Source organism: Muntiacus reevesi, chromosome 5 (assembly GCF_963930625.1).
Source record: "Muntiacus reevesi chromosome 5, mMunRee1.1, whole genome shotgun sequence".
Lineage (NCBI taxonomy): Eukaryota > Metazoa > Chordata > Mammalia > Artiodactyla > Cervidae > Muntiacus > Muntiacus reevesi.
The window spans coordinates 43375823-43432938 of NC_089253.1; the positions used below are offsets into that span (position 1 = coordinate 43375823).

At 44.2% G+C, this 57116-nt stretch overlaps 1 protein-coding gene across 4 annotated transcripts; it reads right to left on the reverse strand.

Moving 5' to 3' along the window:
- Positions 1 to 2399: 2399 nt before the first annotated feature.
- Positions 2400 to 56576, reverse strand: KMT5B (lysine methyltransferase 5B). 4 transcript variants are annotated; one of them, XM_065937923.1, is made up of 11 exons: positions 56379 to 56576; positions 35953 to 36188; positions 29637 to 29784; positions 26257 to 26325; positions 21771 to 21936; positions 21279 to 21388; positions 19665 to 19831; positions 19370 to 19389; positions 19152 to 19288; positions 14195 to 14391; positions 2400 to 6718 (listed from the first exon to the last, which is right to left on the reverse strand). In XM_065937923.1, exons 2-11 carry the CDS (start codon positions 36110 to 36112, stop codon positions 5241 to 5243), a joined length of 2652 nt encoding a protein of 883 aa, XP_065793995.1. In that variant the 5' UTR covers positions 36113 to 36188; positions 56379 to 56576; the 3' UTR covers positions 2400 to 5240. The 4 variants fall into 4 exon arrangements, with proteins under 4 accessions (XP_065793995.1, XP_065793993.1, XP_065793994.1 ...); XM_065937921.1 differs by having other exon boundaries at positions 56268 to 56576; XM_065937922.1 differs by lacking the exon at positions 56379 to 56576 and adding an exon at positions 55980 to 56138.
- Positions 56577 to 57116: the final 540 nt, after the last annotated feature.

The following is a 57116-nucleotide window of genomic DNA, read 5'->3' on the forward strand; positions in this document are numbered from 1 at the left end:
TGAAGCCTCCAGCCTGGCTGAGAGCCTCACCCCTGTGCTGAGAAGTGCCGCCACCAGCCTTGGTTCCCGTGGGTTCCTACAACACTGACTGGTACCTAGACTTCTGTGACGCGTCACACTGGGCTTCTGCAGTCAGCTCCCTTCCCCTTTCTTGATTTCAAATCTTCATGCTCCTGAAGCTTTGGGCCCCCCATCTCCCCCCAATCAGATGACCTCACCTCCTGTGCTGTGCTATGCTTAATACTCAGTCGTGTCTGACTCTTTGAGACCCCATGGACTGTAGCCTGCCATGGGGATTCTCCAAGCAAGAATACTGGAGCGGGTTGCTATGCCCTTCTCCAGGGGATCTTCCCAACCCAGGTCTTCGGCATTGCAGGCAAATTCTTTACCAGCTGAGTTACCAGGAGGTCTGACCTCACCTCCTCAGTTCAGTTCAGTCACTCAGTTGTCTGTGACTCTTTGTGACCCCATGAACTGCAGCACGCCAGGCTTCCCTGACCATCACCAACTCCTGGAGCTTGCTCAAACTCATGTCCATCGAGTCAGTGATGCCATCCAACTATCTCATCCTTTGTCGTCCCCTTCTTCTCTGGCCCTCAATCTTTCCCAGCATCAGGGTCTTTTCCAATGAGTCGGTTCTTCGCATCAGGTGGCCAAAGTATTGGAGTTTCAGCTTCAACATCAGTCCTTCCGATGAATCAGACTTCACCTCCTACTTCAGACCAAACAGAAACCTAGTGCTGGAACTGGCTCCCCCTTACACAGACCGTCTCTTTTCCTCTTGTTGCCAAGACAGACCTGTAATCCTAAGACGACCCCTCCTCACCGACGCTGAGGAAACCACACCCCACCACCAGCCTCACCCTTCGGAAGTTTTGTCTCCATGGTCAGACCTGCTGGTCCCCACCTCCTTCCTATCTTCATCATTTCCACCTTCAGTCAAACGTCCTCTCCACCTGCTCTCTCCTCAACCTGCCTGGCTCCTCCTGGAAGGGCCTCCCCAGACTGGGCTCCCGCAGGTCATGAGGACCACAGAGAGACTGCACCTGCCCCTCTGGGCGGAGCCTGCTCAGGGGCTCAGACCAGGGCGGCCCTCCTGCACGCCTGAGCAGACCCAGCAGTGGTCTGCTTCCCCTTAGCAGGACAGGGTAGGTGACCCCCAAAAGAGAAGCCACTGTCCACTGCCACTGAGCAGGAAAACTCACTAATCTGACAAGGAGAAAACAGGATAAAATAAAAACTTTACCAAAGTTATTTTGATGAGGCTGCAGACTCTCTTCTGTCTTCCAGGATAGCAGCTTTCCAACTGCTTCCAAGAACGAAAGCTTAACACCCTGGGACAGTGCGAGGGTCAATGTGCAAGAAGGCAGGTGGAGGGAGCTCGAGCGGGAGACGCTCCCCCCGCCTTCCCAATTCTGCCCATCCATGTAGCCTGCCCCTTCTGGAAGAGTCAAAACCCACTTTCCCTCTGGGCCCATCACTAGCAAACACAAGCGATGCCCAAGCTCTGTGACAGCAGGGAAGGGAAGAGGCTGGAGACCTTCTCGTCCTCCCTTGCAGGAGAGGTCACGCTTCCTAGGCCTGGGGTTTACCCGAGGTCAGCAGCAGGCTTGCACCTTGCTGAGTGCCACTCCGAACACCGTGGGAGCACGTTCACAGTCGGCACTGGAGAAACAACTCACATGAGGCCTCCGGGCGGCAGGCCACTGGTTGTGGAGGAGCAACTTGCTTCAGGGCAGACAGCAGACTCGAGCCTCTGAAAGCAGCTGTGGATTTACCAGGCCACCTCTTAGCTTTCTGTCACACTGGGAACCCAAGTTCATGGCCTGGTTGCAACTCTCACGCTGACTGCCCTGAGAGTGGACGCGGCTCACCCTGCAGCTTAACTGGCAATGGGACCAGGTGTCCACGCTGACCTACAGGTGCTGCAAAGAGGTGGTCTGGGGGTGAACAGCTTGCTCACGGTCACCCACATGTTGCAGAGCTGGGCAAACTCAGGTTTCCTGATTCCTAAGTCAGTCTTTTCTCGACTAGGTTTTGCTACAGAAACTGGGAAAGAGAGGGACCCACACCAGTCCTATTTGCGCCAGTTCTGTCCAGTTCAATGTGGGAAAAGACCAAGAAGTCAGGAACCATTAGTTAACTTTCTCAGGTTCAAGGGCTGGGAGGGTATGCAGTTTACAAGTGGTCTCCCCACTGAGAGGAACGTATGCTCACCCCAATCTAAACCAAATGGTAAAAGAGCAGGAGATCAGGGCTCAGAAAACTCAACATGCAGAGATACTGAAAAGCTTCAGTAAGTGTGATTTTTACAAATTCTACTGTAAATGAAAACTTTGTGGACCAAGTCACCACTTTGATCTTCTCAGATACAGTGAACACCGGCCAAACTGTTTTAATTTCCGAATTTATTAAAATGATTAACCTCAATACTGCAAGTGCATGTACAAAATATTTGTAAAAAATGTTTTTTTTAATGAAACGTTAAAGAACTTACCTCAAATGCTGAAAAAGTCCTTTTTTTTTTTTCATTCTTTCAGTACAAGGAATACATTGTATCTCAAAAGTATTACAACTCAGCAAAACAATTTAAAACAGTAATTTGAAAAATGATTGAAAATTGAATACTTTACATATATTTCTACGATCGTTTCCTAATTCTTAACAATGCCACAATCTTTACCAATCATTGCATAAGCTCAGGCTAGAAGTTTTATTGATTGCAACCTTTTCCAAGTGGTCGGCAGTGTGTGGACTTGGCCGTTCCACACAGTCCTATAGCATAGGCCAACACCGAGGCCCCTCACTGGAAAAACGCAAGTCAGGTTTCCCTGGAAGGCGTCGGCCATGGCCGCCGAGCGCTTGTGCACACCGCCTCCCGAGGCAGTGACCGCCGGGCCTCACTGCTCCGGACCCACGGGAAGCTCAGCCCCCAAAGACGGGGCCTCAGTAAAGTTAAATGTCATAAATAAATTACTAAAGTTAAGCTTAAAAAATGGAGAAAAGTGGGAAATGTGGTATTGTTACTTTTTCCTTTAAGACTGAAATTCCTGAAGTGGCTATTGTTGGTATTCCAAAAGAACGGTTCAAGAAGTGGTCTCTGAACCTCTTCCAGACTGCAAACTAGGTGGGGTTCCCACCAATCAGGGTGACTCGCTGGGCTCCGGTGCCTCCCGGATGCAGGGTCTAAGCGTGACCCTCTCGGTGTGTGAGCCCCCCTGCCCCCTGCCCCCCACGGCCACCCGGAGACTCGGGAGGCCTGGGTGAGTCTGTAAAGTGCTCTGCGTGCTCGGGGACAGACCTGTGGGACCGCCCTACGTCGAGAGGTGAAGATGCCAGATGGAGTGAGCCGAGGGGGTGTGAGTGGGCGAGGTGGGCCGTCTGATCCCACGTTAATACCTGAGGGATGTAACTGCACCGTAACAAACAGGGACGAGACGAGAGAGAAGACCACAGAAGTCATTCCTTCAAGGATGGAAGGAGCGGAAAATTTTAAATTAGAGAACCTTTACGAATATTACCAATTTCTACTTGGAATCTACTAGCAACAGTTTTAAGGAACTTAAATTATGTCCTCAAGAACCTAGAAGCTGGCAGGAATCACGAAGTCCTAACAGTAGAGGTTTTCCCATTGGACTGCTCATTACCTGCAGAGGCCTTTCAGTATCTCAAGATTTGGGCTACTCTTCTAGACACTACACGAATTCCCTAAATTGATTTTACTCAGGAACACTGTATATCCGAAAGCACATGTACACATTTCCCAGAAATAAAGAGACCCACTGGTGTCAAACACCTGCTACAGATTTATATTCTCAAATTCTTTTTCCAATGATTTGTAAAATAATCCAGAGAAATGGAAGGTTGGTATTGAACATAAAGTAGTAATCAAAAATTTGCTCATTAAGTTACTTAAACATTAATTTCTCTTTTCAAAGTGCTTCAAAAACAAATTAAATCTGACTCTTCTTTTTTGTTAACTGATAATATAGTAAAAAAAAAAAAATCTTTGATATTTTCAAACATAAACTAACATAAGCCAAGAACTCCCACTGATGCAGTGCTTAAAACTATATATTTATAATTTCCTATTTTATTGGCATGAATATTTCTAAACTTAAAAACCTTCCTGGTAAGTTCTTTTAATTTCTTATGACAAAAATTTCTCACAACACAAATATTTACAACATATACACTGTTTTCAGTTCTTTACACTGAATTTCAAAGACGAACATTTTTATAGGTTACCACAGAACAAAAGCTGTGACTCATGTTTTTATTTCATAAACTATTATAAGTTAAAGTGAATAGTTTTTTTTTTTTAATATTCCTTGTAGCATTTTACAAGTGCAACAGAAAACTCGAAGACCCAAATTAAGAGAGCTGTAGTTCATTAGATAAATGTTGCTTGTTGTCGTCACATTGTTCACAGCAAATTTTTTGAAAAAATAAGCACCAATCATTCTTGCAAAGAACAATTTTATCTAAAAGGATTGAAAAGTGTTAAATACAAGGTCTTTTAATTTACATGACAAGCAATAAATACGCTGCATCGAAACTCATCCTGCACACTGCTACCCTTGTACATGTAATGTACTGAAAATTAGCTGTCACGCATGTAATTGTACTTTTTTTTTTTTTTTTTTAAAGAAACTAATTTGAGTCCCACCCAATGGTCTGCTATTTAACCAAGGCCACAAACAGTACACCTGGGCCAGCAAACAGTGTGAAACTGACAGAACTCCGAGGGGGAAACACCTAGCAAATAAATCAAAAAGCCAAAGATCATTGCTGGTGATATTAGCATATACTAGAAAACCTTAATATGCTGCTGCTATGATTTGTTTTAAATTATTGTTTAGTCATATATTAAAGAGCCAGTTGATGCTTTTAAAGTTAAAAAAAAGGAACTGTGTAGCCACATTATTGGTTTCAATGTCCTGTGTGGAAAGTTGCTATCACTGTACAATTTTGCTTGAGCCTTTATTTTACAACAGGGCTTTACCTCTAACTCAGAATTGCACATAAGAAGGCTATTTAAAAAGTACAATAAAAATTTGCACAAATCAGACTTTTTTAAGAAGAGTCAGTACGCTGTACACTTTCTACAGTATTATGCTGATAAGTGATGAGACAATAGAAGTGCTGCCACTAAAACGTTTTCAGTTGAGGAATAATTGGCTGGAATTTTTTATTTCTTTAAAGTAGTTATCCCGGGTCAAGTTAAGACCAAGAGCTTATTATGCGTTAAGCCTCAAAGACTGATCTTCTCTCCTCCTGGAAGAAATGTCAATATCTATAGAGTCTTTCCCAACTATGAGCCTCAACCGCTTGGCCGGAGGGAGAGGGATAAAATCGTCCTCAAAGTCATCGTCATACTCCTCGTCCTCGTCGTCTCCCTCTGAAGAGGAGGAGTCGTCTGCGCTCTCCTCCTCGTACTGGCTGTAGTCATCCACTTCCATACGCGACTCCAGGAGAGACAGGGGGTCGCTACAGCACACCCCATTCTCGTGAAGCCCCTCTGTATACGGCCCCCTACTTTCCTCGTCCCGCTTTAGCTGGATTTTTAATTTTGTTGAACTACTGCCTGATCCTGAGTTAAATCCATTGTTGAGCTTTGCTACATAGAGGTTATTATCATTTTCATGGTCTTTACTTAACTTGATGCTGATTTTTGAAGAATTCATTCCATCGCTCTCTTGGTCATTTGTCTTGCTGCTGCTGTCATGACGTCTGCGAAGAGTCAACTTGGGAATCCCAGAGTTATTTTCCAGGATTAACTGTGCATCATACCTCGTGATCCGCCTCTTTTTTTTACTTTTCGCAGTTCGGAAGCCGTCTTTTGTTTTGAAGCTCTCTGATGCCACCAGGGATGCACCAACAGGCGAAGGGGCCCAGTCTGCATAGCTCCCGGGCACGCCCTCCATGCCGCTGTGCTCGCCGGAGTCAGGGTGGGCCCCCGCTGCCTCGGGCCCCATGCCGGGCCTGCCCGGGGACTCATGCACGGGACTGGCTTCCTCTGCCTTTGCCAGCTGCCGCACCAGCTTCGCCGGCTGTGCCTTCTTTTTGGACATGCTGCTGTCGCTCTTAGGACACCTGGCTTCCCCCTTCTGTGCGGCTTCGTGGGCCAGCTCTTCGTCCGTCGCCGCGGGAGCGAGCTGCTCGCCACCATCTGGGCAAGGTTCTGTCAAGTCACTTCTATAGCCATCCAGCGTATTTGGTTCAAGCTTGATGTCGGAGGTCTCCTTCAAGGTCATCCTCGTCCTCATGGACCGCCTGGTTGTGTAGGTGCAGGGGGCGCCCTCCGCATGCGAAGGGGTGCCTCGCTCCGAGTTCTGTCTGTGCTCTCTCGCCGCGTGTCTGGTTAAGCACCCACTGGCCACCGTGGCCTCCACTGGTCCCTCTGGCTCCTTCTCTTTTTTAATGGGCAAATTTTTGTAGAGAACGACTTTAGGCTCTTTCAGTACCAAGTTTCCCATTTCGAGTTTTCTCGAAGCACTCTTCGGCTCTAGCCGTTTGCAATGATTTCTTAATTTTATCTTTGATAGTAAAGGCTTTGCAGGTTTTTTCAGTTTCTTTGGTACCCTGGAATTATTTATAGGAGTTAGCTTAGATGAGGTAGAGTTGGAAGAAGCTGGAATTCTTGATATAGATTGCCTTGTTAATGTTCTGCTCTTGCTGTTCTTTTTTACACCAACTGAAGATTTTCGGTTAGAAGCTGTAAAGTTAAAAAAAAAATAAGGGTGAAAAACAGTCTTGGTAACCCAGTAATGTTCAACAAAACAATGCCAACACCCAGACAATTAGCTGTGAAGTGTTTCAATTCCACACATAGGTGGTACACAGGCCCCAAGTGAGCTTCTGTCTGCACACAAGCAATTCCTACAGTTTTTCTTTACGTTATCCCTCTAATTTCTGCCTCTAACTTAAGAAGCATTGATTCACGTTCCAGGGAAGTAAACTCAGGGTTAAAGGGTTCTTATAGCACAGCAAGGACCTAGATTTCATTCTAAGCTTGTCAGGACACTAGTCCAAACTGAGAATTTCTTTTCCTGATTTAATATTTTAGAGCAGAGAACATCTGAAGTAAAGCTAAGCAAAACCAGTATTTTTTTCGTTCACAAATTCTTCTTAAACTCATCATTTAAAATGTTTCCATTATTCATTAACTCAGAGCATAGTACTTGACCAGTAATCCAGAACAGCAACAGGTGACTAAAGGGCTCCAGGAGACAAATTCTATTAAAATGTCTTCAACTGAGAAAGAGATCCTAAGAACCATACGCAGAACGCCAGGCTGGATGAATCCCAGGCTGGAATCAAAAGACTGCCAGGAGAAATATCAACAACCTCAGATACACAGATGATACCACTCTAATAGCAGAAAGAGGAACTAAAGAGCCTCTTGATGAGGGTGAACAGGAGAGTGAAAAAACTAAGACTCAACATTCAAAAAACTAAGAACATGGCATCCGGTCCCATCACTTCATGGCAAATAGAAGGGAAGAGAAGTGGACACAGTGCCAGATTTTCTTTTCTTGGGCTCCAAAAACACTGTGGATAGCAGCTGCAGCCATGAAATTAAAAGATGCTTGCTCCTTGGAAGGAAAGCTATGACAAACCTAGATAGCATATTAAAAAGCAGAGACATCACTTTGCTGACAAAGGTCTGTATAGTCAAAACTGTTTTTTCCAGTAGTCATGTACCGATGTGAGAGTTGAACTATAAAGAAGAGTGACTGCTGAAGGATTGATGCTTTTGAATTGAGGTGTTGGAGAAGACTCTTGAGAATCCCTTGGACAGCAAGGTCAAACCGGTCAATCCTAAAGGAAATCAACCTTGAACATTCACTGGAAGGACTGGTGCTGAAGCTGAAGCTCCAATACTTTGGCCACCTGATGCAAAGAGCTGACTCACTGGAAAAGACCCTGATGCTGGGAAAGATTGAAAGCAAAAGAAGGGGACAACAGAGGATGATGGTTAGATAGTATCATCGACTCAATGGACATGACTATGAGCAAAACATGGAGGACAGAGGAGCCTGGTGTGCTGTAGTCCACGGGGTCTCAAAGCGTTGGACACAACTTAGCGACTGAACAAGAACCACATACTGTCACTCCCAGTAGATATTTACCCCAAATATCACACTGCTGAAGCTGTTCCCTTCAGGGCTGTGAGCACCTGCAGACTCTGAGGCTGCGGGGTTTAGCTCACCCCACCCCTCCAGTGACTGCCCACTGCTGCCTAGACTGAGAGAAGGAAGAGTAACACAGCTGGAGTCACACTCGGGACAGGGGGGACCCAAATTCCTCCCTCTGGACAAGGATCCCAACAGGCTGTAGCAATCCGCATGGGGACAAAACCTGGAAACTAATATGACAGGTGAAGGGCTTCTCAAAAGGCTTACCTGTGACTCAAGGCTAAGCTCCCTCCATGGCGAACCTCTGACCTTGCCGCTGACTTTCTGCCTTCTGTTTTTCTCTCTGCTTACACACTGGATCTGTATTTAAAGTGTTTTACAGGAGCCCTTTTCTCCAAGACTTTGTCTGCTTCCCATCCCCCACCTGAAGACCTCTTCCCATCAAAATACCTCTTTAAATTATTCACTAGGGATGTTGAGATGGCCACACTAATCCTCACCACCTCTTAGCAGAAAGCAGATGAAAACCAGTTTACTATGGGTAAGCCCAGTACATTTCCCAACAAGACTATCATTCATTCCATGCTGGGGGTCGCCCAGGGCAACTGCTGTTCCTTCCGCATGGCTGAGCAAGTTAGGTTACCATTAAGTCGTTTTTTATTGAGAGAGAAGCAAGAATGCCTAACAGAGTTCCCAAAGTATCAGACCATCAAGAACAGAAGTCTCTGTACTAAGGAACTGGTTCATAAGTGGCTTTGGGATCTCCAAACAGCAGAATCCCAGGAACAACATCCCCTGACTGAACTAAGAACACACTTCTCCCTGCAGGCTGCCACCAGCCTGGTACTACTATTTTTGGAATAGTAGTAGCAGTAAAGTTTGGTGCCACACAACCTGAGAACCATGGTATCATGAACTGGAATTACCCAGAACTTGCCAGAAATAATTTTTAAAGTATAAGGATATCCAGGGAATCCTTTTGCTAAAAGATTTCTTTACGCTCATAAGGCTTCCTACAAGGTGAACGGAGGTGTGTTTACTGATGGAAATGCACCAGCGTGCTGGTGTTCGTCCTTCTCAATGTGGTTGCTGGGTGACCTCTCTCCATGGCTCTTCAAGGACCGTTCTATGATCAAGCTTCTCGTTTCAGACCTGCAATCACTCCTCTGCAATGAGCACATACTTCTTGTATCCTTGACAGCAATCCCCCTGCAGTTTGGATCCACTTTATCGCCCTCAAGAGAGAGCTTTGGCCAATCTCTCTCACAGCCTCCTTGCCATGAAAACCCATGAAGACGTTTCAGCTGGGACCTTTGCTGTTTCTCTGCAGAAGGAGACACTGCTAGCCACTCTTCTTCCTGAATGGCCCTCCTTGGTTGTTCACAAGAGCTATCCCCTGGCTGTCCCTCTGCGTCCCTGGCAGGCTTCCTCCATCTGCCCCGTGGCCTGCACTCCGTGACCTGGACCCCTTCAAAACTGTCTCCCAGGGATAAGCGGCCCCTCTGTCCCGGCTGTTCACAGTGACATGCTGGCAGTTCCCATGCCATGTTCTCTAGCCCAAATTGCTCCTTAATTAGATTCACCTTACCCCTTGGACCTTGATCTCCCTCTAAGGTGGTCTCATAAGCCCCTCACAAGCCAACATGCCCAAAGGGAACTCACCACCAAGCCTCATGCTCCTCCTCCTGTTCTCCATGTGATTCAACACCACCACCAGGCAGTCAGCTGCCTGAGCAGAAACAGGGCGGTCATCCCTGATGCCAGCCGCCACGTCTCCAGGAGTTCACTCCTGCACCTCCCCCTCCATTCCCAATGCCACCGTTTCCTGCCATTAACTCTGGCACCAGCTCCTGCCTGTCCTTGCCCCCTACTGCTTTCCCGGCATTCCACTCCCCACTACAGCCCAGGGTGATTCTCCTGGGACTTCTGGTCACCTCTGGGCTTGAAACCTTCCCGTAACCTAAGACAGAAGAATAAAGTCCAAAATTTTCAACTCCAGTCACATCCCTTCTCTTCCAGCCTTGATGACTCTATTGACTCAAATCCTACGCTGGTCTTCACGTCCTCATTTGGGACGGTTCCTCTGCTCCGAGCACGGTCCGCTTGGCCAACTTCTCACCCCCTTTCAAGACTCAGCTCAGCAAACACCTCTCTCAGGAAGCCTTTCAGGACTTTCTTGACAGGTTACCCTCCTATGACTCCTCACAGCGCCTGAGGTTCTCCACACTCGGCACTTTCTTTTAAGCCCAGGATGAATCTGTGTGGCGATTCTGAATCTCGGCTCTCCCCCTTGCACCCCTCCCTTCAGGAGGCTGTTAGCTGGCTGCTGTGAACCACTGACAAAGCACTTTAGTATGCCTGTGTTCTGAAGAGCACAACAGAGACTGTAGGTGATGCTGCATCTCTTTGCCGTAGAGTTCACTTACATATTTATGTATTTATTGGTGTATTCTCACTTCCTTTGAAAAGCATTATCTTATCAAAAGCCCAGCTCGAAGGTGTGCTCAAGTCCAAGGATAGAAATAGCACAGCTGGTAAGACAGCTGTGAGTAATGGGACTAGGTGCCCAAGGCTCTTCACCGTCCCATGGAGGCGCCGCTACCCTCTCTTGCATGGGGAGTGCCAGCAACAGCAGGCTGAGGGAGAGGCGCCGAACTAAGAAGAGTCTATCAAGAGACTAAAGATCCTGACACAGTGGAGGCGGGCAGGGCAGTGGCTCCCCTGGCTTCAGCACTAACACCCCATGTGGTACCCTTCCCTCATGGGGGACAAATCCCAACCGCATAAACCTGGACAGTGCTTTGGGGTGGAGACACACACCCTTAGCCGTTAGTATATACTAGGTACAGTGCAGGATGGCCAAATTAGTATGACCTGGATCCTAATAAGCATTCTTTGAGGTAAGAGCTATTACCCTAAGTGAAAACCAGGGTCACGTGGACTCACGTGCCTGTCAGGAGTGTCCATCTGGTAAGCGGCAGAGATGGGATTTGAACCGAGGTTTCTGGCTCGATGGTGACCACACTGTCAGGTGGCCTCTAAGGCACACCACAGAGCTGTCATGGGGCCAGTGCCAGCTCCTGGTAAAGGACCTGCGGTGTGGCCATCATGGTGACCTCAGGGTGCCCTCAAAATCATCAGGCAGCTCTGCGTGGGGTTCAAGAATGACAGCCAGAAACAAGTGCAGGGAAACAACGCCAAAGCACCCCAATGGTTTGGGCTGCATCTACGCTCTGCACTGGAAGAGCCCCAAACACACACACAGTGGGACCAAGGGAACATGAGGCCTCACACAGGAGATGTTCACAACAGGGGGTCTAAGGACTTCAGTTCAAGGAAGTTATCAGGCACCACAAGCAGGCTCCACCTCACGGGACCACCATGGGCATGTCTGCCTGGAACAGGGTGTTGGAAAGGATTAGGAAGCAGCCTGTAGGCTCAGCAGAAAAGAGCATTCAGATTCACTAGTGATGTCTGTGGCGGGACAGTGACAAGTGGTGGCCCAGTCCGTCTCCAGGATGGGTGCTCCTCAGTCAAGCTGACTGAGATGATTCCGCTGGGGGGGCTCCTCTTGGACTTGCACTCACATCCTGAGGCAGCACTGTGGGGAGCGGCCTAGCCACTGATGCACAAGAGCCAAAAAACCCAGAATCTTCTCGTAACAGCATATAGTTCAGGTCTGTGGACTGATTCTGTGAAAATGGATCTCTTGTCTCCTCTCTGGATGCTAAAGCAGTCAAGTTATGGTTCTTGAGAAGATTCCAAAACAGGAGCTGCATGGAAGGAAGAAGTAATTTTTTCTTCCAACTAGGCAGAAATGTTTAAGAAGAACATGTATGTTGTTCAAAGAAAGCAGTTCCTCTCCAGCTGTGAGCTGCTGAATTCTAAGCAAACCGTGGGATAAGATGGGTACTTCCAACCTGTACACCTAAGATTTGCCCATGCCACCCAGGAGAAAGGCTGGGCAGCTCTGGCCTTGCACCCACTGCAGACTCAAAAGGTCCTCCTTTCAACGGGTAGAGGAGCATGGTCAAGACACAAACATCAGAAGAAATACAGCCTAAAAGAACACTTGGAAGAGCCTGAGAAATATTGCTACAAATATACTTAGTGAACAAGGTTCTCAGAGATGGCTGGAGTAAGCCTCGAGCTCCTTCAGAGCCCCCGGCCATGTCCAGTAACTGTCTCATGACCCTCAGTTACTTACGCCAGCTCTTGAATTACTCAAGACAACCATTCTGTAGAAAGGTTATCTGAATAAAGGAAGCACCCCAGTATGAGCAGTCACAGTAAAGTGCTAGTTCTGGTCTGTAATGCTGAGACTACTGCTCAAAGGATTACCTGCTCCCTCCAGCCTTTAGGAAGTGGCATATAGTCCTCAGAGTTACTGTGTACTGGTCCGGTTCTGGAGCTGAGGCCTGAAGTCCCTGACAGAAGGGCCTGAGCCTCATGCACTCTTCTATCTCTTTAACAATAGCAGACTTTGAACACGTATTTGGTTTATTAACATATATTCCCTAGATGGTCACATAATAGAACACTCAGCACCTTCCAAAATTTTTTCCCCCTATTTTGATTTTTTACACTAAGTGGTGTACTGAGTTCAGTACCTGCACATCAGTAACAGAGTTAATGCATCAGAACACGAAACACCCCAGCAACGCCACAGAGCTGTGTGGACAGCGTCGGGGTCATCTCCACTCGCGGGGGCGGCTTGCTTTTAAGTGTTATCATGTAGACACTTTATAGAAGGGGCTTCAAAGTCTCCAGTTTCACCAAGGAACCAGACTCAGAAAACAAAATGTTGATTATGCTGCATTTATTATTAAAACCAACAGTCAACAGTGAATGACAAACTAACTGCTCTTTTTGGTTCACTCTGGACGTTAAAGACTGAAGAGGAACAGAGCGCTGCCTCCCACACTACAGAGGGCAGCCCTGGCCTCCGACTCCAGCAGCAGGCTGATTCGGAAACTCGTGGCAGTGACACTCACCATCATGGGAGACGCCGTCCCTTCTCTCTGGGACTTTCTGTAGTGGAAAGCACCCAGAGGTGCTCAAAACATCAGAAGACAGGAAAAAAGTCTCAAAGAGTCAGACCTCAGAGGGTACTTACTGCTCAGAAGTATGTACAGACATTTACAGTGCCAAAATAGGCATATGCTGGGGACTATCAAGTTAAAACTTTTAAATTTTATTCCTATCAGAAAGACTGAAGAGCCTACTGATTCAGGGGCCACTAGAGCAAACCGGTGTCACCCAGATGGAAACCAGCAGTGATCAGAATGGTTCCAGGGGGTCAAAGTGCCACAAACATGATGTGCTTTCTTATGCTCATTTGGGATTTCTTCTTTCTTTTCTCTTTATTCTTCATTCTCTTTTTCCAGTTTCCATTAGGTCTTGCCCCCACAAGCCACTGGGATCTTAAAGCTTCTCCCCTTCTCCTTTCCATCTCTCTTCCCACTTTCGGCAGTGGCTATGACAACTCGTCACAGTACAGTGACATTCAAACTGCTGCTCTACCACAACCCTGAGTCTGGGGACTGGTGGCTTGGCAACTGAGTCAGTTCATTCTGAAAATGGCAAGTGGGTAGTAAAAAGGTGGAAGCCTTGAGACCAGAAGCTATGAACCCCCCAAGTCCATCACCCCTGCCAACAGACTGGTCAGTGCAGAACAGCAAGTGCCTGTGTGCTGCTGCCCCGGCCTCTGTCTTCTTGCAGACCTAACAACATCGTTACAGAGACTAACACTGCGATAGCTTTCTGTCAAACATGACAACCCTGGAACACATGACAAAGAGGTTTAATGTCCCGTTACCAAGTATTCAAGAAAAGCAGACAATTCAGTACCATCTGAAATCTGGAGGCATGATAAGAGACTGCTTTGTGCTTGAATCACTTCTAGAACCTTGCAGTGCTGGTGAAGTGCACGAATCCCAGGGCTGCTCTCAATGTTCAAAAGATCAAAGCTACTAAAGCATGCTTTAGAAAGCAAACTCTGTGAAAACACGTAAGAAAAAAAAAGATATGCTTATCAAAACTCCCTTACTTACTTGCATTGTTTTTTTCCTGAGTGGTATCTGCATCAGTGTTAGAGCTGACAGATTGACTGTCTGAATTTTTGCTGCTGTCACCTAACTTTTTAAGCCTATTTAAACGTTTATCTGTTTCTCTGAGTCCGTATTTGCTATTGATAACAGGAGCAGGCGCAGGCAGTCCCACTCTGGATTTAAAAGCACCAGTTCCCCGTCTGAAAAAGAAACAGCACAGGTTACACAAACAGCATACTCACTGCCGTCAGCCTGGTTGCTGAGAGCACCTGTCCACATCAGGTCAGCAGGTGAGATGAACTGATGAGGTTTAATCATCATTGCAAGCTGCCAAGTCTAGGACTCTCAAAACAAATACGGAGATAAAATTAATGCCCCAAAGCCCCAGACTTAAAACACTTTGTTAAGACGATTGTCAATCACTTGAGAAGGTATTGGACCCTGCAGAATTTCAAGTGTAGGTAAAAATAACCCACCTGTTAATTATACCCTAGCTTTGTTCTGCATAATTTAATGCTCCATTACTAAATATTGAGAATGAAGGAATTAAAAGAGAAACTAGAGAATTTCCATAAACTAAGCCATTACTTAGAAGATAATGTTAGAGACAAATAAATTCTAACTGAAATTTTATATTAGGAAGGCTAGGCTATCTTAGTGAAAATCTCACTTCTGGAATAATGAAAACTAAAATTCCTCCTTTAAAGTTACTGGATGAACATCATTAAGTTAACAAAATGTTACTAAATAAGAGACATTAAAAGACCTGCTTTTACCACCAGCTAAAAATGATTTGTAACCTGCTTTTATTATTCCTATTGTTGTTTAGTCGCTAAGCCATGTCTGACACTTTTGCGACCCCATGGACTGTAGCCCTCCAGGCTCCTCTGTCTATGAGATTTATCAGGCACAAACACTGGAGTAGGTTGCCATTTCCTTCACCAGGGCATCTGCCTGGCCCAGGGATCAAACCTACATCTCCTGCATAGGCAGATGGGTTCTTTACCGCTGAGCTGAAAGGAAGCCCAAGATGGGCCATATTTAATTACAAAACAAATAATCATGGGTAGAATTATCTGGAAATTAATTCTTTAAAGTAAAATGACTATTCACCTGCTTCTCTACTCCCTTGATTTCTTCCTTTTAACTTATGACAGTGATATGCACTTGCTGCAACAGGTGAGACCACCTCTGGCTCTGCCTCCCCAAAGCGGAAGTTCCCCGAGCTTCCCAGCCATCTCTATGTGCAGAGCCCCAGCGCCTGTGTTAACCACCTGCCTGCACCTCATCTGCTGCTCTGCCGCAAGCTACACACCTAGACCCACTGCTGCTTCTCCTTAAACGAAAAAAAAAAACCCAAATAGGTAATACCACACATTCCACTCAGGAAGCAGCTTTCCTCCTACCCCAGCTCTCTTATCGCTATATTGTGCACAAGCATTTCTGAACTCAACATGTTTTGAAAGCTGTACCTTTTACACAGACTAAACACACCACAATCTATTCAAGCACTAGATGGTGATGACTGAAACCAGTCGGTGTTTTGGTGTCTGCTTGCCGCCATGAGCGCTGCTGCTACGCTGCTCTTGAAACCAAATCCACACTAACTAGTGCTCCTATTTCCACAGGACAGATTCTTCCATATGGAATTGACTGCCAGATAAAAGGGTGCTATTATTTTGAACAAATATTGCCAGAAGCAGTTCCCAAAAGGTTAAAGTACTTTACAGCCCCACTGACATTGTGTGAGGGCTGGTCTCTCCATATCCTCAGCCACAGCACAGAGTATACTTCTAAACGTTACCAATTTGATGGTGAAATCGAATACCTAGCTACTGTTTTACTTACCTCGTTTACAGCTATCATTTTCTGTGTGGCATCCTCCATACCCCTTTCTTCTCCAGTGGCGTCTACCTCTTCTTTATGAGCTCTAGGAGCTTTCTGTCCTTAGGATATAACTTGGCCATATGTGTGTTTTTTCCTCCCTTCAAGTTTATCATTTATCTAACTTGCTTTTGGCTATTCAAAAATGTTCATATTTACCATTTCTTACACTAACTTCTTTCAGAAAATTCTACTACCCCAAGTTTAGACATAAAAGTCTCCTAAAATTTTTCTAATCATTTTACATAATTTTTAAATTTAAAATTTTCATCTATTTGGAATTTATCTTGTATATGGTATGAGATGGGAGGTGAGCTTGGTTTTCTTCCAGACCCATCATGAATTATACCACCACCTTTTATTAAAGAAATCATCATTTCCCTACATGTGGTATTAAGATCTCATATATACCAAGCTCTGCTTCAGGACTCGTTCATGTCCTCTTACCTATTTCAAGCTCTGCTTCAGGACTCGTTCATGTCCTCTTACCTATTTGTTCATATCTGAGCCAGTATCATTAGGTTTTGAACTCAATTATTTCACAGTAGTTTTTAATACCTATTAAAGCAAACTGCCCCTAAGTACACTTCAAAATGTGGTTGTCATCAGACATACTTTCATACACTTTAAAATACTTCGGTCCTTCATATACTTTTCATACTTTAAAATACTTTGGTACTTCATACTCTTCAATCCCTCATTAGATTTTATTCTTCAAATTCTCCAGTTCCATTTGCAGTTTCTACTTATGAAAAGTATCACTATTGTGTCAGGATGGTTACTGCCCAGAAGCATGCATCAAGTATCTTCTGGACACTGCACCCACGATGTCAAGGCCTGGTAAACACTCCCCTCTCCCAACTTCACCGGCCCCGTCTTCACCCCTCAGCCGCCAGCACACCGAGTGTCTCCCTTCACAGCACTGCTCTCATAGCTGGCACTGTGCTAGCCTCGTTCACCCTGCCTGGACGAGGTCTAACCTGACAACTATTCAGCAACTCGAAGATGAATAACTGAAAGAGTTCCTTTGACTGGTCTCATTCTCTCGCCTAATTTCTGCAAAGGCAGAAACAATTTGTTCCTGAGGATTTCAAGAATATTCCCAAACAACCTCTAAATCAAACTCCCCAATAGTCTGATAATAGCTGTGCCTACTGTTCCATATGAGGCCTTTCCACTTAAAAGCGATCTGCACATTTCTATTTATTTCTTGCACTAACCCTGTGGAGTAGGCAGGATCAGCCCACCTGACCTGTGAGAAACAGTCTCAGGGAGAACTAAGCTGCCCAAGGAACATGCAGTCCTGAACTAGTGAAAGAGCTGGCTCACGGCTGGTGTGGATTCCTGTGTATGCGGTTACATTTTGTAGGAAGACTCCTAAACATATTCAGCGTATCATTTGCTCCATTCCTTCACTCAACAAACAGTTATCAAGCACATAGTTATCACTACGTGTCAGGTACTGTTTTGGATGCTGGCAACATAGCAATAAACGAAAAAGATAAAAATCTCTGCCTTCATGGAACTTACATTCTAATAGGAAAATGGTCAGAAACCACAAAATACTTTTACATCTTAACACCTGAATATTAACTGTGTGTTTTATATACTTTTTGTGAGATAAATTTAATCCTCACAACAACCTTGTAATACCCTAGTGTTATCTCCATTTCACAGATGGTGTAATTAAGGCACAAAAGCAGCTAAGCTGCCCAAGATCACACAGCTAATAAAATGCAGAGTCACAGGATTCCAACTTAGGGAGCCTGACGTCAGACCGCAGCTCCGTCTATACCATGCTGTCTCTACAAGATGGCTTTAAAGCATTGTTCGACTGTAATTAAATGACTTCATGGGTGAAAGGGTCTTTCTGTGGACTGGTCTAAGATTTAACCAATGTCTGAACCATTTTTGTAATTTATAAAAAGATAAATTTTATCCTCCCACACTCCCAACCCCCCTTTCCTGCCACCCTTTCAAGTCAAGGACCCGGGAGCTGGGAGAGAAACAGCTGGGGCTGTGCCATGGCTCCCCCCTCTGCTCTCACGACACAAGAGACTGCGGGCTGCCCAGGAAGGAGAGAAGGCCGAGCCCTGGGAACGAGCACGCCTCCCGAGGCCGGGGCTGGCAGCTGGTGTCCACGGTGAGAGGAACAGCAGCGCCCCCATCCTTGCTCCCACGTCCAAAAAACATGAAGTGGCGAGAGCGCAGGCTCTGAGGCAGGCGGAGCAGGCCTCTGCACCCGCAGCGCGGCCGCTCTACCATCCTCTCCCAGGACGGCTGAGGACCGAGTCCAGGAGGGTAAAGCGCCCGGAACCTCACACAGCACGTACAACGGGTTCAATAAACCTAGGTGTGCTCACCTGAAGAAGCATGTGTATACACACACACACACACACAAGTGTAACTGAACCACCGTGCTGTACAGCTGAAACTAACATGACTGCGAATCAACTACACTTCAGTTAAGAAACTAAAACAGTAACAAAAACCAAACGCAGGAGTGCTCCCCATGGGGCTACGCCAACCCAGACAAGCCTGGGAAGCTGCCTCTGCGAGCTCTACAGACACGTCATCACCGGGAGATGAGCAGTGTGGACAAGGAGTCCTGCTCAGTCAGATGTGGAGGGCTTCCACAAGGGCCCGTCTTGATGTGTCACAAAAGGAAGGTCCTCATCAAGCTGCAGAACTCAGAAATCGCGAAGAGCATGTACATCAAAACATAGAACTTCCAGAAGACACAGCCTGGGGCTTTTAAATGATTATCAGTGGTGGATCTCAACTGCCATTCTGGAGCAACCCCACCCCGGAACTGTGTGTGTGTGTGTCCCCCACTCTCTCCTGAAGCATATCTGTATTCTGACTCACTCATAAGGGGAACAGCTGGGAATGATTTTAACATTTTAAAAGGCCAGTCGCTCGTGCCCTTAAATAGTTCTGTCTTCTCTGGTTTTGCTCCTGTCTGCTGTCCTGGGTGTGATGCTACAGAACACAGAAGACTATCCCTGCCATCTAAATGATGAGAAGACAGCGTGCACTCATTCTCACAGTCATCAGGCATTAATCGATACTTTACCTTTCACAAGTGTAACACTCGCAGAACTCATTGTTTTCTCCAAAAAACCCATCTCCATAATAGCAAGAAATTTCTTCTCCAGGTTCAATATCTCTTAGGGCCTTCACACATGCTGTATCTCGGCCAGTTGACACGAACTGAAATAAAATGAACTCATTAAGAAACGCATACCTGAAGCAAAGACAAAATACTTGAGATAAAGTATTTTTTATGCTTACCTTACAGTTAGGTCTGCAATCTGAAAAATGTCCAAAAGATAAAGTCAATTAACTGTAGATAAGATCTGAAACACGAACAATTATAGAAATCTGAAATAAGCTTTCCACATAATTTTCCCAATTTTTGATAGATGTTTTTGATCTCGAGTTAAACTATAGGAATACTAATTTTCATAAGTTTGTGCAAAAAGAATTTTCATTTCCAACCCTCCTTTAAAGGAAGACAGATAAGGCTGCTCTCAGTTATAGCAGCGCTACCCGACACCAGAGCTAACACCTCGGAAACAGAGCTTACCGTGGTTTATAAATGCAGCGGGACCAAGCCAGAGCTGGGCACAGTTTTTTCGTGTGGAATACATGACACTGAAGTCGTTTTCTCCATGTCTAAGCAGCATGTTCTCCTCAATTTCTGAAAGTTCGGCAATACAACCCACCAGTAATTCTATTTTGTCATTTCGTTTCCTATTTAAAATATGTGATGGTAAAAATTACTAGTAATTATAAATAATAAGGCTTCTTTTAATAAAATAAGCCTGTCCAATAAACACCAGGAATTGAGAAGACCTAGCTGTGCATGTTTTAACTGACTCACGCTGACCGCACCTGGATTTCACCCCCTCTTCCCTGGAAGCCCCACAGCCTTGCGCAGCTGCCTGATCCCCGCAAGAGACCAGGAAGTCCTGCAGGCACCGCGCTACCTACACCTCTGAGGCCCCTGAGCCCTGCAGGCAGGAAGGGCTCAGAGAGCCGCTGCACTGAGCTCAGCTTGCTGACCCTGGAGAAGGACACAGATGAGCAGCCGCAAAGGGTCAGGAGCACCCAGAACTGGCGTGCCGCCCTCTGGAGCAGCACCAGCCAAGTGCAGTGTGAGCCCGACCCGCACCAATCTAGGGGCTGTGGGAAGAAAGCAAAGTGGAACTGGTGAAAGCACTTTCAGCAGTATGTTTTAACCCAATACCCAAATGCTATTTCAGCAGGTCATAAGCATGAAATACGAATGAGAAACACAATACAAAATCTGACATGTTTACCACAGCTGCAGCACTTCTCAACTCTTGAAGACCAGCCACATTTCAAAAGTCCAATAGCCACGCATGACTGGGGGCCACTGTCCTAGATGGTGCAGTTCCAGAACCCAGGACCTCAAACCTCGCATCCATCTGCCAGGCAGGGAGCCACGAGAGCCCAGCGCAGGCTGGGGACCACCCCATGGCAGACAGACACTCTCGCTCACGTAAAATACACATATTTTCTTCAAGAGGCCAAGAGTCAGGCTCTTTAACGTTCCAGTTTCAGGTAACTGAGCCTAACATTTCTGCTATAAAAAATGTCGGGGGTCATGTAAGAGGAGGGCTACAGGTTTCTTCTGGGAGGTAAGGCAGGGAATAGGCCTTCTTCTTTCTAATGAAGAAAGATATAACCACATACTCTTTCCTGTACGGATTTCATCCCTCCTACCTGGGGTCAACTGTACTACATTTATCTGAGCTTGCACACAGCTGTATTTTTAGCAGGCGATGTGCTAGTAAGATTTTACACATGAAATTCCTTGGACCATTAAAACTTCATACGTAACCTTTCTTACAGGCCAGTGAAGGACTGATTCTGGAAGCTAAGCCATCTAAGCCCCACACCCCTAACCTTCCAGCAGTCCCTGAACAGGCATCTGGACTTGTTAAGAGGAAAACACAAACACCTGACTTAGGAGAAGGACCTGGTTCAACTCAGACTCCAACTCACCACTGTCCCAACCCCGGGTCACTGGGCTGAGGCGCTGGCCTTGCACTGGCTCCTTTAGGGTGAGCTCTGGTTTTAGCCCTTCCCACAGCTTTCTCAGCACAGGAATGGTAATTTGAGAGAGAACTTTAAACAAGATTATTTTATGGGTTTACACGAGTATAATAGTTACCACTCTTTCGTTGCAACTATTTTGGCTCCATTTTGTTCTGAAGAGTATCTATTACAAGGCAATATTTCAAATCCACTGTCAGTTGCAAACATTCGCAAATAAATAAATACCTAAAACAGAAAAAAAATTTTGACACTCACTTCACACTAAATTATTTATCTTGCTAGACTCTCAGAATTATAAAAGCAAACCACCACCATCAATGAAAAAATTTAAGATTAAGTAATAAATATTGTTATTTTAAAATTTCACAAATTTGTATACATGGTGACTTGGCTATGTTACTCTAAAAGTTCACAGAAAGTTTCACTTCTAGGCAACGTAGTTTTCTCTATGGATAGTCATAAATTATCTTATGTGTTATTAGACCTTCATATTAATTAGTTTTATGAAAACTGGATTTAAAATTTCAGTGTTCACTAAAATTTACATTTTAGTTTCCTTTAATCTTATCCAAACAGATAAAAGTATTAACTTTTTCAATAAACTCACGTGTTCCTTGAATAGTTTCTCCTGCATTTTGTTCTTGTTGAGAAAATAGTGCCGTGCCCATTCTCCTGAAGTCAGACATTTGAAGGCTTTCTCCAAGTGCTCATCTTTCTTAAAACGTTCAATTACTTCTTTGAGTTCTTCCTGCCTTCCTTTAATAGGCCGAAATCTGAAAGAAATCACAACAACAACGTTAGTTATCTTCCATCATCCCTGAGTCACTGCTAAAAGAGCTTGAGAAAAAAGTAACCTAAAAACAACCACCAGACCTAACAAGAGAACAATAAGTAATCTGGATAATGAGTACTAAAGTAGTACTGATCACCAAGAAATATAACTTCCCTTCCTCAAACTGTACTTTACTATTTTTATTTCACTGTTATCTCATTAAGCAAGAGGTGACCAGGTAATTAAAATGAAAGCTAATTCAGACTTTTAACTGTCCTCTAATTTGGGAGATACAAAACATCTAGGATAGAGTTCATCTAATTGAGTTGGAAGGACAAGAATTTTTTAAAACATGAGGAATCAAGCCAGAAGAGTGCAGTGCACTGAGCTTTAGAAGAAGGATGAAGTAAACAAAATTATGCCATAAACAAAAACACCCTCTATGTACAGAGTTAGAAAAACCCCAAATTAAGCATCCTGACAGGTCTTGAAACACACCTGGATGTTCCACCAGCCACGTCAACGTAGTCTGTGAGAACTGCATTCCAAGAACAAACACTGTGCAAGAGTACAACTTGAGAAGTGGTGCTGTTGTGGCGGTGATGGGAGGAAAAATTGCTGGGGTAAAATTTCAGAAGGCATCTATGTACAACCAGCTATAATGACTTCAGAACGCTACATGGCCAGGCATGTCAAACACACGATACAATCAAGGCCCAAGAAAAACTTAAGTTTTACTCATTTTAAAGCTACGTTCTCAATAAAATGTGCACTATGACTAAAAGTTCTTGGAGTTTAACTTCAAAATTTCTTCTCATATTAATGCAGTTTATTTTTCAAAATAAAGATTTTTAAAAGATTAACATCCAACAAAAAAAAATGAATCACAGACTGCTCTTCAAGTAAAACACATTACGATTCAGTAGGATTTTAAGCCACAATATTTCACCAAGGATTATCTTTAGGCGCTATGCATACAGTGCTATGGTGAAAACGATAAGCTGGAAGACAGGGCCACTGTTCTACGGAAAATTCTGCTGGGACTGAAAGACATATCCGTGCATCAAACAGAGAAGCAAAGATCAACGTGCAAACACACATTACTGTGGTACAAACAACGCTGCTGCAGCGCTTTGAAGTGTGGAGATTACACCTAAAGCATGGTTTGGGGTCGACACTGATATGAACAATGAAGAAAGTGGTGAATTTAGATTTCTAAAGAAAAAATAGACTATTACTAGAGGCAGGAAGGAATCAGAAGGAAGAAGGCAAAGGAGAGAAATTCTAAGCAGAGGACCTAAGCATAAATTCTAAGGCTTGATTCAAAGAGATGACCAGGGCTGAGGGAGTCAGCCGGCGAGCAACAGGACAAGGAATGTTCTAGAACAAGGAAGTGGGACCATGCGAGGAACAGAATAGGTATAATACAATTTACTGGGCAGGATCTTCAGAGGCCTTCAGGTGGGTGAGCACACTGACACCTCTAGAAACTCATGAGCCCCAGACTCCAGGGTTAGGAAGCTCTCACGACTCCTAACAGAAGGATCCAAAGGAGCTCTAGAGATAGCCATGAAGAAACAGTGCCTTATTTTATTTCCCATTTCAATCAGTTAGCACACCAGCCCTCACAGACAGATGAGTGCAAGTCCTCTGGACAATTCAGAATGTCTTTAACTAGACTGTCAGACTATGGTGTCAGGGAATCACTAAAACACAGATTTGCAGAACTGTGAAAGTATTCAAACTTCCACACAGTTATGGTATTAAACTACTTTCTAATTGCGGCAATCACAAGTGATTTTGTCAACACTGGGTTTCACTAAGAAACCCAAACTAAACCCTTCTGGCTGCAACCCTGCACTATGGGGTTATGTGCATATGAAGGGCAGACAAGACCACCCAGCAGCTGTCAGCTGAGATACACCACTCTAGGCAATACCAAATGACGGGGAACAGAAACTCACACTTTGCACAGTAAAGAGAAAAGCAAAAGTTCCCTCTGAGCAATAATCCATGATGTTAAGTGATGGGGCTACAAGCAATCTTCACATGCTCAGTGTAGGACTGACCAGTGGTGATACCTGTACAGTAACTGCATGGCTGCACACATCAGAGTCAGGACTATATTCACCTCAAGATCTTAAGAACATGACAAAAAGTAAGTCACAGACCCGGAGCAGACGCCAGCTACTCCTGACAGGTTTCATGTGCACTCCCCACTTTCTGAAACTTCCTATCTAAAGACACCTTTCAGCTATCCTTTTGTCTACTCTCTGCTCGTGCTGGAAACCCTGAATACTCATTGGAAGGACTGATGCTGAAACTGAAACTCCAGCATTTTGGTCATCTGATGAGAACAGCCGACCCACTGGAAAAGTCCCTGATGCTGGGAAAGACTGAAGGCAGAAGCAGAAGAGGGCATCAGAGGATGAGACGGCTGGATAGCATCACCAATGCAACGGACATGAACTTGGGCAAGCTTCGGGGGATGGTGAGGGACAGGGAGCCCTGGCATGCTGCAGTCCATGGGGTTGTGAGGAGTCAGACACAACTGGGCAACTTAACAACAAAAACAACATGATGCCAAACAATTTATATGCTAAAACCAACACACAACAACCACCGCTGGAGTTACAAATATTGTACCTTCCACACAACCTGTGACTTTCTTTTCTGCTTTCCTGACTTCTACTGCCTCAAACACAAACAAAACCCCCTAAACTATCCCTTGCTGCCCACTGGACAACAATCTCCGTTTTACTTAAAATGTAATTTACAGTCAAAACTTACTGTCATATTTGGCTGCTACAGGCATGAAATGATAGTGATGAGGAGGAGGAAGAAAACGGTACTGGGTGGACAGGAAGGGGAAGAGACAGCTGTTTTCGATAACCAGATAGAACACCAAAATCACCTGGCTGACAGTTCAAGTCAAATCCCATTGTAACAAAAACTGTGAGGAAATAAAAATTATTTAATAACAAGGCTGTTACAACTATCAGGTTCAAAGCAAAACGCATGGAGGATCTTGGAAAAAATTATTTTTCTATTAAGAAAAATATGTTCTGTCCTCTCCTTAATACAATCACACTAAATCTCCCATACAAACCGCTTAAAGCTATTCTACACCATGGCTCCTAAAGGTAGAAGAAAATTTAGATGATCTAAAAAATTATGTCTGGCTCCACAAATGAGGAAAAGGAGGCCCAGTGAGGGCTAACTGCTGGAAGGAGGGGACTGCTGCTGCCCAGGCCTTTCTTGGCCGCTCGCATGTGAAGCATGAGCGCCCTCTTCTGTCCCTTCCCCAGGAGCCCGGGGTCTGACACTTAGAGCTGAGCACCAGCGCCAAGCCCCACCCGAGACGGCGCTGCCCGTACCGGACAGCAGTGAAAGGCGTGGAGACGAACTGAGTATGGGGCGGGGGTGGGGGGCAAGAGAAACAGGTTTTTGGCATTTCCAAATCAACACACCCCTCCTCCCTCTTAATATGACATTTGCAACTTTGAATAAACCAAACATTTATTTTTCTCTTCCCACACTTCTCTGATCCCATGGCCAGTATAGGAATTTTAAAAATATGGCATTTACAATTATTTACTATCAAAAGGGGCAGGGAAAAAACATATGAATTCACACTCCCACACACCTGTTCCCCACTCTTTCCAGAGACTGACTTCCCAGGTTTTCTTGCTATTTGGTTTTTCTGTTTCCAAACCCAAGAGACCACTGTGGCAATGAAGAAAAGCTGCAGGTGTGTATTAGCTGTACTACTGGGCCCTTCCATTAGCATGTACAACCAAGAGCTGACTGGAGGGAGGGGGAAGAGGAGGGGGACAGAAAAAGGGAGCGAGGGAAGGAGGGAGGAAGAGAGAGAAAAATGCTCAAATATTTAAGGTATAAAATAAAACCGTGAGGCAACATTGTGAACACATTCCCCCTCTGAAGAGAGTTTAACTGCAAACTGACATTCCAAGATGCTGAGGGGGGGTTCTGCTAGGACAGCTCTTCATTCTTTCTTGACCTGAAAGTAAACAACAACCAGAAACATACCTGGCTGAGTCCTGCAATCAGTGCTCAGCTAATCCCATGGAGTGCCTCCTGATCTTTGGATGAATGATTTCTCTTAAAATTACCCTGTTATGGAGTACAAGTTGTTTTTTAAATATAGCTAATACTAAGACCAAATTTTCAAAAGGTTTGCAAAATGTTCTAAAAATCATGTTTACGCTGACACCTCCAATTACTTAACATAAAAAAACATTACAATGGCTGAAACAAGTTAGTTTGTGTCTTATTACTATTTGTAATGCTCTCTACCTACCTTACAGGGTTGTTGTGAGAAAAACTGTCAGATTTTGAAAAATGCCTTGAGCTCCTCGAAGGAAAGGCGCTATATAAATGCAAAAACAAACAACAATAAAAAACTATTTGTATAATTTGCACTTGTAATTTCTAAACAGACTTACAATATTAGATGGTAGTAGAAATTCCTAAAACGCTATGATATCTAACAACTTTAGGAAGCCACAGGTTGGCTCGAAATGATAAAAAAGGCCAAGGAAGCTAAAATTCTTTCCTTCCCACAAAACATTTTATCCTTGATTATATTAAGTTAAAAGTTCAAAAAATTTCTTTATGCTTTCCAGTCAAACACTTGATATTAAAGTGACATTTTAAAGTGATTTATAAGTTCACATTCAACAGTGGATACAAATGATACAACAGTGGACATCAAATATATAAATAATGAAAAAAAAATTAGATGGTTAGTGTAGAGGAATTAGGTAAGTGAGGACTGCGCAGGTGGAAGTCTGTGCCCTAAGAGGGCTCTTCCGATTTCTTCACAATGTGATGTACCCCCCAACTCCTCAGGATACTGTGAAATCACTGATCATGTGGCCTGAACAACGGGGCATCACTGACAACATCCATTCCTGATTCACGACCTTCATCTCTCCACTAGCTTTTTAAAAATCATTAGAGGTATTACTAACAACTCTATTTTCTGGTTAAAAGGATGAATTTAAGTTTTATAAGTGATAAAAGTCAACTAAATCAAAACATTTCCTGATAAACTGAAATTACTATTTTGCTTATGCTATTTCTAGGCATTCATGCCACAACTCTGATTGCCGTGTTAGTAAATACAGGGATAGGCTAAGGTTAAAATATAACCCATTCATAACATATCCAGTTTGGGAAAATCTCAAATAATTAAATATCTACTGTTTCTGAACAGTATTACTGAAGGTACAACTGCAGAAAGTAGAAGGCAGGAAGAGGACATAAAAAAAGAAAAACTAAAATCAAATCACAGATCGATAAACATATGAACAAAGAAGCCACTTATAAGTAACAGCCTGGAGAGTTAAAATCCAAGTTCCAATCGCATCCTCCAGTCGCTTCTTTGCACCCCAAAGATAAAGTCCACAAAAAACTAATAATTTCAGAAATATGTATGATTATTCAAAGAAAACACTGCAGAGTTTCCTTACTGTCTATAAAATATCTTTGAAAATCGTGTAAGTGGCATTCTGGCAAATTCTCACTCAGAAGATAAAGAACTGTAAGTGATAGCTTTATTTTCAAATAAACCCACTAAGAATGAATGAAGGCTCCTAGCGAGGCGGAGAGACCGGTGCTGTGACAGGCACCAACAGCTCACCGCACGGGCCTAGCGCTAACCCTGTTACTGAGCAGACGCGGTCTAGGGGGCAGCAGCATTAGCTACAGCATCAGTGGCTATTTTAGGAGCTGTGTGAGCAGAATCAAACGAAGCACTGGAAAATATGAACTTGGGGTACTTGGATATGGTAAAGATTTAAAGTTTTAATAGTATCTGTGTGGTAATCCTAAACTTTACATTTTACGACTACATGTCTTAAGATGAGTCCCAGAAAACGACTGATAAGGGAGTTTCTACCCACCTACCTCATGGAGACAAGACTCAGCAGGCTCGATGGTTTGGGACTCTGCTTCCCAAGTGTAACTGGGAGTTTGTGACAAACGGAGACTCTCGGGCCCCACCTCAGAGCTACTGAACCAGAACCTGCATCTTAACAAGGTTCCCAAGTGACTCATATGTAAGCTGATTATAAGAAGCAGCTGTCCAGGAGGACTTTTACAGAAAAGAGAAACCAGTAACAGGTAACTCTTCAGCCTCGGGGACAGTCAAAGCATGAGGGCTTCAGAGGACATGGAGTTCTTTCCCAAGCCATTAAAACTTTTGTTGTAATTCTGATGGAAAACTTTCTAAAAGTGGTTTATATGCTTCCATATTTTAGGATACAAGGCATAATAAACATGATCTGTTTCTTGATGACTCCAGGCCATAATTATGGGCCCTGGAGGTAATATTCTGAATGCCACTAGATTACTGGGTCAAACAGTGAATGCATCACTTTTTCTTCCAGGCTAACCAGTGAGTTAAATACTACTAGGACTCTAATAGTAGGAGAATGAGCCCTGGCCGCTCATGTTCACTGGGAAATAGGTGATGTGGACTCAGAATAATACAAACTAGACTTTGGTCAGGCACTAGGGCATCCAATCCTGCTGATTTTAGAAAATCTATGTGCCCCTTTGATGGCAGGGAACCAGTTAAATAATCTCAGGTCCATTCCAAATTTCACTTCGTTTTAGTAAGTAAAGATATATGATGGCAGGAAATTACATGAAAATACCAAAGGCACGTTTTAACCGGAATTACTTCTTTGGGAATTTAGAGTATAATTGATTAATGAATTATCTTAATTCTAACAAGGGACAGAATTAAAGATGAAAAAATGGACACATGACTTTCCTCTAACCCCCCCGTCCCCAGCTAATTACTGGTGGCCACCGGCCTGGTGATCCGGTCCCCCCAGGGCCATCCCTGACATGGCAGTTACAAACATCAGCGCCGGTGTGACGCAGCCAAGAGGGAACAGAGGTCCAGAATTTGCTCCATATTCTGAACCCCCACTATCCTGCTTTTCCACCAGATTTCAAAACCCTCTGGACATTAAAAGGCAACAAAAAGTTGTAAAGGTCTGACTTCAGTGCTTGGCAGCAGTTACTTATGAAATTATCTAAAGGTCTTTTTGGGAGCAAGATGATGTTTAAGACAATTAAAGAAATTTAAAGTGTGACAGATTTCAAGAGTTATGTAGTATTTTATATATGTGGCATGAGATATTCAATAAAGCAGTTACAGATTTATTAATATTTTTATCTGCACACTGAATATAAGCACATCTTTACTTCTAATGAAGAGCTGAGTCTCAAAGATAAAACATAATGGCAAACTTCCCTATATATACTAGCAATTATTTAAAAGAAGAAAAGTTTTTAATAAAATCATGAAAAAAACTGATACAACCTAATTTACATAGGAAAAAAATCATCCACATTTTCAAGATTGTACAGGATGCATATAAGCTATTTCTTTCAGCTAAGATAATTCTCACCAACATCTAAAACAGAATATAAAGATATGCCTCCAACTTTATATTTTAATAGAACCATCTCAAGATAAAATAAGAACACAGAATTAAAATACACAGCTCTTGGAAGCTTTTGTTGCTTTTCTTGGCTCACACTTGGAAAATTCTTCTGCAACAAAAACTTTCCTTTAACGTCACTTTAAATTTTGAATTAACCATCCATTTTCTCAGTTCAATGACATCATCTGTTCCACTCAGGATAAAGACTTAAAATTACCTAGTATTCATTTTGTGTGTTTGAAAACCTAAATAGGGATCAAGAACCAAACTGGTTGCTAGGTCATCATTTTCACAGAGTTCCTTTGCAGACATTCCAGAAGATGGTACATATCGACTCTGTCCTTCGAAGCCTGGATTCCCATTACCTGTGAGAAGAAAAGAGAAAAAGTAACTCGCACTGAATACTACTTAAATCTACCTTAAAACCCTTTAGCCTCACTGCCCATTCAAGTTAGTAGTTAAGAATTAAAACTGCTACTTCAATCAATTTTACCAATTAAAAACTGAGTACCCTTTGCAAAAACAGAAAAACCAAATGCAGTAAATTAACTCAATTACTGAGAGCATTTTTGTTAGATAATATTACCAAGTTTCCCAAGAACAGGGTCTAGATAGCTGTGATACTCTGGCTCAAATGCCTCACTTGCCCATCCAAGGAAGAGTTGAGACACAGGAGACGGTAGCAAGACAGCATCAAGGGCCACTACAGACAGGGCTGGGGCGAGAAGGAAACAAGAGGAACCAAGACCCCTCTGCAGTCAGAGCCAGAAGGGTAGATCTCAAAGGAGCTAGAAAGGAACATCAAGGTGTTATACCTTCAGCTTCCTGCTTTTGAGCACATGTATGATCATCATCCCCAATATGCAGGAAATTGAGGCCCAAAGGTTAAGAAACTTGCCTATGGTTACGGAGCTAGGTAGCAGAAGAGGGGAAAGAAGTAGAGAGAGACTAAGAGGCCTATTTCTAACTAACCTGTTTGAAACAGATTTTGAAGGAACGGATAAAAATAGGGAAGTGACTGAAAAAGGTACCTAAAGTAAATGGGTTTAACTGTGTAAGAAAAACAATGTAAAGAGAGGGAAGGAAGACTGAATTTGTACGGACGAAGCTTCGTCAGTGCTGATTTAAGTGTGATGTGCATGTCACGAGTCTTCATGGAGACAGCACGTGTAATTACAGAGGATACCAGCAGTGTAACTTTAAGCCTCTCAAAAGGTGGAAGAATGAGAGACAAAGGGAGAGGTCTAACCATTTCATCCACTCTTCCAATAAATAAACAAATACTTACATGTAAGTACCTGGCAAAGGGTATTTGTTTTCAAGTCAAACTTTTGCATGTAGGTATGTGTACAACTATCAAAGTTGTTTTATTTCCTACAACAGCTTTATTAAAATTTAATTCACATGCAAGTTGCCCATTTACAGTATACAATTCAGAATATGGTTTTAAACGTATTTACAGAATTGTGTAACCATCACCGAAATAAATTCTGGAACATTTTCATCATCCCTAAAAGAAACTTCATACCTACTAGAAATTACTATCCATTTTCCCCTCCCACACAGCCTCCAGCAACCACTAATCTACCCGGTTTCTATGGATTTGCCTAGCTCTGAAAATTTCGCATAGATGGAATCATACGACATGTGGTCTTCTGTGACTGACTTCTTTCAATTAGCATGTTTCCGAGGTTCATCCACATTGTACCATGCATCAGTACTTCATTCCTTATTAAGGCCAAAGAATATTTAATTGTATGAATAGACCACATTTTGTTTTTCATTCATCAGCGGATGGAAACACGGGGGTTGCATCCATTTTTGGATATGATGAATAAGGTTCTCATGAACATTCAAGTAAAGTTTTTGTGGGTACGTATGTTTTCCAACTCTCTTAGGTACATATCCAGGAATGGAAACTGCTGGGTCATGTGGTAACTCTATGCTGAACCTTTTGAGAAACTGCCAGACTGTTTTCCAAGTGGCTGCACCATTTTATGTTCCCAAGAACAGTGCATGAGGACTCTAAATTCAACCACATCATCACCAGCACTCGTCACTATTTGTCCTTTTGATTTCAGACATCCTACTGATTGTGAAGGGGTACCCTATGGTTTTGATTTGAATTTCCCTGATGACTAATGATTTTGAATATCTTTTCATGTACTGGCCATTTGTATATCTTTGAAGAAATGTCTGTCTATTCAGATCCCTTGCCCATTTAAAAACTTAAACTGTCTCTTATTATTTACTTGTAAGAATTCTTTTTACTTTTATTTGGCTGTGTTGGGTCGCTGTTGCTGTGTGAGCTCTTCTCCAGCTGCAGGCACGGGCTTCTGACTGCGATGGCTTCTCACGGAGCCTACGGGCTTCGGGAGTTGCCACACGTGGGCTTGACAGCTGCAGTTCCTGGGCTCTTGAGCACAGGCTCAGTACTGGGGCACACCACCTTAGCTGCCCCACCCCACGGCATGTGGAGACTTCCCAGGCCAGGGATCAAAACTGTGTCTCTTGCACTGGCGGATGGACTCTACCACTGAGCCATCAGGGAAGTTCACAAGAGTTATTTATTCTGGATACTAGTCCTTTATCAGATATAAAGTCCTTTATCAGATGAAAACATTTTCTCCTATTCTGTAAGCTATCTTTCCACGTTCTTGATGATATTCCTTAAAGTTTGCAACTTCGGTGAATTTCATGTTATCCTTTTTCTTTTGTTCCCTGTACTTTTAGTGTCATATCCAAGAAACCACTGACTAATCCAAAGTCATGAAAACTCATGCATATGTTTTCTTCTGGGGGTTTTACAGTTTAAGTATTTAATTTAGGTCTTTAGTCCATTTTGAGTTAATTTTTCACATATGGTCTGAGGTTCAGTCTAACTTCATTCTTTTGCATGTGGGTATACAGTTTGGCCAGAACCAATCGCTAAAAAGACTATTCTTTCTCACTTAATTTCATTCTCACTTCTGTCAAAAATCAATTGACTACAAACATGAGGGTCTTCTCTGGATTCTCAATTCTATTTCATGAATATATGTCTATCCACATGCTAGTATAATACTGTCTTGATTACTGCAGCTTTGTAGTAATCTCCAAAACTGAAAAGTATGAATCTTCCAAGTATGAGTCTTTTTCAAGACTGTTTTAGCTATTGTGGGTCCCTTGAATTTTCTTAAGAGATCTAGGATCAGCCTGTCAATTTCTACAGAGAAGCGAGTTGAGGTTTTGATAGAGATTACATCCAATCTGTGGGGCTTCCCTGGTAGCTCAGCTGGTAAAGAATCTGCCTGCAATGCAGGAGACTCTGGTTCGATTCCTGGGTTGGGAAGATCCCCTGGAGAAGGGATAGGCTACCCTCTCCAGTATTCTTGGGCTTCCCTGGTGGCTCAGATGGTAAAGAATCCACCTGCAATGCAGGAGACCTGGGTTCGACCCCTGGGTTGAAAAGACCCCCTGGAGGAGGGCATGGCAATCCACTCCAGTATTCTTGCCTGGAGAACCCCATGGACAGAGGAGCCTGGTGGGCTGCAGTCCACGGGGTCGCAAAGAGTTGGACACGACTGAGCGACTAGGCACAGCGCACACGGGATGTCTTTCCATTTATTTAGATCTTCTTGAATTTTCCTCCAATAATGCTTTACAGTTGTCAGAGTATAAGTTTTACACTTTATGTTAAATGTATTGCTGTTTCTTTCTGATGCCATTGTAGACGAAACTGTTACTTTTATTTTTTGATTCTTTATTGAAAGTGTATAGATATACAGTTGATTTTTGTATACTTGTATCTTGCAATTTTGCTGGACTCATTTATTATAATATTTTAGTGGACTCCTTAGGACTTTCTATATACACAATCATGTCATCTTTAAATAGAGATTGTTTTATTACTTCTTTTCTAATTTCGATGCCTTAAGTTCATTTTCTTGCTTAACTGCTGCAGTCAGAACTTCCAGCACAATGCTGAACAGAAGTGAAGAGAACAGATACATTTCTGTCTTATTCCTGATCTCAGGAGAAACCATCCATCATTATATATGACATTAAGCATTATCAGGTTGAAGAATTCCTTTCTATGCCTAGTTTGCTGAGAATATTTATCCTCAAAGGATGCTGGATTTTGTCAAACGCTTCTTCTACATTCACTGGGATGATAGTACAGTTTTTGTCCTTGATTCTACGGAAATGGTATCACATCACTCAGACATTAAACAAACCTTGCATTCCTGGGATAAATCCCACTTGGGCATGCCACAGAATTCTTTTCATCTGTTGCTGGATCTGGTTGACTAGTATTTTACTGAGAATTTTTGCATATTTATTAGAGATATTAGTCTGTAGGTCTCCTTTTCTTATGATGATTTTGGTACAAGGATAATACTGGCCTTTTCTTTGTAGGTAGTGTTTTCTGTTTTTGGTTTTAAATTTACTGATTCAATCTTCTTTACTTGCTATATATATAGGTTTATTTAGATTTTGTATAAATTTCTAATTCAGTTTTAGTAATTTATTACTTTCTAGAAATTTGTTCACTTAATCTATTTAATTTCTTGCTATACAGTTGTTCATAGTATTCTGTTATAATTCTTTACATTTTTCTAAGGCAGTAGTAATGTCCTTCAATCCCACAGCTTCCAGAAGAACTGTTTCTTTCAAATTGTTGTGTTAGAGAAGACTCTTGAGAGTCCCTTGGACCGTAGGAAGAGCAAACCAGTCAATTCTAAAGGAAATCAACTCTGAATATTCGTCGGAAGGATTGATGCTAAAGCTGAAGCTCCACTACTTTGGTCACTTGATGTGAAGAGCTGATTCACTGGAAAAGACCCTGACCCTGGGAAAGGCTGAGGACAGGAGAAGAGGGTGGCAGAGGATGAGATGGTTGGATGGCATCACTGACTCAACAGACATGAGTTTGAGCAAAATCCACGAGACAGTGAAGGACAGGGAAGGCTGCTGTACCACCGTCCATGGACTAGCAAAGAGCTGGACGTGACTTAGTAACTGAACAACAGCCATAATGTCCCTTCTGCTGTTCATTCTCCAGTATTCTCTTTTTCTTAATCAATCCTGCTTAAAGGTTTGCCAATTCTTGTTGATCGTTTCAAAGAATGAACTTCTTGAACTTTGCTCATTTCCTCTGTTTTCTATTTTGTTCATTTCTACTCTATTTCCTTCCTTCTTCCTGCTTTGGGTTTAGTTTTGCTCTTTTTCTGGTGTTTTAAGGTAAAAGGTTAGATTATTGATTGAAATCTTCCTTCTTTTTTAAATACAGGTGTTCACAACTATAATATCCCTCCAGGCACTGCTTTAGCTGCATCCCATAAGTTTTTGGTATGTTGTATTTTCATTTTCAATCGTCTCAGACTATTTACTTATTTCCTTTTTGATTTCTTCTCTAATCCACTGGTTATTTAGGAGTGAGTTAATTTCCACATATTTGTGTACTTCCCAAATTTCTGTTATTCATTTCTCATCTAACTCCACTGTGGTCAGAACATATATTGTATGATTTCAATCCTTTCAATTTACTGAGGCTTAAAGTATGGCTTAGTCTATGGTCTATCCTGAATGTTTCATGTGCACTTGAAAAGAATGTGTGTTCTGCTCCTGTTAAGTGAAGTGTTCTATAGAAGTCTGTCAGGAAGAGCTGATTTAGAGTACTGTTTGAGTCTTCTTTCCTTCATCTTCTGCTTATCTGTTCTATCCATTATTGAAAGTGAGGAACTGAAGTCCCAAATTATTGCTGAATCATCTATTCCTTCCTTCAGCTTTGTGAGTGCTTGCTCCGTGTATTCTATGGTTCTGGTGTTAGATGAAGTCACTGAAGTCTTTTATCTAAGATGATGCATCTCCTCATCATTGACACTCTTTTTGCACCATTCTTGCCCAATAACATCCAATGTAATGCTGTTCATCTTCACAGGTTTACATTTATCCTGGGGCAATTTACTACTCTTAGAAGAGCTATGAAACATGGATCAAATCTACAATTTCTTGAACTCTGAATATGTAGCCTCATTATCAACCAAAAGATACTGAGGTAAAAAAGTAATTCATTGTCAACAGTCCTTCTCTGTTAGGATAAATTATTCACCCTAAATAAAAAGAAGAAACGATGAAAATTTTAAAAGCTGCCTTAAGTTCCACTTAACATGTAAATGAGGGCTGACTTTATCATTCATATTACTCTGCAAGTTTTCAAAGAAATACATACTTACATTTACATCAAACATAAAAAAACACAGTTTAAACTTAACAGAAATTTAATAGCAGTCCTTTAATATTTTTAATAGAACAAAGCAACCATTCAGGTATAAATTCTACAGAAAATAATTTAAAGTTATGGATATAAAAACACTATATTAAGAATTAAACAAGTTGTACACAATGTTGGATGAGAATAAAAGTTGACACAAGTCTGAAAGAGTATAAGAACCACATTGTTAACTGAGAAGAGAATACACATGACAAAGTGGAAAGAACTCCTGCCCCCCATCACAGTTAAAAGAGCGACAGCTGAAGTGTGTACATACATCTGCTCGACCTCCTCTCGCCTGCGTTTCTGCCAGCCTTCACGTTGTCCTTTCCCGCGTGCTGCAATCTCGATTGAGTCTGCTGATGGTCATTAGACAACTTGCCTCCATGTCTCCTGCCATTCACCACCATGTTCTTGGATTCTCCCAACCACTTCATACCCACAGACAGCCTGACCCAGGTGCATTTAGTCACTTTCTTCAAATAGCTTAGAGAATAATTTCAACGTTCTCTCCTAACAGAAACAAAACACGAAAAACAGAACAAAATGGGTAGATAAATACATAAAAGACCATGCTACACAGACCCCTGAGCAATTTTCAGAGTATTAAAAGTAACTGAACAATTAAGTGTTTCCACTCTTCACAGCCTGTCTTGGCTCCCCCTCCTCCCATCAGGCCGAGCCTACAGAGCCCCCCGACTCGTTCTGCCTTGCTCCTCGCTTGTGCTCCGAAGAGAGACTGGTAACTAGTAAGTGTTCAATAAATAGTTATCTCTCAGTTACCAGTAAGAATCATCTCTACTTCCTACTACTGTGATATCGAGGTATAGCTAGATATCAATAACTTGCTCAAACTACAAGTTTTGGAAAATTGTATAAACTCTGTGAATAAATTACAAGAAATATTGCTTCTTCTCTTATTGAGGAGCTGAAGAAAAGGCATCTAAGTTAAGCTTTCTCCACAAGAGTTTTGTTAGTCTGCAATCAGCATTAAGGGTATTTAAGAGACCAACATTCAAATATCAAAATACTGCTCATCATGAAATACCTGCCTTAGCTTTCTTTACATCAGCAACAAAAATTGAAATTATTATAGTTGCTAGTACAGTGGTTTCCCTCACTATCTGAATTTTAACTGGCTGAATTTGGGGACAAAATGACGAGGACAGTGAGTGATGCTTATCATATGTAAGAACCTTTGGAAAAGAAGGTATACTAGATGGCATTTGCTGGTAGTGAAATGAGAGAGGATGTTCATCATCACCTCATTACAAATTACGCTTTAATATAAATCAGACTAAAAAGGCTCAAGGAAAGTATAACAACAGAGCTAAGGGAATTTTAAGATTTCAGTACAACTCTTTCAGCGTGCAGAGGGTGCTGAGGCAGCACGCCCAGAGTCCCCCAGCCTGCCTGCAGCAGCATCCGGAGAGGAGCCCAGCACTGCTGCCCAAGGCTCTCTCACTGCAGCAAAGGGCATCTCCCCTCACTTTTCCCAAACACACAGAAAAGTACACGATAAATTATTTTGAAGAACTCCCAGAAATGTATAGCCGGAGATAACCACTGATACCCAACACAAATATGAAATATTAATTTTTACTTGACCTCCAGTCTCTCTGACATCACAGGAATTCTGTGTGAATTCAGTGAGGTAGAATGTGTGTTAGAGCAACATGCTTAGGTATAAGAAGGTAAAAATCAGCAGATTCATATCAAGAATACTTTTAAATTGTTCTCAAAGATATATTTTCTCTTAGTTCCTTCACTATTTAAATTCAATTAGTCTACAGCTCTTATTGTACCCATCTTTTGATTCTTCCTGTAGGCTTCACTAAACCCAGAAAAATGCCACAGCTTAAATAGGTAAAGGCAAGTAAAATATTGATACACCAGTTACAAGCTAAATGTTTTTGAACTAATATACTTTATTAAATAAAACGGTATCTCCTAGCAATGACAGAGTATCTTGTATTTACACTTAGACAACTGGTCTTTTTGTCTAATTTCTACATGTTCCAGGAAGTCTTCCTTGACCCTCATTCTCAAATCCAGGTAGACACCCTACTATACAATTGGGTGAAAGCCCTTATGTCACCTTATAGTGAAGGCCTGTCTGCCACCTCCAAAGCTAGTGGAAATGATGGAATTCCAGCTGAGTTATTTCAAACTTAAAAGATGATGCTGTTAAAGAGCTGTACTCAACGTGCCAGCAGATTTGGAAAACTCAGCAGTGACCATAGAACTGGAAAAGGTCAGTTTTCATTCCAATCCCAAAGAAAGGCAATGCCACAGAAAGTTCAAACTACCTTAAAATCATGCTCATTTCACAAGCTAGCAAGGTAATGCTCAACATCCTTCAAGCTAGGCTTTACCAGTAAATGAGCCGAGAACTTCCAGATGTACAAGCTGGATTTAGAAAAGTAGAGGAAACAGAGATCAAACTGCCAACATCTGCTGGATCATAAAAAAAGCAAGGGAACTGCAGAAAAACATCTACTTCTGCATCACTGACATCCTAAAGCCTCTGACTGTATGGATCACAACAAACTGGAAGATTCTTAAAAAGATGTATACCAGACCACCTTACCTATTTCCTGAGAAACCAGTATGCAGGTCAAGAAGCAATTTAGAACCAGACATGGAACAATGGACTGGATTCAAAACTGGGAGAGGAATATGTCAAGGCTATACGTGGTCACCCCGCTTATTTAACTTCAATGCAGAGTATACTGTGCGAAATGCTGGGCTGGATGAATTACAAGTTGGAATCAAGATTGCCAGGAGAAATATCAACAATATTTGATATCAAATATCTCAGATACACACAGATGATAACACTCTAACGGCAGAAAGCAAAGAGGAATTAAAGAGCCTCTTGACGAGGGTGAAAGAGGAGAGTGAAAAAACGGGCTTAAAGCTCAACATTCAAAAACCTAAGATCATGGCATCCGGTCGTTATCACCTCATGGCAAAGAGAAGGGGGAATCGTGGAAGCAATGACAGATTTTATTTTCTTGGAATCCAAAATCACTGCAGACAGTGACCACAGCCATGAAATTAAAAGACACTTGCTCCTGCGAAGAAAAGCTATGACAAACACACACACCATATTAAAAAGCAGACCTTTGCTGACAAAGGTCTGTATAGTCAAAGTATGCTTTTCCACTAGTCATGTACAAATATAAAGAGTTCATGAATGTGAACTATAAAGAAGGTTGAGCACTGAAGAATTGATGCTCTCGAATTGTGGTGCTGGAGAAGACTCTTGAAAGTCCTCTGGACTGCAAGGAGATCAAACCAGTCAATCCTAAAGAAAATCAACCCTGAATATTCATTGGAGTGACTGAAACTGAAGCTAAAACTCCAACACTCAGGTCACCTGATGCGAAGAGCCAACTCACTGAAAAAGACTCTGATACTGGAAAGACTGAGGGCAGAGGGAGAAAGGGCCAACAGAGGATGACGGCTGGATGGCTTCGCCGACTCAATGGACATTAATCTGAGCAAACTCCAGGAGATAGTGGAGGACAGGGAAGCTTAGCATGCTACAGTCCACGGGGTCGCAAAGAGCCGGCCAGGACTTAGGGACTGCACAACAGTCTGCCTCCGTAAGGGACTGAGAGCTCCTGAAATCAAGAACCTACTTCTCTTTTCCTTAGCACAGCACAAAGTAGATCAAAGGCACCCAGCTGATGAAAGAGTAAATGAATGAGACTGTGATCTAAATCACCTCACAGGTATAACTTATAACCTGACCTCCAGTTCTCTTCTTCCTCAAAGTGCCTGTGTTGGCACCGGCGGCTGGAGCGGGGCTGGCACAGGCAGCAGCCCCTCCCCACCAGCAGCCTCCCCAGCACCCACCGCAGAGCTTCTGGGCTCACCCCTGACTCTGTACCTCCAGAGAAGACAAGAAGGAAGTTCATCTCAACAATGTCCACGTATGCCGATAACATATGACCTACAGATAACGATCAAAGAATGTGTTTTTAAGCCTCTTTTAGAAGTCCTAATACTCCTCAATGATAACAAAAGGTAACTATATGAAATAGAAAAGAGAAATGTGGCTTTATATAGAATTAAGAGACAAAAGAACAGCAAATCAGCTCCCCAGAGGACCCTTCAGCCCCAACCAAGCTCCTAGTCAGAGGAAAAAAGCAGAAAACCTGGGACAAGGCCCAACAATCTGAGTTTTAGTAAGTCCTCCAGGGGATTTTGATTTAACTCCAGCATCTGAACTACTGTTCTTAGTTACTTGTTCATCTACTAAGGCAAAGATATCAAATTTTTAAGGAAAATTAAAGAATAAAAAATTTTAATTTGAGGAAATTATACCTACCAACCCAATTTCTCCCAAGAATTCAGAAAGTTCACCAATAAATCATTTTAGTAGTACACTCTAATTCAGTTCATGGAAAACAGACTGAGATCCACTCTAACTTACACATAGTTTCAATTAAATGTAGGTTAATGACTTAAAAAAAGGAGCAGATCCATAACCCGGGGTGTCTGAATTATACTGCAGTCAACTGATAATATTTTATTTGAACTCAAGGAACCAAAGCGCAACAAGCACTCTGTCAATCAGAGGCATGGCTGAATCTCACCAGAATGAGCACACTGCACGTGTGTCTGGGCATATCCCATACTCTAGCAGAGGCACCAAGACTCTCCACTCGTCTGGATAACAACAGGTATCATCACGGCAAAAGGCTTCAGCTCACAGTGAATATTCTGTGAAAGCAGTTTTAGTAAAGCTAGCAAAGATGGGGGGTTATGTACAAATTTTTAGCTCAAAATAAACATATCCTCTACTAGTCATCAGCTGCTCTGCCCTCATGCGTGCAGGGTCTGCTCTTGTTGGCATGATCGGTCCCACAAGACGATGAGCTGGAAGAACACTTTCATGTTAAAGGTGGAGATGGAATGTGAAAAGCTAACACAAGTAGGCATTGTCACAGGAGAAGCAGGAGCTGAGACATGGGGTGGCCCCCCTCCCAGCAGAGCAGGGGCGCAGTCTCTCTGGCCGGGAACCCGGCAGGCTCGCATGGAAACACTACCATGGTCTTGGCTTGGTTGACAGGATCTGAGCCGTATTTAAAAGTTAAAGTCACTTCCAATTTATCCCAAAATTGGCAGAAAAAAATTTTTAAGAAAGGAGTACTGGCTACTCCTTAAATGGCCTAAAAAGTTACAAATCACTCTCTGTTCTGATTTCACAATTAAAAAATCATGAAAATTATTACACATCTACTACACTCCAGTCACTGAGGATGCAAACAAGGTTTCTGTCCTCATCTGTGCTTAAATTCTAATGAAGAAAGCTCCAGGAAATCACAAATTGGCAAATAAACGCCAGCACCTTGGAGAAAATAAAACCATTTCTAAGTGGCAGGGGGTGTTTTAGGTGGAACCCAGGTGGCACAGGGCGAAGCACTGGGGCGCACAGGAGAGTAAGCACAGGCAAAGGGCAGGTACAAAGTCGGGGGAGGGAGGACCAGCAGAGCCCAGTGTGGCTGGAGCCAAGGAAGGGGGTCAGAGGGGCAGGAGGCAGGCCAGAGAGGTTCCCAGAAAAACACAATGTTAACACGGAGCTTCCAAACCCTGGCTGAGACCTAGGCATTAACTCTCGGTGAGAAAACAGTAGGGATGGGAGTTGAGTGGTAAAGGCCTCTGCTGGCTGCTCTTATGAAGAAGAGCTTGAATGCGTTTGGAAGAGCAATACTAATCAAGCAACCAACAATTTGGGAGGACGAGAGAAAAGCAGTTAAGAGACCACAGCAATAAACAGAAGGAGAGATGGACACTGGTGGCCCGCAGCAGCAGAGCGGGGGAGAAGTGGTCGAGTTCAGGGATCCTTTCAGAAGGTTTTGCTGACAGGATCTGCTAACACTGTGTGGAAGAAAGAGGTCTCAGATACGCTTGCAAATGGAATAAGGGACTCAGAAGTTATGGAGGTGACTAAGACCACAGGAAGGTCAGGTTTTGGTAGGGGCCAGGGGGCAGGAGTTTGGCTTGGTCGTGTTTGAGGTATCTGTTAAAAGAGTCCAAGCAGAGATGTCTAGGCAGCTGGACAAAAGGCCCTGGAGGGCAGGTCCAGGTACACACTCGGGAGCTGAGGACTAGTGAGAGGTCAAACCACAGGACCAGGTGAAATCACCTAGCGAGGAAGTACAGAGGAAAGAAGTCAAGACCCAAGGGGGCCCAGGTATTTAGAGCTCCAGATGACGGAACAGCAGCTGAGGACACCCAGAGGAGCAACGAGTGAGGAAGCAGGCGAAGCAAGAGTAAATCAAGGCTCCAAGCGTCAGGAAGGAGGCCGGCTGGGCACAAGCTTCAGGGCTCGTCAGGCAGACCTCTGAGGGTCCGGGCCGCTGTGAGCCTCTCTTGGCAAGGACAGAGAACTTCTGAAAAGGACATAATGTCTTGAAACATGAGCTCACGGGGAAAGAAGTAGATGGCAGAAAGGAATATAAAGAATCATGAGTAAAGAGACTCCTAGGTTCTTTTCATTTGCTTCAAAGAAGAGAAAAAGAGTCTAAATTTCAGGTGTCAGAAAAGATACCTGTAACATTCAGAGGGTAAGGATAGGTCAATTTGAGACCAGCATGCTTTGATAAAGTTTCTAAGGATCTTTGTTTTGTTAAGTTTTTAAATGAACAGATTTACTAGTTATCAGGAAGGGAGTATGCTGATGGACAGAATTCCGAAGTGTCTGTACAAGGCTTTGCCCCCTCTGTTTTTATAGGTGTCACAAAAGTGACCCAACTGGGCTCTAGAGAAATGCAGTTGTCACTGTGCTCTGGGATGGGACACCTTCCCCCACTCCTACCCGCCCCTGGGGTTTCTTGCTGTTATTCAGGCTACTCCTCCATGGGATTTCCCAGCAAGAATAACCAGTGGCTTGCCATTTCCTCCTCCAGGGGATCTTCCCCACCCAGGGACTGAATTTGTATCTCCTGCACTGGCAGGTGGGTTCTTTACCACCAAGTCACCAGGGAAGCCCAGCTGGGAGTTTATCTGACACTAAAACAACAGGAAGCGTTTCACTGGACCAATATAGGTGGGGAAAGATGCCCGTACTTCAGATTCTACTATCAAATGTAAAGGGCTTCCCTTGTAGTTTCAGTTCAGCTGGTAAAGAATCTGCTCGCAATGCAAGAGCTGCAGCTGCTGTTGAGGCGTTTCAGTCGTGTCCGACTCTGTGCAACCCCATAGACGGAAGCCCACCAGGCTCCCCTGTCCCTGGGATTCTCCAGGCAAGAACACTGGAGTGGGTTGCCATTTCCTTCTCCAATGCATGAAAGTGAAAAGTGAAAGGGAAGTCGCTCAGTCATGTCCGACTCTAAGCGACCCCACAGACGGAAGCCCACCAGACTCCCCCGTCCCTGGGATTCTCCAGGCAAGAACACTGGAGTGGGGTGCCATTGCCTTCTCCACAGTGCAGGAGACCTGGGTTCAATCCCTGGGTTGGGAAGATCCCCTGGAGAAAGGAAAGGCTACCCACTCCAGTATTCTGACCTGGAGAATTCAAATGTAAACAAAAGGGCACACAACTTGTGATAATACAAAACATACCAGAAAACTGCTAAAACAACAGATGTATTTAAAGAGGAAAGTATTTAATGAATTCTTTAGAGCTGTGTTTAAAGAGGAAAGATTGATCACATTTTAATACCACTAAGGTAAAACACACACACACACACACCCCATCATAAATTCCAAATCATCAACAGACAGCAATGGCTGTTTTGGGAGAACAGGATTAACATCAAAAAAAGACTTTTCCCCAAAACACTGACAATGAACCTATTTATTTATAATTGGGAAAAAACAAACAACCCACTCCCCCCAATACTTAAAATTCCAGTTTCCAAAGAAAGCACAGAGGTGTTTCATAGAAAATGTGCCCACTCTATCTCCAGTGACGGACCCTCAACAAATGTCAACATGCTCCCAGCCTCCCACTTTGAAAGTGTCCTTTATGGACACTCACACGGACCATAAACTGTGCCTTTGAACTCAGCCGCTCATCTCCAATTTGAGAACTCTGGTTTCAGTTCTTTTTCACTTAAAACTTTTGGACAGGAATTTTTCATTGAGTATCCTAAATACAAGTTGGGATTTTAAAAAAATCTGTTATAAAAAATGAAAACATCGATTCTGAAAGACTACCAAAAATTTTGACACACTTCTAATAACATCACCAAGAACTCTCTAACCAGTTTCCAACTGAACTTGTCTGAAGGTAGTTTATCTTAGAGAAATTATCCATTGACAAGGAAACAATTCTCCAAGTGGCTGAAATGAAAAGGTTAACACGTTTTTAAAAGCAGGCTCTAGCTTGCTAGAGGACTTTTTAAAATCTTTATTGAGAAAAAGCAGAACAAACATTTTTCAAGTGATTCAGTTACAATTTGCTAAGAAAATAATTCAATACACCAAACAGTTAACAGTCTTATCTTGGAGAAAGAGATTACAAGCAATTTTTTAACTGTTACATGACATATTCTTCAAAAGGTTTGACTTTTCAAGATGAGCATATATCACTTTTGTAATAAAGAATAAGTTTAAAAAGGAAAATAAAACAGATTTCACAAAAATCCTTCTGCATCATCCATATGTATGTAAGTTAAAGCCAATTTCTAAAACTTTACTCACAGCAATTAAAACCAGACTTCTAGGCAGATGGGAAGTGAAAAAATGTCATTGAAATCTTTCTACAAGTTTTCAATGCTTGTGGACTCTGATGCTCACACTGTCACAACGCCAGACTCCCAGGAGATTTATATTTAAAACAAGCACAAGATGACAAACACGAATAAAAAGCATAGAAATGAAAGAAAGCACTGCCCGAAGAAGAAACAGCAACAAGACGCACACCCCAGAAGAACAGACAGCACACCCCGGGCTTGCCCGTCAGCGCGCCCCCCTCCCAGTCCTCAGCCCAGCAGACTGCCATGATAAATGCTTTAAAATTTCTCCCTCACGGTGCTCTTCACAACTGTACTCACTTCTTCATGTATTACTTGATGACACTCGCCTTTCCCACAGAGCATAACAAAGATACGGTACACTTTCATATCACTGGAACCCATCACAAGGCCCAACACACCACAGGTCCACTCGTATCATATCCCCCTTTCTAGACTCAAACCTAACTGCTACATTATAGATTATCAATTCTTTCAAGTCTCAAATGACAACAGGACTCTATAACATACGTACCAAAGAATTCCTGTCCGTCTCTGTCAATGACTATTCCAAATTCATCCGCATCCAACATATAGCCAAGGTTCCACGACTCCTCCAGTAATAACTCACGAAATGAGACCAGCTGAAGCCCCGCAGAGCCACCAGAAGCACATGGGATCACTACTCCTCCATTGTTAAGACTCTAATGCAGTTTGACAGGGTAACTGTGCATTGACAATTTGTTAGAAAACTACCATGAAAGCTACCACACCTGTAACCTTAAAACTTGCTCCTGTAAACACGGCCAGGAAGAAAATCTCATTCAAGAATTCAGATGACCTGTCAGAGTTCAACCAGTGCTAGTTCTAGAAGTCCCAGGGATGACTCTTCCCCTTAATTCAGCAGAACGCCCTCCCCCAGGGCAGGGCGCTGCTCCGAATCTGGAGTTGTCAGCAGATTCCGTGCTCACGGGGCATCTAGCACCAAACTTTAGAGCAAAGAACAGGTCTTTACACTTGGAAAAGAGCTACTGAAAAAGTATCACTTCTGCTTTTCTCTTCCAGCTTTTGCACAAGCTCATATGCATCTTGATTCAGTCAATTCAACAGCTTTCTCAAGCAGTCTCAGGAGGCAAAGCCCCACTCAGACCAGCAAGAGGATGGTGCCTGAAGACAGCAGTTCCCCACCAGTGCACGATGATACTCCAGCCACCCCGTAAGGATAAAAGGATGGCTACAGACGGCGTCACTAATCCCGCTAGTGGAGTCAAAGTCGCTCAGTCGTGTCCGACTCTTTGTGACCCTATGGACTGTAGCCCACCAGGCTCCTCTGTCCATGGGATTCCCTGGGCAAAAACACTGGAGTGGGGAGCAGTTCCCTTCTTCAGGGGATCTTCCCATCCAGGGATGGAACCAGATTATTGGTCTTTGGAAATATGATTAAATCAGATTTTTGAGATGAAAGAGATTATCCAGGTGGGCCATAAATGTCATCACAAGTGATCTTAAAAGGGAAGGGCAAAGGGAGATTTGACACCACATACACTTTGAGATCATGGCATCTGGTCCCATCACTTCATGGGAAATAGACGGGGAGACAGTGGAAACAGTGTCAGACTTTAATTTTTTGAGCTCCAAAATCACTGCAGATGGTGATTGCAGCCATGACATTAAAAGACGCTTACTCCTTGGAAGGAAAGTTATGACCAACCTAGACAGCATATTAAAAAGCAGAGACATTACTTTGCCAACAAAGGTCCGTCTGGTCAAGGCTACGGTTTTTCCAGTGGTCATGTATGGAAATGAGAGTTGGACTACGAAGAAAGCTCAACGCCGAAAAACTGATGCTTTTGAACTGTGGTGTTGGAGAAGACTCTTGAGAGACCCTTGGACTGCAAGGAGATCCAACCAGTCCATCCTAAAGGAGATCAGTCCTGAGTGTTCATTGGAAGGACTGATGCTGAAGCTGAAACTCCAGTACTTCGGCCACCTCATGTGAAGAGCTGACTCATTGGAAAAGACCCTGATGGTGGGAGGGATTGGGGGCAGGAGGAGAAGGGGACGACAAAAGATGAGATGGCTGGATGGCATCACTGACTCGATGGACATGGGTTTGAATAAACTCTGGGAGTTGGTGATGGACAGGGAGGCCTGGCGTGCCTCCATTCATGGGGTCGCAAAGAGTCGGACACGACTGAGCGACTGAACTGACTGACTGACTGACACTTTGAGAAAAAGACAAAAAGACTGGAGAGAGGCAGCCACAAGCAAAGGCATGCCACGGACACCAGACACTGGGAGCGGCAAAGAACAGGCTCTCTGAGAGCTTCTGGGGGGGCCCACCAGACCCTGACTCTGGTCCACTGGAGCTGAGAGCAGACACGTCTGCTGTCACCAGCCACCCCCTGCGGTATTTCACAGCGCGCACAGGAAACCAACACAGAGGCCATGAAAAAGTAAACCACCAAAGTAAAAACACATTCCAGTAGACTCCAGAAACACATAAACTTTCAACACACTACAGGAGATGTTAAGCACCTTTAAACAGTTGTTTAAATACATTTTTAAGAGTCATTTCCCCCTTCAACTGCAGGTATCAACACGGCTAGACAGAGAGCTGTATGGATTGTGAAGATATGACTGGTGTCTCAGGTAAACATCTAATCACTCACGCACCGTGCTTAAACACAGTTAACCAAAACCTTCCTTAGAAGCATCATACGGAACATTATATATTTATATATGTTTACCACAAGAAGTGAAAATTAAAACTATTAAATTTTTCATTTAACAGACCATTTTAAAAAGCAAAAGAGCCACCACCGGTAGGTCTACAATCAGATGTTTACAACACTTAAACTTATTTGGCCACTGATCTACAGCTGAGCATGTAAACTCATTACAGAAAATACTGCTTCAAAGCATCTTTTTACATACACCATACGTACACCAGTATGTATCACAACAAAGGATTCTATGTAAGAAAGATCTGTGCCTCCAACTGTCTCAGCAGATATCTCTAAAATAAAGGTCTTAGCTGATGTGGTTGCCGAGGGAAATTCTGCCCCCAATCTCCTTCCCTATTTCTCCACATTTGCTCCACCTGCTCACCTAGGAGCGCCATAAACAAAATCAAGGACGCTTCCTTTGTTACCCTCCTCTCTGGGACCCAAACACCATTTTACTCTTCTGTCAACAGATGACACCTAGTGGCAAGACCCTGTAAGTACAGCCCACAGCTCCCGAGAAGCTCTGAGTGAAGTAGAACAAAGAATCATCAATTCTTATGGGCAAAGACAAGGGTGAAAAAACCTACAAAAAGTGAATCCTCGGCTGAGTCCGAGCCTTGGGCCAAGACAGAGTCTGCGGGTGGCAGCCCGTGCCGAGGGCAGCGCACACCCTGGGTCAGGCTGTGGCTCGGGAGGGGCAGGGCGCCCGGGGCCCACTCTGGCTTCACTCACTACTCTCCAGCAACGTGACCATGGACAAGTCGCTCAACCTAGCTAATGTCTCATTAGTAAAAGGAAGAGAAGTCTGGCACAAGGATTAAATGAGCAGAAACTGCTAATACAATAAAGGTCTCCAATTATCTCCTCTTTTCATGTAACTAAGGAAGAAACAAAGAAAAGACGATCAGGCACGCTGATATATCATTCACAAAACTGTCAAGAATCAAATAGAAATTCCCTATTCCTCATCCTACCATAATTCTCACAGGGAAAAAAAAAAATCACATCACCTCATCCATTAGAAAAAGTACAAAGTTTCAAGAGAATAAAAAGGAGCAAGACGCTCATTTATGATAGAGTTGAGATCAGCTCTGCTTTTCCTACTGCTCCTGAAGAGAAGCAGTGTGTTTTCTGGCACCAATGTATAATTAAACATCACTGAATATACCTCACATGTTAAGAGAGGAACTACAGATTTTGTTGGTTTTTTTTTTTCATTTATTTTTATTAGTTGGAGGCTAATTACTTTACAATATTGTAGTGGTTTTTGTCATACATTGACATGAATCAGCCATGGATTTTCATGTATTCCCCATCCCAGAACTACAGATTTTGATACAATAGAATAAATATACTTTGTCGTATATCTGATAAAACATTATCTTCCTTACTATAACTCCATTTCTTAAAACAATAATAATTCCTCCACTCCCTTGCCGTTGTTTAGTCACTAAGTCGTGTCCAACTCTTTGTGACCCCACGGACTGCTGCCCACCAGGCTCCTCTTTCCACGGGATCCCAGGCAACAACACTGGAGCGGGCTGCCCTTTTCCTCTCCGGGACCGTCCCGACCCAGGGAGCGAAGCCTTGTCTCCTGTGTTGGCAGGTGGGCTCTTCACCACCGAGCTGCCAGGGAGCCCTCCCTCCACTTCGTGCTTCCCAAGTTAACCTTATCATTGAGTTGTCATGCCCCGTAGAGTAAGCACTTTATTCCCCACCCCCAGTTATACAGAAAGCAGAGAATATGCTCAACTGTACTCACAGAAAGGATCCCGCTAGTGGAAAAGCATGTGACTGGAGGCAGAGAGACCACTTAAAAGAATTAAATGCAACAAAGAGAAGCAATAGATGGGAAGAGAGGAAAGGTTTCATGTTTCAAATACAAGTTTGGCAAGACTTAGTGACACATCAGATACAGGTACTGAGGGACAGAAAGGAACTCAAGTCAGAAGTCTCTAGTTGGGACACAAGTTTTAGCCAGGGAGACTGCAAGATGGCCATTAATTGCATTAGGGACTGAAGAAGGAACACATTTGCAGGAAAGATAAGAAAGTCTGGATTTGGTAAATTTGAGGAAGGGGTACTACCGAGTGTTCCAAGATGTTAAAACTCAGGAGAGAAGTGACTGTGAGCAGAGTGATAAATGGCAACCCACGCCAGTTTTCTGGCCTGAAAAAACCCCATGGACGGAGGAGCTGGTGGGTTACAGACCAGAGCGTCGCCAAGAGTTGGCCACGACCGAGCAGCAGCAGCACAACAGGAGTTCACAGTTCGGCAAGCCATTCACACTGTCTTAACTCACAGACCTGTCACTTCTCGACAAAATAATATGATACCAACACATGACACCAAAAAGAAGACTTCTTGAGCTTCATCATGGTCACTGAAATGAAAACAGAGTGAAGAGAAAAGAAAAGAAGCCAGAAACATACACTGGCATCTTGAGAGTCAGAGAGGCCTTGCAAAGGAGCACCCCAACTCACAGTGTTTGGGGGTGTGCTGCTCAGTGCTTACCCGTGCCCAACACAGAGCTAAGCAAGTGTCCACTCAGACAGGAACGAAGAGCTGAACGCCACAGGGACCACCCGGCTGCTCGTATCATGATCCAACAACTGTGCTAATGACTTCACATGTATCACATCCTTTACCCATATCACAGTATCTTAAATATACAATAGATCTTTAATATTCATAAACACACAATAAAATAGCAAATTATACAACACAACTTGTATCATAAAACATTAAAAATATACAATAACTTACATGACTATCATCACCCTCATTTCACAAATAAGAGGAAGCCTTAAAGAATGAGAAAAAAGCCATGCTGAAAGACTACATATACACTTTTGACCATACAAGAAAGCAATATAAGCCTGACTCAAACAAAATTTTAAACATACTTTGCCTCATATTTGAAGAGCAAGACCCTAAAACAAAATAAACATGGCTCCTGATTTCACAGAGCTCAGAGTATAGAATGAGATGAGAGACAAACAAGTATGAAACAGTGAGTTCTGGTAAGAGCTATAAAGGAAACAAGTAGGATACAAGGACAGACTAATGTGGGGACAAACTTCCAATTGGATAATCAAGAATAAACCAAAAAGCATAACTACAGAAACCCAATCACCTTTTAGGATCAAAAACACTCCTGATCTATCTACACCCACCCACCAAACATTTTCTGAGGCAACTGGCTTGGTCTAAATCCTCCTCTGAATGAGGTGTCTTTTTCTTTCTCTCTTTTTTTTCTTCATTTATTTTTATTAGTTGGAGGCTAATTACTTTACAATATTGTAGTGGTTTTTGCCATACATTGACATGAATCAGCCATGGATTTACATGTGTTCCCCATCCCGATCCCCCCTCTCTCCTCCCTCCCCATCCCATCCCTCTGGGTCCTCCCAGTGCACCAGCCCCGAGCACTTGTCTCATGCATCCAACCTGGACTGGCGGTCTGTTTCACACTTGATAATATACATGTTTCGATGCTGTTCTCTCAGATGATCCCACCCTCGCCTTCTCCCATAGAGTCCAAAATCAGACTTTTGGACTTTTTGTCTCTTTTGTGAGGGGAAGGGAGAAGAAGGTTTCTATCTGGTCTCTCTAGCTCCAGCCTCTACTGGCTCACTGGCTGAAGGATCAGCCGCCTTTACTCTTCAGCAGGTGGGAGGGGGGAGGGGGTTCCATCTTCCTAATAGTATGTAAGTTTTCTTGCTGAAAATACATATCCCTTCACAACATGCAACATAAGGGCTTTTCTTGAAAATGAAAATACTCTTCAGAGGTTAAACTGTACCAGATATTTCAACCTTGTTAAAAATCAGACAGACAAAATGAATCATTCTGCAGACCAAGAAACAACTCAATTCAATATTTATCAAGAAACTGCTGGGAGCCTCTAGGCACTGTTCGTGGTGCTGGAATACAGCCTGCATCCAGGAAACACTAGAGGGCGCATGAGAGTTTCCGCTTTCGGGAAACTGCACAAGGCAACTATGGAGTGGGGGACCTTTGCAAAACCAAAGGGAAGCCTGTGAAAGCCAGGTATCTGCTGAGCAGAGCAGCAGAGTGCAGAACAGCAGCAGCAGGACCTTCTCTGGAAGGGCGCTTCTGCGTCAGACCTGAGAGGCAATCCGAGCGTCACAAGAGATCTGCGGACCTGGTGCTCCTATAAAGACGCCCAGCCAGGTGTTTGTTCCATCCTAACACACGTACCTACCAAGGGTTCCCCAGATTGGCCACGCTATGAGCTAGGTGAGACAGGTATTATCACTACAAATGAGATGGCTGAAGCTCAGAATGAAGTTGCCTTCCTGAAGTCAAGCTGCCTTAAACAGTTAGCCTGGGTCTAGAACTCGAGCGTCCTAGCTTAAGTCTGGAGGCACACGAGTATCACTCACAAAGAGGCTTCTCACGAGCTCTTGTCTTTGTGTGCTCTCATAATACAGAAGATAAGACATCCCGCAGAAATGCAGCTGACAAGTAGGAGCCACAGAGAGGTGGAAGCCACACAGACCTTAAGAATCAAACTTCTGGGATCCCCGTCTCCAAGTTCTAAAACCCAACTGACTGTAAGCTGTGCAGGTGTCCTCACTCAGTCATGTCCAACTCTGCAATTCCATGGAATTGCTCACCGGCTCCTCGTGGGATTTTCCTGGCAAGAATACTGGAATGGGTTGCCACTTCCTTGTCCAGGGGAATCTTCCTGACCCAGGAATTGAACCTGGATCTCCTGAATTGCAGGAGAATTCTTTACCACTGGGCCACCAGGGAAGACTGATTGTAAGCTGTACCATCAACTTAATAATATTTCAAAACAAGGAGGAAAGACTATGTGAAATACACAGATGAACTATGTAAATCAATTGGAGAGATGGCAAAGTGATTAAGTTAGCTCTTAGAAGTGAGAAAATGGGTGGTGATTAAGTGTAAAAGAGTATACTCTAGAACCGCAAGTGATGTCAGAGATTAACGCTTAGCTATTTTACAGATGAAGAAACTAAGGCTTGGCCCCATCAAAGCTTTAAACAAATAAGGAGCAGACTGGAACACGGGTATTGAGTCTTACTCCAGTGGTCCTTCATCCAGCCCCAGAATTGTATGTATAATTATACTATAAAATTATGTACATCCTTAGAAAAGACTGCGCAGTGTTTGAGTTTCAGTCTGTCTTACACAGATACTAGCCAGCCCCCAATGCGGCTGGCATGGGAGACAGCGGCAGTGAGTGATCAAAGTGCCGCAGTGGTCCTAGGAACCCTTTAACCTAATGGAAGGAAAATCATGAAGCAAAACATAATTCAGAGCATCAATGACTATGGAAATCAGTGACTTTTTTTTCCATTCTGTGAGAATATTTTAGAGTTAATGCAAACAGTTCTGCTTCCGTCACCAACTATATAAGGACAATATATCCACTGCCTCTGAGCAACATGGGGATCAAAAGAAAAGTGTGGTGTTTTTTTTTTAAAACTAGACATTAATGTGGGTTTAGAAAAACAAAGTAATGAGTCTTTCCTGCACAGATGGATTCTATTACACAACTTTAAAATAGTAAAGTCCTATAAAGCAAGTAAAGTAAGATGTGCATGACTAAAATTTGAGGACGTGTCTGTTGAATAAAACAAGATACATTTTTGCAAGTGAAAAGTTACTCAGACTTTCTGTAATCTGATTTGGACAAAGACAAACTCCAGTCACATTAGTAGAAAAACACAGAGTTAAGTTATTGGTTAAACATGACATTTCCTCTCAACCAACACTTCTAATCTTCTAGGAAACACCAAATTACAGGGAAAGAAAGGGCTTACAGTAAGAACTAAAGTAAAACCAGATTTGTACAGGGTTTCTTTTTTTGGGGGGGGGGGGTTGGGGGGAACGGAATGTAGAGCTGATAGAATTTAAAGAAAGTTGTGAAACTTGCTAAGCCCAGTGGAACTCCTGACTTGTTCATTAGGACCATTCCTTGTACAGCTTGTTCCATGGAGCTCCCTCATGAAAACCACAGGGTTCAATCACATTTCATACTTAAGAGCTTCAAACAGAGTATGTTTTTTAAGATTTCAAAGTTGACAGACTATCCAAGAAAAAAGTTACTTTTCAAATCACTGTTTTAATGGTTAGAACGCCCAATACTTGCAATTTAAAGTGCACTGGCTAGTTTCATGCACTAGTAAATTTAAGTGTGTGGTTTTTATTGCAATTAAAACCATCCCCTACACCAAGACACATCAGCAAATACATTTTCCCTCCAAATAAAAAGTAACTAAAAATCAGGCAGAAAAACTGAGTTACATCTTTAGCAAAAAACTTCTACTGCACAGAGCTCCACCTGAGACACAGCTGTCTATGCTCTCTGCCTTCACTTCCTCAGTGTATCTGTGAAACTAATATACACATTGGAACAAAGACACACATCCCCATCTTTAACACTGTGCGGAAAACTTAGCAGTTAGTGTGTTCCAGGGCTGACAGAGACCTGTAACTCCTGCACACCGAAGAAGGATTTTAGAGAGGAGAAAAAGTAAAGCTCATACATGGCAGACACAGGATAATTAATCGACACCATTTGTCTGAAAGGATTTGCTTTCCTAAGCTGTGTGAAGGGCATCCCTGTAGACAGGGAGCTGCTCCCATGCTACACACACAAATAAACGACTGTGCAACACAATCAGGGCGCACGCTCCTGTCCTACAAGGCCACAAACTGACGCTCAGACTAAGAGAAACCAGATTCAATCCCAGATATATAGGACCCAAGGGAAAGTTTGTAAACCAACATGCCCCACCCACAAAACTCAACGCTCAAAGACACAACTTGCAGCCACTTCCTTCACATGCATATTCCGCTAGACCCCCACGCTGCCCACTGCAATTTGCTTCCGGCGTGGAGAGTTCAAAACAGAAGCACTTCGGCGTGCACAAGAAGACAAATGAAAACACAGGCAAGACAGCGCTTGGGAATGACTTTGAGTTTAGTTTCAAAGTTTATGGGTAAAAAATTAAGCCCTACTCTCTTCTCCCCTTGAACAGTAAATATCCCCATCACTCCTTTCGCTCTCAAACTAAGTGGTTATGTTAACGACAGCAATGCTGTAGTAACAGTAGAATGCAGGTATTTTGAACAACTACATATCAGCAAGCTCTATTAATAAATGAGTATTTTTCATTAAGTGTCTATTGAGCACCTGCTCAGAGCAGAGGAGATAACCCAATAAGCTAGCAAGACGACCCAGGGGATGGGCAGGTGAATAGCCAAATACGATATAACAACTGCTCAGAGAACACACAAGAAGCGTGCCTTCTCCTGAGCGCTCAGTCTCTGCACGTGTGTAAGAGTTCTGGGCGGTGTGGAAGAGTTACCCAGAAGGTCACACTCTCATGAGGCCCTTCTGAAGAGTGTCATTCCGGAGTCAGGAGCGCAGGGGTGCTGGGCAAGACATGACCAAAAGACAGCAGACGGGGAAACTGCTGGGGCCCGAGCTCGGACGTTAGAAGAGAACGCTGAGTGATTGGAAACTGGAAAAGGGGCCCGAGTTCCCACACGTGCTGGGATCAAAGCGTTTGTGGACTTTAATCTTGGAATCTAGCGAGCCCCACGGTGACAGGACCACACCTCTGGTGAAGGCGCTAAACATTTAGCTACAAGGTAAACTTGGGTCTATACTAAGTAACTCTTCAATTTCCTGGTAGGTACAAATTATGTGATGATTTCAGGCAAAACTGATTTCCCCTTCCTTCTTAAAAAGGCTTATACTTTGACAATTAATCACCAAAAGTTATAGGCGTGTTCTTACTATTAAAGACCAAAGGGGGAAGGAAAAAAGCTTCAGCTGGCAACTGTTTCCACCAATGATCTTATTAAGCCATGCTCCACTGTACTTTACATCAAAACGCTTTAAATCTAAAAAAAGATCCTGATGAAAAGAAGCACAATCACAATCAATCAATTCTTCTGCCTCCTACTCTAAATAAAGATTCCCCCCCCCCCGAGAGAATTTCGTTTCTCAAGTTCTGAAAAACTTAAATTTCAAAGAACACACGTTCGCCTCCTCAATATTCTTAATAAAACTTTCCCCTACTCAATGGGTCGGAAGCCAGAGCTCCAAAACCGGGTCAAACGAATCCAAACCGACAGAGTGACTTTCTCTGCGTCCCAAGTGCTTCTATACCATCCCAGCAAGTCCGGTCCCGTTGTCACCTTCTTCACGTTTCCTCCACTCTCACAGTTGGGGGTGATGCGGATCATCATCTCTGGGGATGTGGCAGGGGACCGTGTCACTCTGGGAGGACCGGCGCGTGTCCTCGGGACCTGAGACGCCGGCAGACCGAGGGGGGCCGGGCCGAAGCGTAGGGGGCGGGGGGGGCCCGGGGCCAGGGAGGCCAGCCCGGGCCAAGGTGCTGGAGCCGCCGTCAGGAGAAGGCACGGAGCGGGGCGGAGGACCGGCCCGGGAGGAGGCCAGGAATGAGGCTCGAGCCCAAACAAAAACAACCCAAAGTTGAGCGCGACGGAGAGAGCAGATTGGGCGAGACCGTTCACGGCTGCCCATTGGAGAAGAGGGAAAACAGAGTCCCCCAATCGCGAGCGGCGGGGCTGCTCCCCTCGTGCGGCCGCGGGCCGGCCCGGCGCTGCCCGGCGGCCGCTACCGCTCCCTTCCGGCCGCGGCGTCCACTGCAGGGCCCGCGCCCCCCGCCCGCCGCCGCGCCCCTCCCCCGACCGTCCCCACCGCCCCCGCTGCCCGGGCTCCGGTCCCCCCAGCCCTGGCCCGGCCCGGCGCCCCCCGCGCTCCCGCCGGCCCGCCCCCAGCCCGCCGCCCGCGTCCGGCGCCCCGCCGCCCCCCGCACGCCCGCGCCGGCGTCCGCCCCCCTGCTCACCGCCGGGCGCTACCCGTGCCTCCTCGGGGAGCGTCGAGGCCCAGCCGCCCCGCCGCTGCGCCGCTGGGGGGGGCCCCCGCTCTGCCCGCCGACACTTCCTCGTCACTCAAGAAAATTAATCACCAAAAATAATTCCACGGAAAAATGGGAAGAGTAAAATCCAAGATGGCGGCGCTCGCCGCAGCACCGCCCGCTCCATCCGCTGTCGGGAAATGAGTCCCAGCCGCGGCCGGAGCCCCCCGCCCCCACCGCGCCGCGCCCCCCGCGCCCCCGCGCCGCGGGCCTCACCTCGCCTCTCGCGCGGCCTCGGGGAATCCCGGAGGCAGCCGCTGGCTTGGCGACTCCGTGCCCCGGGTCCTGGCGCCGCGCGTGCCGTCTCCGGTGCCCGGGTGCCCTCACCTCATAGCCCCGGAGCCTCGCCGTCCGCGCCGCAGACGCGTCGCCGCCCCCGGTGAGCCGCTCGGACGCCGCCCGGGAACGGTGGAAGGACACGAAAAGGAGTACCCTCGGCCGGGCGGAGGGACACCGCTTCAGCTCACGCCTCTTCGGCCGCCTCTGTTGCTTTTACGGGACTGGGGGTTGGGTGGGGGTGGGGGAGGCGGAGAAACCCGAGAAAGAAATGAGTTCCCCCGCCGGCTGCTTCCAGCGGCGGAGGGACAAAAAAGCGAATTTTGAGAGGACGAGGCCAGTCGTCGCTGCGCTTAGGTCCCGGCGGAAGGATTCGTATTGAGCTGTCGGAAAGGATCCCTCCGCCCCTCGCTGCCCTTTAAATCGCGGCTGGAGGCGGTGTCGCCGCGCGCCCCTCGGGCGCTACCTGGGCCCTAGGCCTGTGCGTGCGCTCGGGGCTCGCGAGGCTGTCTTCTAACCCTCGGTCCCTGGCGTAGCAGTACCCACCGGGGACCGCTTCTGAGTCAGGACGGGGTCAGCCGTGGGGGACGATCAGGCTTCTGGCCCGCTGCACCTCCCGGCTGCGCCGAGAAGAGGCGGCCCCCGTGGAGGCGAGCCTCTTTGTTGTGGGAGTGGGTGTCGTTGGGAGCAGATAACACACTGCATAGACCGTGTGGGCAGCCCGAGTTCCACCGCCTCGTGTGGGAGGGAGCGAGACGAGAGCCTGAGTCAACCGAGCCACTAGCTGCC

Excerpts from the sequence above, each read along its gene's own strand:
- KMT5B (XM_065937923.1), bottom strand. The coding sequence starts at position 36,112 with ATGAAGTGGTTGGGAGAATCCAAGAACATGGTGGTGAATGGCAGGAGA. Across the intron at positions 19,289-19,369 it reads ATTGCAGACCTAACTGTAAG|TTCGTGTCAACTGGCCGAGA; the intron begins GTAAGCATAAAA and ends ATTTTATTTCAG. Across the intron at positions 6,719-14,194 it reads TCAGGAAAAAAACAATGCAA|CTTCTAACCGAAAATCTTCA; the intron begins GTAAGTAAGGGA and ends TTAACTTTACAG.